The sequence below is a fragment of the Carex rostrata genome, chromosome 11 (assembly GCF_964058835.1).
Source record: "Carex rostrata chromosome 11, lpCarRost1.2, whole genome shotgun sequence".
In the NCBI taxonomy this organism is placed as follows: domain Eukaryota; kingdom Viridiplantae; phylum Streptophyta; class Magnoliopsida; order Poales; family Cyperaceae; genus Carex; species Carex rostrata.
The window spans coordinates 5,795,537-5,865,631 of record NC_135928.1 but is presented as its reverse complement, the minus strand read 5'-3'; the positions used below and the strand labels follow the sequence as shown (position 1 = coordinate 5,865,631).

At 34.8% G+C, this 70,095-nt stretch overlaps 7 protein-coding genes, 1 long non-coding RNA gene, 1 other non-coding gene and 2 pseudogenes across 14 annotated transcripts; 5 read left to right on the top strand and 6 right to left on the bottom strand.

Moving 5' to 3' along the window:
- The first annotated feature begins 15,879 nt into the window (after nt 1-15,879).
- Nucleotides 15,880-22,010, top strand: LOC144562111 (Metal-dependent protein hydrolase). Its single transcript, XM_078311273.1, has 7 exons — nt 15,880-16,199; nt 16,807-16,953; nt 17,278-17,376; nt 17,461-17,652; nt 17,772-17,891; nt 18,026-18,097; nt 21,528-22,010. The coding sequence occupies exons 1-7, from the start codon at nt 15,915-15,917 to the stop codon at nt 21,750-21,752; spliced, it is 1,140 nt and encodes a 379-aa protein (XP_078167399.1). The 5' UTR covers nt 15,880-15,914; the 3' UTR covers nt 21,753-22,010.
- Nucleotides 22,011-30,452: 8,442 nt separating this feature from the next.
- Nucleotides 30,453-34,593, top strand: LOC144561694 (uncharacterized). The gene is made up of 8 exons (XM_078310748.1): nt 30,453-30,805; nt 31,296-31,440; nt 31,526-31,694; nt 32,132-32,402; nt 32,655-32,920; nt 33,628-33,843; nt 33,943-34,054; nt 34,161-34,593. Exons 1-8 carry the CDS (start codon nt 30,655-30,657, stop codon nt 34,220-34,222), a joined length of 1,392 nt encoding a protein of 463 aa, XP_078166874.1. The 5' UTR covers nt 30,453-30,654; the 3' UTR covers nt 34,223-34,593.
- A 5,782-nt stretch (nt 34,594-40,375) lies between these two features.
- Nucleotides 40,376-42,323, bottom strand: LOC144562395 (uncharacterized). Its single transcript, XM_078311612.1, has 3 exons — nt 42,069-42,323; nt 41,038-41,197; nt 40,376-40,771 (listed from the first exon to the last, which is right to left on the bottom strand). The coding sequence occupies exons 1-3, from the start codon at nt 42,145-42,147 to the stop codon at nt 40,570-40,572; spliced, it is 441 nt and encodes a 146-aa protein (XP_078167738.1). The 5' UTR covers nt 42,148-42,323; the 3' UTR covers nt 40,376-40,569.
- Nucleotides 42,324-44,376: 2,053 nt separating this feature from the next.
- On the bottom strand, nt 44,377-45,245 carry LOC144562191 (mitochondrial import inner membrane translocase subunit TIM23-2 pseudogene; annotated as a pseudogene). Its single transcript, XR_013514001.1, has one exon. The product of XR_013514001.1 is annotated as a mitochondrial import inner membrane translocase subunit TIM23-2 pseudogene (transcript).
- Nucleotides 45,246-47,243: 1,998 nt separating this feature from the next.
- LOC144562099 (uncharacterized) lies at nt 47,244-47,747 on the top strand. Its single transcript, XR_013513972.1, has 2 exons — nt 47,244-47,444; nt 47,569-47,747. It is a non-coding gene; the product is annotated as an uncharacterized LOC144562099 (long non-coding RNA).
- MTA (mRNAadenosine methylase) lies at nt 47,561-50,614 on the bottom strand. The gene is made up of 7 exons (XM_078311243.1): nt 49,446-50,614; nt 49,224-49,322; nt 48,999-49,082; nt 48,550-48,905; nt 48,257-48,473; nt 48,090-48,169; nt 47,561-47,977 (listed from the first exon to the last, which is right to left on the bottom strand). The coding sequence occupies exons 1-7, from the start codon at nt 50,532-50,534 to the stop codon at nt 47,779-47,781; spliced, it is 2,124 nt and encodes a 707-aa protein (XP_078167369.1). The 5' UTR covers nt 50,535-50,614; the 3' UTR covers nt 47,561-47,778.
- A 167-nt stretch (nt 50,615-50,781) lies between these two features.
- Nucleotides 50,782-53,945, top strand: RS31A (RNA-binding (RRM/RBD/RNP motifs) family protein). Of its 3 annotated transcripts, none has more exons than XM_078311255.1 (6): nt 50,782-50,835; nt 50,932-51,049; nt 52,513-52,625; nt 52,711-52,937; nt 53,219-53,509; nt 53,609-53,945. In XM_078311255.1, exons 2-6 carry the CDS (start codon nt 50,944-50,946, stop codon nt 53,640-53,642), a joined length of 771 nt encoding a protein of 256 aa, XP_078167381.1. In that variant the 5' UTR covers nt 50,782-50,835; nt 50,932-50,943; the 3' UTR covers nt 53,643-53,945. The 3 variants fall into 3 exon arrangements, with proteins under 3 accessions (XP_078167381.1, XP_078167383.1, XP_078167382.1); XM_078311257.1 differs by adding an exon at nt 52,234-52,349 and having other exon boundaries at nt 50,809-51,049; XM_078311256.1 differs by adding an exon at nt 51,650-52,349 and having other exon boundaries at nt 50,809-51,049.
- A 427-nt stretch (nt 53,946-54,372) lies between these two features.
- Nucleotides 54,373-55,102, bottom strand: LOC144562098 (calcium-binding protein KIC pseudogene; annotated as a pseudogene). Its single transcript, XR_013513971.1, has one exon. The product of XR_013513971.1 is annotated as a calcium-binding protein KIC pseudogene (transcript).
- Nucleotides 55,103-60,787: 5,685 nt separating this feature from the next.
- LOC144561981 (G-type lectin S-receptor-like serine/threonine-protein kinase SD2-5) lies at nt 60,788-61,603 on the bottom strand. Its single transcript, XM_078311092.1, has 2 exons — nt 61,420-61,603; nt 60,788-61,164 (listed from the first exon to the last, which is right to left on the bottom strand). Exons 1-2 carry the CDS (start codon nt 61,601-61,603, stop codon nt 60,788-60,790), a joined length of 561 nt encoding a protein of 186 aa, XP_078167218.1.
- A 597-nt stretch (nt 61,604-62,200) lies between these two features.
- LOC144562272 (putative serine/threonine-protein kinase WNK4) lies at nt 62,201-65,923 on the bottom strand. Of its 2 annotated transcripts, none has more exons than XM_078311465.1 (7): nt 65,375-65,923; nt 65,218-65,255; nt 64,616-64,843; nt 63,988-64,208; nt 63,746-63,903; nt 63,268-63,670; nt 62,201-63,130 (listed from the first exon to the last, which is right to left on the bottom strand). In XM_078311465.1, the coding sequence occupies exons 1-7, from the start codon at nt 65,489-65,491 to the stop codon at nt 62,304-62,306; spliced, it is 1,992 nt and encodes a 663-aa protein (XP_078167591.1). In that variant the 5' UTR covers nt 65,492-65,923; the 3' UTR covers nt 62,201-62,303. The 2 variants fall into 2 exon arrangements, with proteins under 2 accessions (XP_078167591.1, XP_078167592.1); XM_078311466.1 differs by having other exon boundaries at nt 65,385-65,922.
- Nucleotides 65,924-68,130: 2,207 nt separating this feature from the next.
- Nucleotides 68,131-68,204, top strand: TRNAV-AAC (transfer RNA valine (anticodon AAC)). Its single transcript has one exon. It is a non-coding gene; the product is annotated as a tRNA-Val (tRNA).
- The last annotated feature ends 1,891 nt before the right edge of the window (nt 68,205-70,095 follow it).

The following is a 70,095-nucleotide window of genomic DNA, read 5'->3' as shown; positions in this document are numbered from 1 at the left end:
TGTCTTTGTAAAGGTACAGAGGATTTAAGTGGTGTGGACCAGGGACAAGACTTGGGGTAAAGATTTTATCAGAGCAGTTTTGGCTTCATGCAGCAGCGTACGAATTATAGTGACAATTTAATAATTTGGAAAAAATTCAGCGGAGTTAAAAGTTCGTAACTTTGGAATAATTCAGGTAATATGGACCATAGTGACAACTTAATGATTCAGAAAAAATTCGGTGGAGTTAAAAGTTCGTGACTTTCGGAATAACTCAAGTGTAATTTGGAATTATACATTGAGAGGAAAAAAAAACTCCCACTGAAAGCAAAAAAAATTATATTGTGAAATGTTAGTGAAAAATTCGTGAATAGTTTGTAAATTTTTTGAAAAATTGAATAATACGCGGATTGATCCGTCAACAGATCAAATCCAAATTATTCACGGATCTTATTACTATGATACGGACTATAGAATCAAAACAGTGATAGATATGCTACGTGCACTGCATGAAGTCAACACTGCTCTCTTAAAACCTTTACCCCAGACTTGCTACAAGTAAATGATGCAAGATTTGTTTTCCCGATTTTAGGTTGTTAGAAAAACAAAAAGGAATCTATTTCATCTTAAAATTGGTGGACATTTTACACTGTCGTTCTTTTGTTCTAGAAATTGTTAAAATAAAGAAAAATAAAAATAAACAGAGAAATTGGATTATTAATTTTATATAAGAGTTTGTAGACTTGAATTATGACTTTTGACATTGTCTGCCTCTGATAGTGTTTTAAATAAAATAGATAAGTGCAAATAAAGAAAAAAAAGAGGATAACATTTTTCTGTTTTTAATTAGATGCTTTTATATCTTAATCAATTATAATGCAAAGTACTTCTCCAAGAATTACGCTAGAGAATCAAGATTCGCTAGATTTTTGCCACGGCCCAACTCTTCTAAATGGGCTCGTCTACTACCGTGGCCAACCTCTTGGAGGACATTCGCAGATCAATTGAAAACCTCTCCGCATCTCTACTACAATCCAACGGCCAGATTGAATTCCCTTCTCAGAATCTTCCAGTCCCATCGCCTTCTCTTCCCCAGGCAACCACGACGCTTTCTTCTCCGCCATCATTAATACCTAAACTTAATCCGCTTCCTCCCAGACCCCAAGACCAGCTCGGATCTTCTGTGCCACCGCCAAAACCCTCCTTTACGGACATCGTCAAAGCCGCTATACTTTCCCAACCCGCCGCACGTCATCCCCGGTTTCCTCTTCACTCCAAAACCAACAAATCTCTACGCATTTCCCCTGCAAAAAATGAAGTCTCAGCGAAACTCGCCAAAATGCGTTCTCTTACCGAGAAGGGAATCGCCATATGCTACCACTGTGGAGATCAGGGTCATTTCCAATCAACCTGCCGTAACTCCCTCATTTGTTTCCGTTGTAACCAAACCGGCCATAAAGCCTCCTCCTGACACTCTAACCGATCTAAACCAATTCCCCAACAACCTCCTCCTCCCAACAAACCTCTTACTCAGCAAAGCAAAACGACCTCCCAAACCCATTTACTCAACTCCCCTTCATTCTCTACAGTTCATCTTCCTCCGATCACCATGTTCCCTCGACCCATTCCTTCCCCAGCGAAGCTCCAGGAAGCTAACATCTTGCCACCCATGAGATATCAGGCTACCCCCGCTACCTCAAACTTTCGGCGATCTCTCTCTCAAGGTGTAGTTCTGACCGACACTCGCCATCTCGGAGCTCTCTATATCCAGGCTCACCTTCACCGCCGCTACCCCATTCCACAATGGAACTGGATAGCACGTGAGCTCCCCAACAACCAGTTCTTGATAGCTCCGCCGGATGTAGCCTGGCGCAGCACAGTTCTGCGAGAAAGGCAACTGATCCTCGGCGATGTCCCATTCCCCATCCAAGCATACGATTTCCATCGTTTTAATAATGGAAGCCATCTCAAGCATTACTGGATCCAAATCTTTGATTTTCCCCATGATCTATGGCGTGAACCAGAATTTAATCAGTTAGCACGAGAATTGGGAGGTGTATTAGTTGATACTGACCCTCGATCACTGGAACACACCAACCTAAACTTCATACGCATCAAGATTGCGGTTCCTGACAAAGAAGCCATCCCTGCTTGTCGCAATCTCATATTCACTGATGAAACTGGTGCATCCACCTCATACCTCATCCAAACACTTATTGAGGACGACAATACTTCTCCACCTTGGGGCCATTCCCGTAGCCAGATCTTCAATACCTCCCGTAAAAGATCAAGACCCCCCTTCCCACCCCCCTCTTTCAATCCCATAGTCAGCTTCCAACCATTTGGATTACATATCCGTGATACTCTGCAACCCCCATCACAACAAGCACCCAATCCAACTGACACAGTTACTGGTAACCTCTCCAGTACATTTTCCTCTGATTTACCCTCTTCCTATAACCCCCAAGAAGGCCCTATCATATAATTACCTCCCCCAGCAATATTGATAGCAGCATCCTCTTCTCAGTCTAATCCAGCAGCGCAGAATATCTCAGCACAACAACCTCCAGTACCAGCATCAGTTGTACCAGCAGCCGCAGCATTACTTCAGGCTGTACCAACAACTGTACAGGCTATATCTGCTGCTCTAACAGTACTTCCAGCTGAACTAGTAGCCCAAATACCAGAACCTGTAGTCCACGTAATTGTTCAAGCATATGCACCTGAGGTCCAAGCAGAGGTGCAAGTGCCAGAAGAGGCTCAACAGCCACCTGATGACAACAATCAGATGGTTGTACCAACAGCTCTTCCTGCTCCAGGGGCACTTAGAATTGGAGGAGAGGCCCACCCCACCAACTCTGATGAAGCCAGGTACAGTCTCAGATTGAAAGCCAAGGAAGGAGCACCTAAGAAACGTGGCAACAAATCTGGCTCTTCCTCAGGTAATGTCATTATATCTTCTTTTCCCTATCCAAGCCTCTCAGATTCTGAATTAATTGAATTGTATGAAATTAGTGGATTTAACCTAGGAGCTAGTTTAGAGGAGAAATTGGACTCTGTCCAAAAATTAAGAAATATCACCATCTCCAGATTTCATTCTTCTCTTTCTGATATCCTCTCCATCAAGTCTACTGTCCCTCCTACTAACCCAATACAACTCAGGCCCTTCCTAACTGATCCCATACCATAAGATAAACTTTTAGATGGTTAAGTTATTTAGTTGGAATGCTAGAGGATTATGATCCCCAAATAAGAGAAGGACTCTTAAAGACTTTCTTTTTTACAATCAAATTGACATAGTAGGTATTCAAGAAACTAAAAAAGACTCTTTCCACAATAGAACACTCAACCCTCTTAGTAGTACTATCACACACTGGATAATCAAACCTTCCCAAGGAGCATCAGGAGGGATACTCTTAGGAATTAATGATTCAAAATTTCAGATTCTAAATACCTGGATAATGACATTTTCTATTACTATTCATATAAGAAACAAATCTGAAAATTTTGAATGGCTCATTACTACAGTCTATGGATCGGTAACACCTAACCAGCGTAGTGATTTTCTTACATAATTATTCACTATTTCAACCCTAGCTCCTTCAGCCTGGTTAATTTTTGGAGACTTTAACCTAATTAGGAATATAACAGAAAAGCAGGGCCCAACCTTTAATTACATTCTTAGCAATAGATTCAATACTCTGATATCAACATTAGATTTACATGAATGCACACTTTCAGATAGAAAATTCACTTGGGCCAGATCATTGTCTTCCCCTTCAAGGGCATTATTAGATAGGTTTCTATGCACTAATGATTGGTTAATCCATTACCCTCACTCCATTACATCTTCTTTACCTAGAGTTTATTCAGATCATAATCTTCTAATTCTGCATACAAACTCTATCTCCACTACACCTTCCAAAATCATTAAATTTGAAAAATCTTGGATTTCCTAAGTGGGGTTTTCAGAGCTTCTAGCTTCATGGTGGATAGCCTTTCCCTTACACCATGACTTAGGTAATTCATGGAAATTCAAGCTCCAATTCCTTAGACAAAAATTGAGGGGTTGGAATGTTAATATTCAAGGAGAAAAGAAAAGGAAAAAGGCTATGCTCCTTGAACAGTTAGACCACTTTGAAACACTCTATGATCAAAACTCCCTCACACCATCAGATTATGACCACTGGAAGGGTTCTCAAACATTGATATACCAAATGTACAAAGAGGAGGAACTGTATTGGCAATCCAGAGCTAGACTCAAATGGTTTTTGGAAGGTGATATAAATACAAAATTTTTCCATCTCTCAGCTTCTATCAGAAAAAAGAAAAACTTTATCTTATCTTTAGAGATCAATGGCACTCCTGAATATGACATTCAAGTTTTACAAGAACATATCACTTCCCATTTCAAAGAATTGCTAGGTACACCAGCAACCAGAATTATTACCTTACAGAATAACTCGTGGCTACCAGAAGAACAACTCACACCAGTCCAACAGTCAATACTTGAAATGCCCTTTACCCCAGATGAAATCAAATCCACCCTATTCTCGTGCAACCCTAATAAGGCCCCAGGACCTGATGGTTTTTCCTTCCTGTTCTACCAAACCTATTGGGACTTACTCCAACCTGACATCATTCAACTATTTCAAGCTTTTTATAATAGAACATTAGTTGCTTCTAAGTTAAATCTAGCTTCTATTTGTCTTGTTCCCAAAATATCTGATGCATCAACAATTCATAACTATAGACCCATTAGTTTAATAAACTGTAGCTTTAAATTAATTACCAAATTATTGTCAAATAGACTCTCTCAAGTTATGGATCCATTAATTGATGACTCTCAGGCAGCCTTCATTAAGGGAAGGCTAATAGGAGATAACATTGTTGTTGCCCATGAAATCCTACAACAAATTAGACTAAATAAAAAACAAGGCATACTTCTCAAACTTGATTTTGAGAAGGCCTTTGACAAAGTGAATTGAGACTTTCTATTAGAAATATTAACTGCAAGAGGGTTTGGGACCCTTTTTATTAATTGGATAAGGGACATCCTAGATAGTAGTTGAACATGTATTTCCTTCAATGGAACACAGGGACCTTACTTCCCTTGCAAAAAAGGTTTGAGACAAGGAGACTCAATCTCACCTTTACTTTTTGACTTAGTTGCCGATTCATTAAATAAAATATTAGGTAAAGCACAATCAGCTGGCTTAATCTCTGGACTAGGATGCTTCCAAAACACTTCCAAAGTACTTAATCTACATTTTGCAGATGACACCCTAATTTTCCTAGAAGCCAATCCATTAATGGTAGAAAATCTCAAATTCCTATTAATTGGATTTGAATCCTTATCAGGCCTTACAATTAACTTTCATAAGAGTGCATTAATCCCTCTTAACATAACTAGTGAACTAGCAACCAGTCTAGCTAATCAATTAGGTTGTCCACTCTCTTCCTTACCCATTACATACTTAGGAGTCCCATTGCATTGGAAGAAATTATCTATTTCAGATTGGCAACCCCTAATTACTAAAATAGAAAACAAACTGCAAACTTGGAAAGGTTCCTTATTGTCATCAGGAGGTATAGTAACTTTATTAAATTCAGTTCTCACAGCCATCCCATTGTACTGGCTTTCTATATATAGGTTACCTGTTGGTGTTAGACAAAAAATAGATAGAATAAGAAAGAAATTTCTATGGTCAGGATCTGATTCTACCAAAAAAAAAATACCACCTGGTTAAATGGGACCAAATTTGTAGAAGTAAAAACCAAAGAGGCTTAGGTATACTAGATCTTGAAAACATGAACATTTCCTTATTATCTAAATGGTGGTTTAGATTCAAGGATCCTACATGTAAAGGTAAATGGAAGGAGGTCTTATCTGAAAAATACACCTCCTCAGGGTTAGAAATGCATAAATGCTCCTCTTTTTGGTCAGGTATTATATCCATAAGACATATTGTGGAATTAGGAATAAATAGACAAGTAGGTAATGGTAATAATACTTTATTTTGGTTAGATAGATGGCAAGGACAAAGTGCTCTTTATTGCACCTACCCTAACCTATTTAAGATAGTTTCAGATCCCCTAATTACTGTCTCAGATGCCTTTCCCAATAATTCCTTATCAATACAATTCAATAGACAACTCACTGGGGTCCTACTTATAGAATGGAACCATCTTTATATATCTTACTCCCTATCCCCTTGTATTAGTAGTACAAGCCCAGATACAATCTATTGGAGGTGGTCAACAAAAGGCGAACTCACTGTCCATTCACTTTATAACTCGTTAGATTACGGAGGCATCAAGGATAAAGAATATAAAACACTTTGAAAAACAAAAATTCCACTCAAGATTAAAATTTTCATTTGGTTAGTCAAGGAAGGTAAAATATTGACCAAAGATAATCTTGCTAAAAAGGGTTGGGTAGGAGACCACAAGTGTTATTTTTGTAATGAAGATGAAACCATAGATCATTTGTTTGTAACATGCCCTATTATATCAGCCATCTGGTCTTGGATAGCAACCCATAACAACTTTACATTTGACTGTGTTACCATTAGTGATCTCTGGATACTAGATGCATTTATACCTCTCAAAGATAGTTTACTTATAGAATTAATTAGAGCTGCAACCCTTTGGATAATTTGGTTGAATAGGAATAAAGTATGCTTTAATAACACCACAGTACCTGTTGGGTTTTTGACAATTCAAACCCATTGATTTAGCTTAAGGTGCGGAAAGAGTAAAACAAAATTTTTTACATCTACCTTAAGCTACGGATTAAATGAATCAGGAAGATCCATTTAATCCTATTTACAGATCTACTCCATAATTGATTTTCTAAAGCTTTAAATCTATTTATCAATTAAATAGATTAATATAACATGTTTATACCTTGTTTCCAAATCACAGTTGGAATGCAGACCGAGCGAGAAGAGCTACACCAGGGAAGGAATCGACTCGGAGTATCACACGTGTGATACCTCTATCGGTTATCCACCAGGACTAACCGGAGAGCAGTTTATTTTTTCTGCCAGAAATACCATAAACCGCGGAATTCTGCAGAAACACTATTCACCGAAAAAGGGACAGATTAAATATATTTAAGACTCCAAGTTATTCCGTTTCACTTAAAAGCAAAACAAGAAATACCGCAGAGTTTGCAAAAATATATTTTTCCGAATCTCGTAATAAACGAAATCGGGGAAGAGAGAAAAACCGATTAACGAAGTAATCAGATTAACACGTGAATTAGTAAGTTTTCTCTCTACCCTCACCCATCTATTTATAGTGTTTTGAGGAGGTTCGCAAAAGACCGAAATACCCCTCAAAACAAATCTATTTACCAAAATACCTTAACACCTCATGCTTTAATATGTGAAATGACCAAAATACCCCTTCCACACTCTTCTCCATGCTTCTACACCCTAAGGTGTCATGCAAGGTGGCATAGGTGTGAAATGACCATTTTGCCCTTGGCCCATTAAGGCATGAATAGTAAAAGGCTTTGATTTTGGGCTTTGACTTTGGGCTTTTAATCTTAATTAAGGCTTTGATTATTTTTGGACTTTTAAACCCATAATTCAAATCCATAATCAACAAATTAAAATCCAAATAAAATATATATAATTGTCATATACAATTATATTTCTTTTCGGTTGTTGTTCGGTAACTTTTATACAACGTAACGTGTACGTTTATAAATTAACAGTTGTTTCTGCTTGTCATTCTAAATGACATTTATAATTTAATTATATCACGTATAATTAATTATAACCATCTTAATATTAATTATAATCAATTTATAATTAATCAGTAAGATTCTTCGAGTAACTCCTATATGGTGTGACCCAATAGGATCTGTGTTATGTTGGTAAACAGAGTTAAAACTGTTTTAACTTCTATAATCATGAGTGGTATCTGGCAACACATCATGACCATCCAATTACATAGATGATGCTGTACTATACAATATCACGATCCAGTAAACTACTTACTTGTGTCTGTTCTTCTGTCTCATAGCTATCAGATCAGTTTCAAGGTAGATGTGTGTCATCCTTGCTAACTAAATCTTTTCTTGATCTTGAGTAGATTATCAAATATAATTACTCTTGTAATTATACCGCATGCAGATAATCTAACTCTACCAAGGGGCCCAGTGATGCTATAGCTCGTATAGAGATACGAGGGACAAATAGTATTCTTGGCAGACTATCACTTCCTCAGCTAAGCTATACATATGGAAATGCTACCGTTATGACTGCTTTTTACGGACAGCGGTAGATAACAATCACACATACACATTTCTCAGTGGGAATGATAAATACCTCATACTGTAGAACGTGACACTGAATGAAAACATAAATGACACGAACACAATTCTATTTAATGTCTCATTCGGGGTCTGTCAAATACCATGTTCCTAGAACATGTATCTATGTGATTAAAATGACATCTCGTGTCAAGTGGTTTGTAAAACTTAACCATCTTTTAATCCACATACTAACCTTATAGCGGTAATTAGTGTTCCTGCTAATTACCTTGGTCAGTGACCTTTTAAGAGTATATATCACCTATATTATGGAGTTTCACAATTTCAGTCATGAACTCGAAATGATCCATAAATGCAATAATACTCAAATTAGTGTTCGTATTATTGACTTCTAGATTATTACACTAACAGTACCAACTTTAGCATATTTAGGCTCTCAAATTATAGCATTATCCTCATACTGGTGCAAATCAAACAACGATGAGACCTTTTTTAAACTAACCATGATTCTACCTATGGATGTTACTCAATTGTATCAGGCAGGCACCATTATAACCCTATCGGAGACAGATACATCCACAGAGGACAACAGTATCTGGGATTCCAAGGAAGATCCTATTCATGGTTTAGAAGGGTCAGACCTCTCTGACTATCTCAGAGACAGAGAGGAGATAGATGCCATGGATGCTGCCTTCCTGCAAAACAACACTGCCAACTCATCACTATCTACGAGTTCATTGGATGATTAGCTACTACCTATAATTGACTTAGTCTGTTATACATCTTTCAACTATATGCTCTGTTATGTTTTGTATGATTTGTATGTCATTTCCCCCTATATGTTAGTTGATGATTAGTGTTTTCATCCTCTGGTTGCTTAACAATCAGATGGAGATATAGCCTACTAGCTTTGTTATACTTTTGGGTACTGTAATAGCCAACATGGCACATTTTGTAAGAACAAATATAGTTTCTAATGAAACTGGTGGCATAGGCCGCTTTTATCAAAAAAAAATTAGATGCTTTTAGAAAACATGCTTTCTGTCAATTTTTTTGTTTTATGTGTAGCGGAGGTAGATTAAGAAATTTTTAATAGATCCACCGGCGAATTTTCAAATTGGTCCTGATATATTTTGTTGTTAGCAAACGAAATGACTAATCTAGCGGTACTATGATTATGACTTGGGAAAATGTTCTGGTCACCTGAGCAATTATATCTGAACGTATCTTTCAACTAGTTTAATTGAAAAAAAATCTTTTATTTTAACTAAATTAAGTAGTTTTAACTTCCAATTATTTTTGTCTTCAAGCTAAAAAAAGATTTCACCCATTATTTTTTTTCTCTGATCATTCTCGTCTATTTTTCTGACGACACGTAATTATTTTGCGAATCTAAAAATACTTTTGAGTTATTTTCAAGTAGCTTTTTAAAAAAAAAAAAAGTAAAGCTCATGAGCACTTTAAAATTCTCAAACTTGTAAACCTCAGTCTACAACCATTTAAACATCTGATCTATATCATTTAAACTACAACGTTCTAGCGTTTAAACCTTTGACGTCGATCATATAGTATCACACGTTAAAACCTTTGTCTACAACCATTTAAAGTAGTTGTGTAAAGCATTTAAAGTAGTTGTGTCAAATATTAAAATAGTTTTCATATCAAGTTTAAAAGGTTGTAGAATGAGGTTTAAAATGTGCATGAGCTTTACTTTAAAAATAAAATAAAAATAACGACTTGAAAATAACTCAAAAGTATTTCTTCATGGATCTCATTTGAAAGAGAAAATCGAGTAGAAAATATTTGTATTTTAGATTCACAAAATTCATAACGGTTCGTCGGAAAAATGAACAATAATGATCAGAGGAAAAGAAAAAAAGAGTGAGTGAAATAAATCTATTTTTTAGCTTGAAAGCAAAACTAGTTAGGAGTTAAAACTATGCAGATTTAAAATTTAAATGCTTATATATAAAAATTTAAATACTTGTGAGTAGTATTGTAAAAGGTTATAAAAAAAACTTTAAAATCTTGAATATTAGTGCTAAAAAATAAAAGTTAGATATTAAATACTTAGAGACTGCACTTGGATATATATTCGAAAAACAATTATTTGACTCCTTATAACTTGAAATGTTGAACAGTTGACATAAATAATGGTAAATAATATACATTCAGGGCTTGTTCGGCCTCCAATTAGGAATGGACATAGGCACAGTAATTGAACTAAGAAGTATTGTTCCTGTGGGAATTTTTTTTTTCCACAGAAACAGTAACGTGGCAGAACAAGATCTCAGAGTATACGAATAAGATATGTAAGCAAATCTTTTCCAGGAATCCAATCTTTCCTACATATCGCCATCAAAATTTTCATACAAAAAAAATGAGAAAATAGTACTATATGGTGAGAAGTCGTTATGATAACAAATTAATCTACATGAGGTTGAACAATTGTGATTTTTCTTATTAATTTTGAGGAATAAAAATATTTGTAATGAAGTCTTTCAAAAATCTACAATTACCTTATAAATCATCTTACTATTGTGTTTTAAAATATTTTAAGCTATTATCAATTTAGATTTATTTAGTAATATAATCTGTGTTATTAAAGTGTACCCTCTAAATGTATAACCACAAAATTCAACAAAAATGGGCGGAACACAAACTAATATTCCCTTAGCGCAAAATTTTGACTAAACCCATATTCCCTCCACATTTATAGATAACAAAAGGAAGCGTCTAATTGTCCACAGCCTTTTGTCCATCATTTGTCCACAGCTTTGACTTGCACGAATACTGTAAAATTACTTCTACATGCTGTATAATTATACAATATATCACATAAAATATATCAGTTAATCACAAAACATCCAGCAACTATTTGAAGTGGTCCCATGATAGTTAAAAAAAGATTGCAACTTGCACAACATGACAAAATAAATGTACTTTCAAACTATACTTTCGGAAATTACAGTTATAGGAAGTTATTGGCAGTTAGAGTTAGTTATTAGCGGTTATTAGCGACTATTGGCAGTTAGAGTTAATTATTAGCGTCCGCACTGGGTTGAATCTTGTATACTGTAAAATTGAATCTTGTATACAGTAAAATTTTCAATTGAATCTTGTATACTGTAAAATTGAATCTTGTATACAGTAGAATTTTCAATTGAATCTTGTATACTGTAAAAATTAAATCTTGTATACAGTAGAATTTTCAATTATATCTTGTATACTGTAAAATTGAATCTTGTATACTGTAAAATTTTCAAATAATACTGTATATTTTCAATTGAATCTTGTATACTGTAAAATTTTCAAATAATACTGTATATTTTCAATTGAATCTTGTATACTGTAAAATTTTCACATAATACTGTAAATTTTCAATTGAATCTTGTATACTGTAAAATTTCTAAAACTAAACCATAAAATAATACCATCTATACTGTAAGATAAAATGTAACAAATGCTACATTTCAGTTTAAACTACAACCTACAAAGAATCATGTATACTGTAAAATTGCAAAATATAAACCATAAAATAATACCATGTATACTCTAAAATTGCTAAATCTATACATACATTCATCATCACACAAAAAATCTGTTCACCACAAAACAACATATGTTCACCAAAAACAACATATGTTCACCACAAACAACATCTGTTCAACATAAGATAAAAATATTCACCGCAACATTTAGAATAGCATAATAGCAACAAAAAAAACTATGGATAAATAACTTTTACATTAAAAACCTCTTGTGTTCATTGTTCGGATGAGTAAGAAGCATCTCGATCATCTCTTTTCTCCAGATTTTCACAAGATGAATACTGTAAAATTACAAGATATATAATGTAAAATTAATAAATCATCTCTTTTTTCCAGATTTCCACAAGATGAATACTGAAAAATGACAAGATGAATACTGTAAAATTAACAAGGCAATATTGTAAAATTAACAGATCAATACTCCATATCGCCTCTCTATCATCTATTTCCTCCAGATTTCCACAAGATGAATACTGTAAAATGACAAGATGAATACTGTAAAATTAACGGGGCAATACAGTAAAATTAACATATCAATACTCCATATCGCCTCTCTATCATCTCTTTCCTCTAGATTTCATTTGAAATGCTAGATCTGTTACTGCATACAACGAAAACAACAAATTCAACAGAAATAACTTACTAGATTTGAATTTTGTTGTGCTCTTCAACAGAAACAACTTCTATTCGATCGCGCTCCATGATTGAAGGTTTCATTGCGATCATGTATAAAAAACAAGATCGAGTCAGTAATCTCAATTAAAATCGACATTGCAAAGGAAAAACGAATCAGAGAAGGTAGATACAAAAAAAAAACAATTACGATTTCGTTGCCGTCACGACCGATCCAGATTATTCTTCCGATCCGATCCGATCATCTCTTTCTTATCCACTCTCGTTGTCGTCGCGGCTGTCAGTAGAGAGGTGAGAGAGAGGAGAGATGAGAGGCGAGAGGTGAAAGCAAAATCAACAGAGAAGGTAAATTGGCTATTAGTACGATTGGGTTGATTAGATGGATAACTATATGCTCTAGCTAGTAGCTTCCTCTACTCACCGTGTAGAACATCTTATATCCTTCTCTTCCCCGCGGAAACAGAAAGAAAACAAGGCATTAGTGACTCAGCGAAAAGATAGGAAATGGCAAGAATGATGAATAATTGATGTTGAAGATGTTGAGATCAATCTCCATTTAGAAGATCAATCTCTCTCTCTCTCTCGATCAATCTGACAAGTATTGCTATCTCTCCCGAGATCAATCTCCGATCGGATTCAAAGAGAAGAGACCGATCTGATTCAAAGAGAAGAGAAGATGAGGCAATTAGTTTTGAGAATTCTAATTTGAGGGATCGGGTGTTTAAATAGCAAGACGAAGTTGTTAGAAGAAGGTGGGGACCAACAGTTAGAACGGAAGTTGGATAAAGTTGTGGACAGATGGTGGACAAAACCCAGTAAACAGAAACTTTTTCTTATTAGTTAATACAATGCTCAAGACCATAATTCGGAACGGGTGAAGTGGTTTTAGTTGAATACTAAATAACGTGTGTCTTTATGTTAGCTTAAAAAAAATAATATAAACTTTTAGGCTCATATTAGTACAAGGAAAAATGTTAATTGTATTTTGCAACTACAACTTTAATATTAGGACAAAGTAAATACTGAAACTAAAAAAACTAGTGAGACATTTTATTTTAATTTCTAACGAATAAAAATATTAAACTACTAGGAAAAAATTAAGTCCACTCTTGGATATCCTTTATTCTTTACTAGGTGGAATTAATTAAGAAGTCCACTTCAAAAGCTACTTGCAAACTACTTGGCATTTTTTTTTTATTGAGGTTATAGGATTGTTAACATATAACAGATGAACAATTGTATAAATAAATAGATTTATATGGGATGATATGACATTTGTAGCGGAAGGCATTTGCCTACCTGACACAAGATAATTATTTTTGAAATATGCTTATCATAATAAAAATAATAAATTTAGATATTTCTCTATAATTTAAAAGGAAGGGGGATTTTTATCCTCTCCTCTGAGAAAATAGAAAGAGGGATTTAGATGAAGCCGACGAAGGCACTTGTCATAGGCTCATAGCAAGAAGTGGCTACAGTAAAAGCGGGGTGGATCCATTTACATGGTCTGATACGTATATTTTAATAGTCTGGTTCTTATTGTATGTTTGATACGTATATTTTAATAGTCTGGTTCTGCTTCAATCAAAACAGTCATAAACATGGTCGATAAATGATCCAATAATAAAGAAAACTGGTACGAAAATCAATAGATAATTGAAAATACTGGTCACTTTTCAGGAGGAATCAATGAAACAAATTATAAAGGGGAAAAAGAAAATTCAGGCCCGTCTAACATTATGTGCAAATATACACTTAAAGTTCAGTCCAAAAGAGACTTAAATTGGTACTTAAAGTTCAGTCCAAAAGAGTGAGAGTTAACTTGGTACAAACATGTCACTCCATGGGCTATTAGATAGGTGGAACAAGAGGTGAATTCAAAGAAATGTGGTCAATTAGTCTCTATTTTTTGTTATATTTATATATAATTTTCAATATAATTGAGAGTAAAATGATTAATTATGGGCCAAATTCAGAATATTAATTAGGTGGAAAAAAGAAAATAACGAATCAGATTCAAATTTGATTTTTTTTTAAGATATTAACTTAACTTGAACATACAATCATAAATAATTCAAATAAATTAGGACGTTGGACTTTCTAGAACGGGTCAAAATTATTTTCAGGTTTGGCAAAATTTTGTAGACTTTTATATATCTATAAAATTTCAAAATCCATGGAAGTCACCTGCCCTATTCTGGGCTTACTTGGGTCCGTTTCTGATTAACAAAATCATTTGTGTTTGATCCCCATACTTCGAAAGTCGGACTCTACTTCTGAATGGACCTCGACACATTTACAAAAGGTAAACGGCTCATGAATGAACACGGTGCACCTGGATCAAGAACACCACCCTTTGATCTCCATCCAACAGCTCCCCGTCAAGAAGAAAAAAAAAAGCTGTTCATCAAGCACTGTGCCTATGTTGAGGATTGAAATGATTCAATTTCAATATAATATGACATCAAAGTATCAAACCCTGTGCAAACCACTGTTTCAGTCACATAATTCTAATCCACATTACTGTTAGACCCTAATATTGATAGTAACAGCGGCACATGCCCACAGCAACCAAACAAACTGCTGTTTCAGTTTCTATCCTCAAAAGGCCTTTAAACGAGAGAAGTCATAATTAAAAGCAACTCCAGTACCGTGTCTTACAGGGATTGTAATATTATTTCTACTTCTAATCAGAACTTTGTATGGGTGTGACTGACCTTACATGTTTCCTGATATATTGTTTTATAGCACCTAATAAATACTCATTGTAAATGATCTGGCATTAGCTCATCAGCATATATATGGATAAAATTTTGTGTTGCAAGAAGACAGTCAATAAATTAGAAATTAGTGTTATATTATTTTACAGCGTTTAATTAACAAATTTTAAATGTTCATCAACAATCAAACATATGATCAGCACACAACTTTTGAAAAGGAAATGTAACCACTTTGATGGTATGTAAGAGCATCTACATCTGTGAAATTCTTGGAGTTTCTAAATAACTGTTAACTAATTTTTATAAATTTTGTCTCTGAAAGTTTCTAAATCCCCACATTTCTGAAACTAAAATTAGAGTTTCTTAATTGTCACATCAACAAATAAATTACAAGAGAAAAGAATTTCAGCGAATTATTTGGCCACGTCAGAGTTTATAAACGGTTTCTTATTAAGAAACTTTGGAGCAAAGTTGCTAAATAAGAAACCCATCTGCATCCCTGAAACTGGTTTAGAAACTGCCACATCAAATTAGAAATTCAAAGAGTTTCAGAGATGTAGATGTTCTAAAGAAATTTTTTTATAAAGGCCCAAATCGGGACCCAATGGCAATGTTCAGTTCAGCCCAAGGCCTGATCAGCCTGTGTCCTTGAATAAGTTTGTCACCTTCAAGGCTTTCTCGTTTCTCCACTTTGTTTAATCTCCGCTGATAAAATTCACTACTCTTGGCGAAGGCGCTTAAATGTTCTCTACCTCGTTTTCTCACTTGCAAAGGGTTTTTGCTCTCCGCTGCTCTCCCCGCCGCCATTCTCTCTTCCCTCTCATGGCCGACACCTTGACCTCTGGTTCTCCCAAGAAGCCCAGGGTTTGCGCCTTTTCAGATGTAGCATCTGGTCAAGCCAGTCAGAAGAAGAGAGTAGGAACCCACAATGGAAGCTTCCATTGCGATGAGGCGCTTGGCTGCTTTTTGATTCGCCTCACTTCCAAGTTTTCTAGTGCTGATGTCGTACGCACAAGAAATCCTGAGGTACTTTAATCTGTTTTTTCATGAAAAACCTTTGATAAGTAACACTGTAACAGCAACTAGTATTATTTGCTTAGTCTGGCCCTGGTACTTAGATTTTAATGTATCATTGGACTTGAATATTAGTTATCAAAAGCAATACTTAAATTTTAAAGGTTCCACAGTTCCTTTTTGGGTGTAGTGCATTACTATTTTTCATTTTTATTTGAGTTTAATATATCTCACTTTTAGATCATTTATTGCTTTGATTTGTCGTTTAAAACCTAATAGAACCAGAACCAGAACCAGTTAATTCTCTCATAGGATAATAATTGGTGAAGCTAGAAAAATTAACAAAAAATGTTGTGTTGTACATACACTGTTGAATTGGTATTTCACCTCGGGGACTGAGTTGAAAACAATGTAACTGGGAGTTGCTAACCAGGATAATTTATCATCTGATTTTTGCAAGGATTTTCAACTATAATTATTAGCATGCTGAAGCTTGAACGTTTCTGTTGGGGATTTATTTTTGCCACTGGATACTTTAATGAAGAAAAACCTTTTGGCAACAATGTTGGTAATGAAACTGATTACGTTGTATTTAATTTTTTTTTTTATCTTGCACTAGCTACTCGAGTCATTGGATGCGGTGCTTGATGTAGGTGGTGTATATGATCCCAGCCGAGACAGGTACGACCATCATCAGAAAGGATTCTCTGAAGTGTTTGGTCATGGCTTCAACACCAAACTTAGTAGTGCTGGACTAGTTTATAAGGTAGCTTTGCATCTGTCTCGTACAACTGTTAATCACCCATCTTAGGAGTTATTGGCTGTTGCCCTTTAGACTTGTTCCTGTGTGAACCTCCATGCCACTTTGCAGTCATTCTTAATTCTGGTAAATACTTTCGTGATCAGTAATGAGATTTAAGTTGAAATTAGAATATTTATTTAATCCATTAGGTTGGTGTCAACAGGGAACATACACAATTACAACTATGAATCTCCAACATTACCCTACCAAAAGTTCTATAAAGGTGAAAGTTGGTCAATATGCTGTTTACTTGTTTACACTCTTTTACTTTCAATTTGTTTTTGACAGCATTATGGTAAAGAGATAATAGCGAAGGAGCTTCAACGTGATGAGTCTGATCCTGATGTGCAGCGGTTATACCTTGCTATTTACAAAAGCTTCATTGAGGTACATGGTCATCTTTTTTTGTCCTCAACCATACTATAATGCGACATATCTGACATATCTTATTAATTTGTTCTTGTAAAATAGGCCATTGATGCCATTGATAATGGTATCAATCAATATGACACCGACCAGCCTCCAAAGTATGTAAATAACACAAGCTTGTCTTCTCGGGTGGGTCGGCTTAATCCAAACTGGAATGACCCTGACCAGTCACCTGAGAAAGAAGATGCGGCTTTCCACCAGGCAATGTCTCTCACTGGAGATGAATTTTTACAGGTTAGCCAGATTATAATGCCTTGTTTCAAAGTTACTTTTAGTGAATCATTAAAAGTAAAAGATACAATAAGCTTGCTTTAAGCTGTTTTTGCATGATGTTATGTATTGCGTTTTGGCAGAGCCTACGTTTTTATGTCAGATCATGGTTGCCTGCTAGGGCCATTGTCATTGATAGCTTATCATCAAGAAAGGATGTTGATCCAAGTGGAGAAATCCTTGTTCTTAATCAATACTGTCCTGTAAGTGTGTTTGAATAAATTCTTCTTTCTTTGGTATAGTTGATTATTATTATATCAGGACATTTTTTGTACCTTCTTGTGCAATCTTGGCTTCTCTGGTGTAAGTAGTTACTCTTTATTCCTGTATTTTTCAGTGGAAGCTGCATTTGTTTGAGCTTGAAGAGGAACTGAAGATCGATCCACAGATCAAGTATGCTTTGTACCAGGTAGCCTTCTCACACATTATGCTGATGTTAGTTACAGTGAAATACTTTTATATGATTTATTGGTTGCTGTTCATCACCAGCGCATTGCTCAAAAGAAACTGTGTTAGTATTAAATGCACAGGAGCCGAGTGGTCCAGTGGAGAGTAGAGTGGCCAATGACTCTATAAACTTGTATATGGCCGGATATATCCTTCTAAACTTTCCACTGTTGATGCCTCCAACAATCCATTGTTCCATGAAGCAGATAGAAAAACAATATACCTCTTGTATGTTTCTAGCTAAGGAAATAGTAATCTTATTATTTTCGTAGATCTATTTCTCTGGAACTCAGGCATGACTTGTTTTTAAATTTCAAAAAGTTACATGGATCAATCTAAGGGAGTTCAATTTTACAGTTTTGACTTCAAAGAGTGAAATACGAACATTTCACTAAAAATTTAACCATGTTGTTTATGTTTCTGGAGTAGAACTAGGGTGTTCTTAAGTTCATCAAGCCCCTTAGTAAACTCAAGTCTAAAACCCGTCAAATCGGCTTTAAATGGCGAATCCAAATTGTTGAAACCCGTCTACCTTAGGAGTGATATGTCTATGTGTGAAAATTTTAAGCATTCGAATTAATTTAGTATAAAGTCAAGCGGTCAAAAGAGTTCAAAAAATGAATGCATTAAAATTAATTTATTAACCTTCGAATTTTGACCAATTGACTTTATACTAAATTAATAAGAATGTTTAAAATTTTCACATGTAGACGCATCACTCATAAGGTAGGTGGGTTTCAACGGTTCGGATTCATCATTTGAAGCCGATTTGACGGGTTTTAGACTTGAGTTCACCAAGGGGCTTGGTGAACATAAGAACACCCTAGTTCTACTCATGTTTCTGACATATATTACATCTTTAGCTAATAGAGTAGTATATTTTTTAACCTCACAGAGTTTATACTAAAAGAAAATCTTCACAATTGTTTTGTTTTATAAATAAGGTTCAGTTACATATACTTCTCTGCGAACGAGGTTGGAGTTTAATTTTCTTTTTATCAAACATTTTTTAATATCACTAAAGGCATAATTGTCGGAAAATTGAGTCATATAAAATTTAAGATACAAATACTAGTTTAAAAAAATTAAGAAATTTAAGAAAAACAAATTTATGAATAAGAAATAAGAGAATTTGCTTTGCCTTAAAATAAACCTTAAAATAATTCATACCTTAGTTGATAAATATGAAACTGTGGAAAGCCTAGTGGAAAATTGCCTAATAGTAAGGTCACAAAACACTAGATAACAATTTGTTTATTGCTAATCTATTGTCCAACTTCAATATGAAAAGGTCTATTACAGAATACAGATTACCATAAATAAAAAGGAAAATTAATTAAACATATAAAAATGCAATATCTCTACCAATCAACAAATAGTAAATTAATATGGTCTTATAAGCGGGCCACTCTCAGCCCAGAAAAAATAAATTAGCGGAATAGAGAATGTAAAGGTCCGGACCAGAGCATATTAGTTTCATTAGTCCCACAAGCAATGCTAAAATAAATTTGAAACACTTATATATAGTCCGGGATAAGAGAGGTTCGAAGTTGAAAGCAGATTTGGATGGATGTAACCAGATATCCGCTCCGTTAACCAATAGACAATTTTATCCGAATTCAAATCTATTCTTTATATTGGATAAATAGCCAAATTCGATAACCGGATCTGTTTATCCATATTCGGATCTGGAACGAATATGGAGTGGATTCGGATGGATATTTTTGGATCCGTTTACACCCCTAGATAAAAAGGATCTGTTATAACTTCCTCTTGGTGGGACTGGAGGCCACACTATCTTCTAATGAAATGCTTGCAACTTTGCAAGTGAAACGACCAAGCCAAATTGTTGAATATCTTGGCTAAATTGTATTTTGGATTTCTAAATAAATAAATAAAAAAAGTTTGATGTTCCATTTTTTAAAAGATTGCACTTAAATTAAAATTATTATTTATAAGATATATGGGCAAATGATGTAGTTCTGAGTTCAAAGTTTGAATTGGTCCTGTTTACTTGTGATTATGGTTACAAGTTAATAATGTAGGTCACCAATAGGTAGGGACACTGGATTGCTCCTCATAGAGATGTCAGACTAGTATAATCCATTGTTCTACAAAACCTGTTCCACATTAATTATTCCTTTCGACTGCCTACGAAGTTATAATTAATTGTACGCAATTTTATAGGCACTCTTGACTCTCTGAGTAGCAAAGACTAGGGTTTATGTCATAACTATTCTCATTAGCTTTCTGATACCCATGGCATAAATTTGTCTCTGCCTCCTAAAGTTATTCCTTATCTGTATGCATGAAATTCAAATTTGACCACTGTTAGCTACCACTTTCTGCACACCTGTAGCAGAGTATGATGTTATCAGTGGTAACACGCAGTGGTGAAACTTTATTGAGTTTGGGGGGTGCTAAGCCTCCCAATCATTTCAATTATTTTTTTATCAAGTATATAGAAGTTTGAGTATAATTTATTTTTTGTACATAGTAGCCCCCTCTATGTAATATGACAAATTTATAGGGTCTTAAGATAAAATTTGAAAAATAATTATGCAATCTGTTTGCTAACGTGAATTTTGTTTTCCATATGTACCCTTGACCTTTTGATTTCCACACCATCAATATTAAGAAAATAAATAATTTTTTTGCTTTTGGAATTTGAAAAGTTGTCACTTACAAAGAAATAAAAACATTAAATGTCATTGAAAGAAAGAAATCTCCTTAATTAAATCTGAAATCCTAGGAAGCATCGATCTCCAGTTCATTAAAAAAAAATCAATCATCTCTTCAGAAAGAAATCTAGGTAAACGTACGCCTCCAACTATCAGATTTCATGTTTTTAGTTTAGTTTTGATAGACATGGTATTTTATTGGTGCTAGTTATCTATTGTATTTTTTTATGAAATCAACTAATGAAAGATTTTGTGTTATAAATTTGTTTAATTAATTTTTTTTTAAATGAGGTTTAGCTCCCCCTATATTCAAATCCTTGTTCCGCCCCTGGTAACACGGACATGATTGTACAAGGGTCGAATGGAATTGGTACCTTCAGTGATGCAGTAAACTTAAGTAGCTGAATTAGACTTTAACAGAAAAGCGGACATGAAAACATACTACCAGAGAGCAGAGACTTCAATTGTACATTAACTGCAGTCATCTTTGACTAGGATTATGGTCAATTTTTGAACAAAAAATGGGGGCATATAAATTGAACACATTAACAGGTTCTGTAACTGATGGCTAGGACATATGCTGGGTTTTGCTTCAATTATGATTCACATAATGTACTAAAAATGTTTGTATACCTCTAAATGTATTATCAGAATTAAGTACCATGTTGGTAATGAAAGCCTTGGTTTAATCAGTAGTTGTGTTCTTTGTAGGATGAGAGGAGCAAATCATGGAGAGTACAAGCAGTTTCGGTATCACCAGAGAGCTTTGAGAGTCGAAAGGCACTTCCTTCAGCCTGGAGAGGGCTGCGAGATGATGAACTTTCAAAGGAAACAGGCATTCCAGGCTGTGTTTTTGTGCACATGAGCGGCTTCATTGGTGGAAACAGCACATTTGAAGGTGCCCTAGCTATGGCTAAATCTGCTCTCAGCTTATGAAGCATGGATGCATTAAAATTTGCAAGTTCATCTGTTTTCTATTTAAAAGAATATTGACGGCATTGGATGGAATGGAACAATTTAGGCTTTAGTAGTGCTAGCTGGAAGATTTTTATGTTCTTCCGAAGAGTTGACACAATTGGTTGGCAACTTGGCTTATTTTACAGACGCTATAGAAAGTTCAAATGGTTTAAACTTTAAAGAATGTAGAAGTATATTAATTCAGACTTAATTGAGAACATTTTTAATTTTTTTAAATTTTCGGTATCCTTTACATTGGCATTTTACACAGCAATCCAAATCACAAGGTGTCTACGTTTGGTGAATTTTTTATCCTCTTTATCCTTCATTTAAAAAAAAAATATAATTCGGTTTGAAAAATCTAACAAGATTATATTTGAAATTAATTTATACGTTCAGAACTCTAAACTTGTACTTGTTCAAAATTTAGAAGTTGTGAGCTATAGAGTTCAAAAATAAATGTAGTCTTGTCACAAAAAAAAAAAAAAAACTTAAACCTAAATATTGTTGCTGTTTTTTAACAGACTAATAGGTGGAATGTCCATTAAAATATTAAAAAAATTTCTATCGTTTCATATGAGTAGAACTAGGGTGTTCTTAAGCTCACCAAGGTGTTTGGTGAGTTTAATTCCAAAACTTATTAGATTAGTTTCAAATAATAAATTCAAATTGTTGAAATTGATTTATTTTACGAGTGATGAATTTACATGTAAAGTTTTTATAATTTCAAATTAATTTTGTATAAAATCAAGTGGTCAAAAAGTGTAAAAAAAATGAATGCATTAAAATTAATTTACAAACCTTCTAATTTTGACCGTTTGATTTTATACTAAAATAATTCAAAAACTTAAATTTTTTGTATGTAAATTCATCACTTGTAAATAGATAAATTTCAACGGCTTAAATTTGTCGTTAGAGATCGATATAATATATTTTGAATTTAAGCTCACCAAACATCTTGGTGAGCTTAATAACACCTAGTTTTACTCCGTTTTATATTTCCCCATTCATTCATTAATAAGAAGTCACTTATCTTCCCATTTCGCAATTTGAACTGAAAGTTTTGGATTAAATTAATCACATAATTTTACTGGAAGTTGAAATGTGTAATTTGTCGTTCTTGATAAATATCGTCCCTTGCTCCATTCTTCTTTGCTTTTATCAGGCCTTTAACTCTGGCTTGCCTACTTTAAACAGAAGAGATGAAAATTGAACTCTATCAAGAGTAGAACTAGGGTGCTCTTAAACTTAACTCTAAAACTTATCAAATTGATTTCAAATGACGAATCCGAACCGTTGAAACTCGCATACCTTACGTGTGATGCATCTACATGTGAAATTTTTAAACATTCGAATTAATTTAGTATAAAGTCAAGCGGTCAAAAAACATTCAAAAATGAATGCACTAAAATTAATTTATTAACCTTCTAATTTTGACCGCTTGACTTTATACTAAATTAATTCAAATGTTTAAAAATTTCATATGTAGATGCATCACACATAAAGTAGACGGATTTCAACGATTCTGATTCATCATTTGAAATCGATTTTATGAGTTTTAGAATTAAGCTCACCAAACTTTGGTGAGCTTAAGAGCACCTGGTTCTACTCCTCTGTCAAATATACAACTTAGAAAAAACTCAGTGCGACCTTTGCTGCGTATCCTTCGTCCTTTGCTGCCTATCCTTCGTCTTTTAATATCACATCTACAAGGAGTACATAAGAATCTAAAAAAAATAGAAATAATATTTTGCTTTATGATATAAAATTAAAATCAAATAAAGTAACGATGGACACAATTTTAAATGCAAGCAGCTAACAGTCCTCCAAAAATTCCCGGATATTTTCAACTAATTCTGTAAACATCAATACTAAATTCTGTAAACATCAATACTAAATCCTGTAAATTAATTCAACAAATCCTATAAACATGAAAACACGTGAAAGCTGTTAAAAACGTGTAACAGCTGTTGGGGACCACCTTCTGTGAACATACACATAATATCCTGTTGAAAACGCGTGACAGCAGTTGTGGCAGTTAAAAACGCGTCAGAACTAAACTAAAAAGAAATACTTTTATACATGGAGATTTTTGGGAGACTGTAGTCCGGAGATATTACTTTTTCTCATTTTAAATATACTGTAAGATGTGTGCAATTTTTTTTTCCCCAATAATATTTGAGCCATATTAAACAGCAAGCATATTTCATTAACTATTTCAGATCAAAATTACAGTATATTTAAAATTACAGTGCCCTTATTTTCCCATTACAAAACTAATCAAAATTGTAACAGAAGAAGATATAATTTTTTCTTAAGCTTCAAGTTGAGGTCCACATCACAATGTGCTGAAGTATAAAGGTAATCATTTTTGCTTAGGCAGAGCATTTACTCGACATGGGATCCTATGGAGAGATTTGTCTGAACTCTGCTGGAGTGAGCTAGCATTCTTTCTTGTACTCTTAGGTTGGGAAGGAAAGGTTTTAATGCTGCCCCAGGATAAGCATCACTTTTTTCAAAGAAGAAAAAGATGGGCCCAATTCAAGAAAATGACATAAAAAAGATTAATAAAATGAAAGTTGTCAGGTTAGGCATCACTTACATAAAAAAGATTAATAAAATTCAAGAAAAAGATAAGCATCACTTGCATAAAAAAGATTCATAATATACTAAACTGAAAGTTGTCAGGTTATGCAAAACAGGGAAAATAAGAAAGGTTTTAAATGAGAAACTAAATTTTCCAATATTTTAATGTATGAATGAATATAACAAAATAGGTGGATAGATAAATAATAATAAAAAAAATATTTAGATACAGTGTACTTTGGATTTATATGGACTATGGAGGCTTTTTGTCGGTGGGGGTGGAGTAAGATCTATCGTGCCCTTATGTCATGTTATATTTTCCTAATAATAAATGAGTTCAGAAATGGCCTCTCACAGTGTCTCAGTATGGAAAAGTACATTGTACATAGCATTGTTGTAAAAATCATCCGTTTAAGCTGATTAATCTGTCGATTAGTTGTTAGTGGTGACCAAATCGTCATGGATTTTTTTTTATTAATTGGCAAATTATTTTTTATTATTCCCGATTAATCGTTTGACGGTACCCTATCCGTCCGATAACTGCATATTCTTATTTACAACACTGGTACATTGAATAATTTTTACTGAGCTAAATTTATTTCAGTACAATTAGGTTCCACTAACTTCTAGCTGAATAATTAAAATTTGGTGTCTATTTAGATATAGAGGATCCGTTTTAAGATTCATGTCGATTAAAACTATAATTCAAATCTAATTGTACTCAGTAAGATATTGCATTGGATCTGAGTTTCTTAAATTATAGGGGTCCGTTGTAAAATTTGTGTTAGATTAAAATGGATAATGCAGATCTTATCCTACACAGTAGGATACTACACTTAATCTGAACCAGCCTATGTATAAGGTCAGATCATAAACAAGAAAATTTACAAGCAATATTGATTGCGCTATGCTAAGCCATATCAGGTTGAGTCTGCCTAAGGGCTTTTTCTCACAAAAAAAAAAAAAAAAAAAAATCAGGTTGAGCCTCACAAGTAACTCAAATTTTGAGGTTAGATCCAGACAATTTGATCAGAATCCGAATCAATCCGAGGTAAAATGTACCGAGTTTCTTTAATATTTGTGCTAAAGCAAATTGGTCGGTCTAAGGTTTGCATTTTACATTATACTCCGAAATATATATTCTTTTTTTCTATTTAACTTTTAAAAATGAAGAACGCAACTATTTCGATTTCAAAAGTTTGATAAAATCATCTTTGAGACTGAACATTACATTTCAGTAAATTTGACTACATTCGGACATACAATTCTTTTTTTCTTTTTTTCAAATTACAAGATTAGAAAAAAAAAAAATGAATGCATACGATTATGCAGTTTTGGAAGTATGTTTATGACGACTCTGCTTCTTCATCCTGTATTTAGATTTTTTTTTTAAATATTTGACAGCATAAACGTAGTTTTTTTTTTTTTTCATTGATACAAAGAATTACAAACTAGCTGTTATATAAGATGAGACAATAAGTGTCTTTGATAGTATATAATTATAAACAAACTAAAAACGTACAGGGAGTACGTGCATCATGTGGACACAAATTTAGTCATCCTTACTTGATTGTAATGATAGGAGCCTAATGATTGTGCGCATAGATTGTCTTGTTCTTGCTGACAAACTCTATCGTAGAGGTACTGAATCAAATCAGACTGGAAATTGAATTAATCGGATCATGACAGTTACCACTCAGAAGTTTCAATAAAGACATTGAATCAAACTGAGTTAGAAACTGAATCAATCGGATTAGAACAGTCATCATCCAAAGATCCCAATGGAGAGCCACCAGTGTAGAGAGAAAGAGATAAGAAAGGAGGAGAAAAAGCAGAAAGAGAAGAGGCAGAAAAAGAAAGAGTAATAATAACAACAAACATAAACAAAACTAACAATAACAACCACAACACCATCACCATCACTAACAACAAAAATATTAATAATATCTACAGTGCATATCGATTGTTCGCACTTCGCTCAATCCATTGTCGGACAGCAGAGATGAGGAGAACCAACGCTCAGAACCGACTCAAAACGATAACTTTTTCTTTTCTTTTTTATTTTTCGCCTGAATTTCTCCTTGAATTTCGCCGCTTAAGCATAAAGCAGTTAACCTAAGGCGGTCCAACAGCATAAATGTAGTTAAAACTACTTATAATGCATAAGTTAAAAGTTAAACATAGTTCCATCAAACTTTTCATAATCCTAATCATAATATTATTTATTTAAAAATACAGAATATATAAATAGAAACTTCTCGTACTTAAATGGACATAATAGCATAGCATAGGCAACTACAAATCTACAATTTACCTGTCAGGACACGGCTCAGATCCAGATCCGGGACCGTGCTTCATGATTCATCGCCTAAAACAAATCTGCCGACATGGAATGATCCGTATATATTTTCTTTTTCTTTATTCGGTTTTATAAAACAAAAAATGAAAAACAAATATTCCGTCAAACCTAAGTTGGCCTCCAGATTTTCCGTTTGGTCCAATCCCACAAAATGTCTGTTGCTATTGGCCAAACAAAAAAGAAAATGTTTGTTGACTGTTTACAATTTGAAAAGAAAAAAAAAAATGAGAAGGAAACATGCATGCTTGTTGCTTGTGCTCCTAACTTGTATTTATTTATTTTAATCTAAGATCTAGTGGCTGAGTGACATTCCCCCAGCACTAGATAAAATATTAACTAACCACCCACCGTTCGTTGCCCGTCAAGATTTTATAACTGATAAACCCTTGTGCTTTTCCTAATTAGGATAAGTCTTTGGGTTTAATTAGACAACTATAGAGCATATTCACGGACATGCATATAATAAAAAAAAATGCAAATACATGATATGCTAGTTATATTATATAATCATTTACCAGATTTTTTTTTTTATTATTCACTGTTTGATTAGCATACACAAAAATTCAGAGCGTTTTTAATTTACCAGAGCATCTAGTTGCAGAAAATGTGAAAGAGGACATGAGATTTTTTTGACAAATTCGGTGATGTATTTTCCCTTCACGGACAGAAAGGGCTTCAAATGTCGTCAAAAGACAAAAAGATGAAAAAAGATGCAGCAAAGATGTGGAGAGAATTTGGTATTGGTGTGTTCTCAGTAAAATCGGATTGTAGTGAAAGCATTGTTTTAATAATCGGTTTTTATTCGGTATTCGGAAAGTCACCGAATACCGCATATACAGTATGCGGCCGAATATTCGGATTTTTATTCGGATTTATATTTTCAGATTTTGAAATGGAAAATCATAGGCATTAACTCTAATAAACATAGATAAATATTACAAATAAACATAAATAAAACATAACACAAGTTAGAACAAGTTAACAACCCACATTACAAATTATAAAACTACAAATAAACATAAATAAAACATAAGTTTAAACTTAAATAAATGAAATTATAACTTATTCGGATTCTTATTATCTATTCGGAAATATTCAGTTTATTTAGATTCTTATTTTCTATTCGGAAATATTCGGCCGAATAGACAATATGCGGAAAAAAAAAATGCGGCCGAATATTGGACCAAATACTCATTTTCTATTCGGATTCCATCCGAATACGAATATTCGGCCGACTAAGCCGATTTTTAAAACACTGTGAAAGTGAGAAAAGTTGGAAAGAAAAAGAGGATTGGGAGTATTTTATTTTGTCTTTATTTTAATAATGAATGACAAGTCTTTATTTTAATGATGATTTATTATGTCTTAAGAGTCGTGTTTATTCCTAACGGCCCACAATTTTTGAGCCATTAATTATTAGAGGTCCTAATGGCTAAAATTTATCACATAAACAAAGTTATGTAGTTGTTCTATGATATATTTTGCAGGTGCATTGTCTGATGGCAGGGATCCAATTTGTATTAACTTTTGTAATATGATTATAATTATCATCAACTAGTTTGTTAGTTTTTTTCCATTCAATGGTCCTTTACTCCTTTATCCAATTTCCACCAAAATTGTTATCTTCGATATCGTTTTGGTATGATTTTTTTATTTTGTTTTTCTAAATTGTCATGTGTCGAATTTTGAAAAAAAAAAATATGTTAGAATATTTTAGTGCGAGTATTCTATTTTTATTGTTGTTAATTTCAACAAATTTTCTTGTAAAAAAATTTATTTCGATCTTAGCCGGCCGGATCCTTACTTTTAGCGGCTCAATCGTTGTGAGCCATTAAGAATAAATGCGACTGTTGAGTCGCAATGAATTATTACAATTTACAACTATGAGTGTTAGCGGGTAAGCTACGGATTGGGTGAAGGTATTTTTATACTAATATTTGTTATTATAACAATTTTTTTTAATCTTTATTCGTCTTTTCGATTACCGTACAGATTGAGTAAACAAATAAAAAAATATCATTGACATTTTAATTTATACTTTTGATAATTTTTTTTTCAAAATAAAAAAAAAATAATGAATATAACTAATTTGTATTATGAAAATTTAATAAAATATATAACTTTATTTTATTATGTATCATCTTCATACAAATATATATATATAATTTTATTTTTAAAAATTATAAAAACGGATAAGATTACATAAAGAAATCGTTATCTTTTTTGAAGGTTAGTGGTTTTAAATACTAACTAACAATTTTATTGATAAAAAAAAAATATTTACAATGGGTCAAATGACTGTAATTTCTAAATTTACTCTTTTATTCTCATAAAATATAATCCAGTATTCTAATCCTCATCTCGCTCAACGACCGGATCTGCTTCTTCGACCACCGCCGTGCTCCGACAATGACCGCATCTACTCACCGTCATGTTCCAATCGAGATGTTGATCACCCTAACGCTATCTCGCTTCACAATCGAATATGCTTTTTCGACCATCGCTACGTTCCGACGACGACCGAATCTACTCACCGTCAAGTTCCTATGAAGATATGAGCTCTATGGTTCGAGTTTCGACGATACCGCATTGCTGGCTCCGATTGGCTCCCTTTTCTCTCATTCTCCTATCCGCTCGAGAAGGTAGAATCGAGAGAAAGTGAAGATGTTGTATCAAAAATGAAGACTACAAAAAATGATGGTGGAGAAAGGGAGGGAGGGGAGGGAAGGTTGAAGGCGGCTGTATCAACCCTAGATCACTATGTGCCTTATTTCAAAATGAAACTACAATTACTGAGAGAAAAAATCATTATTCTTACTCGTACCCAATAACTTAATAAAAAAAATCTCACTTTTAATATAGCTACAATACGAATCCGAATCAGTAAACGCATAAAAGGGTGACATTGACACCATTAATTACAACCATATTATTTTTTTTGACTTTTTTCATAGATTTTTTTTAATGCCATGAATAAAAAAAATCGGTTAAAAGAGCATTCACATTTTTTTTAAATATTTTATTCCAACATAAAATATAAGAGTAGGGTTAAAATGGACCATTAATTTTGTGCTCAACCATATCTCACATCTCTATCTCTATTCTCAAAGTTCAAACAGTCGATCCGAGCGGCTCAACATGATCTCCATATTAAAATGTGTTTAGAGACAAAATTTTATATTTTTTGAAATTTTTTAATATTTTTTAGATAGGTACAAAAAAATATGTTTTTGTATCTATCTAAAAAAATAGTAAAAGATTTCCAAAAAAATATAAAATTTGATTTTTAAGCATATTTTAATATGTATATCATGCTGAGCGATTTGAATCGACTGTTTGAACTTTATAAACGAAGATACAAACATAGAGTATGATTGAAACACAAAACCAATTTTGCATTTTAACCCTACTAAAATATAATAGGATGTTCACCTGCTAAGCTTTTTCTTGAAGCAGACCTAAAGGTTATCTAGACTTTTTCTTGAAGCAGACCTAAAGGTTATCTAGACGAGATGGGAGTAGTCCGATGGGCATTGGACCTACTTTTAGGTTCAATTAGCTCTATCACCGTACAATTAGTATTAAGATCTGTGTGCACGTAAATTGATAAAAACTCATACAGATTTTAATAAAAATACACAATTCCTGATGCAATTGAATGGCCAGATCATCCATCGAACCAAAGTAGGTCCAATGGACATCGGACCTACTCCGAACTGTATCTAGACAGTCTAGTACATCAATCCAATTTTTATTTATAATTTTGTTCTCACGCTCTCTCACAATCACAGCAAATCATAATCCTGTTGGGACTCAACCGAGCATTGCATAAATATCCATTTCACACTTCTACCCTTCCACTCTCTCCTCCCCTCCCTCCCCTCCCTCCCCTCTCTCTCTTCTCTTCCTCCCTCCCGCCCTCCTCTTTGGTTAGCAATGGAGGTTTTCTATTTCATAGTGTTCGGCGGTCTGGCGGCAGTGGTGGCGACTCTAGAGCTGAGCAAGTCGAGCAAGGATCGCGTGAATACCACCTCCGCCTTCAATTCCTTCAAGAACAATTACCTCGTTGTCTATTCTCTCATGATGGGTTCGTCTCTTAATTCTCCCCTACCAGATCTTCATTCGCCTCTTTCGCATTTTTTTGATTCGTAGTTTTATGGTTAAGTATCGCCATCCTTATAGATCTTACCTTTTTTTTCTCGAATTCGATCCATTCTCTAAAAGGGATTTGGTATGAGATTGTTTTGTTTTTTAAATTTCGCATACTTTGTTTCTTTCTGTTTACAATTGGAGAGCGATTCTTACACAGGACTCGTGAGATTCCTCTTACTTTTGCTCCTGTGGGCTGAGATCTAGTCATCTTACTGTCGTTTTTGGCAATGTGGTAGTTGATACTCACTCAATTCGTGTAATTGCCATTTGGTTTGTGGTTTTAGCTAGATCTGTGGTTGTAAAACGGAGCTATTTACAAATTACAAGCAAATTGTTCTTGCCTCGCTAATATCTTTTCTTATTTATATATATGTATATATAGTTTTCCTCATTAACATGTTATAACTTTTTTGTTTTGTAATCAGCTGGTGATTGGTTGCAAGGTCCATATGTCTATTTCCTCTACAGACATTATGGCTTTGACAAGGGGGACATTGGCCGGCTCTTTATTGCCGGATTCGGATCCTCCATGCTTTTTGGCACAATCGTTGGATCCCTTGCTGATAAACAGTAGGATCTCTTTCTGAATTGACTAAATCTGCATTTTTTTTTTCTTACTTCTATATTAAAATTCTCCTATCTTTTGTATGCACAGAGGTCGAAAAAGGGCTTCCATTACCTACTGTATCACCTACATTCTTAGCTGTATCACCAAGCATTCGCCACAGTACAAGGTCCTAATGGTGGGTAGAATTTTGGGAGGGATAGCTACTTCTCTTCTCTTTTCAGCCTTTGAGTCATGGCTAGTTGCAGAGCATAACAAGGTAATGTTTGCAATTTGTTTGTAGTTGTCCAGTCATTATTTAACCATACAAAGACGGAGTAATGGGATCATATTTAATTTGTTTACTTTGTATCGGTAGTCATATATAACTTTCACTTGGACACTGATTGACTTGAATGTGACCAGAATATTTATTGACCAAAAGAATAATAATGGTCTAGGTAGGTTTTGCCTATTATTTTCTATTATGTTCTTTAAATATCTAAACATTTATATAACAGCCCAGTGGATATTCTGCTCTTGCTTTAAATTCCATTTATAGATTCTTATTTATCTACTTGCCTTGTTCTTTTCTGATTATACTGTACTTTTATTGTTTGATTGGTCACAAGATAACTTTGTTTGTTATCAAAATCAGTAAAGTACATTTGATACAAATTATGTATAAATAATACTCATGTGCTTATGTTTTTACAGAGAAGCTTTGACCCACAGTGGCTGTCATTGACTTTCTCCAAGGCCATATTTCTTGGCAACGGGCTTGTTGCAATCATTTCTGGACTGTTTGCAAATCTACTGACCGACAATCTAGGGTTTGGTCCGGTTGCTCCATTTGATGCGGCCGCATGCTTTCTGGCCATAGGCATGGTCATTATTATGTCATCATGGTCTGAGAACTATGGGGATCCATCTGAGAACAAGGACTTGATGTCTCAATTCAAAGTTGCCGCAACAGCCATTGCTTCTGGTAAACTCCAAACAAATTTTTAATTCCAATTTCTCCTTAACAATGACCTTGGCATCATTAAATCTCCCCACAATCTCTTAAGCTATCCTTTGTAAGACTTGATGTTCTCCTTCCACTCCTCTATATTTCATTACACCAAATAAACTCTGGATTAAACAAATTTTTTTAGTATAAGCTCTTAGCATCAATGGTCTCCTAATACATCCTTTAGATATGATCCATCATAGCTGTTTTTATGTGAAATTATTTCAGATGAAAAGATTGCTCTTCTGGGTGCTATCCAATCACTGTTTGAAGGCTCCATGTATACCTTTGTCTTTCTGTGGACCCCAGCTCTGAGCCCCAATGAAGAAGACATCCCACACGGGTTCATATTTGCTACTTTTATGCTCTCTTCTATGCTGGGTAGCTCCATTGCATCTAGACTGATGGCACGACCGACCCTGAAAGTAGAGAGCTACATGCAAATTGTGTTTGCAATCTCTGCCTTCACTCTCCTCCTCCCAGTCATCACCAATGTAAGGCACTTGTGTATTTATGAATATTGTGTTCTTTCATGAATAATAAGTTCAAAATAAGAATTGCCTTCTGATTTGGAAAATATGAATTTGGATACAGGAGCTCTATTTTTTTTTTAAGAGCTAGCAATTAATTCTTGTTCCCAGACTAAATTGTTTTGTGTTATTTTTAATCATGATTAAGTTACAGAGATCCTTCATTGCTTCTGGTTTAATTAGTCATTGCAATCGGTCACAAGATACATTCCAAATGAAGATGGAACTAGGTTTAGAAAAATGGACTGAAACAGTCCCAGACCAGTTTCCAGCTTTTTGTTCACAAGCATCATTTCCAGAATTGAAAGAGAGACATACTTCTAAGTTCTAACAAGAAGAAACTAACAAATGTTTATTATCCTAAATTTGACTAACTCATGATCTAAAACTTAATATCAAAATTGAACAGTTAGATGTGATTAACATCAAAAGCATGTAAAAATTCAGTGATGTAGACAATTTCTAGGGGTTGATTTTTCAATCTCTTTCTTCCCATCAAAACAGTTGAAATGCTTTGATTTTTTATGTGCATGTAGAGAAGGTAATATAGATCTCACATCTAGCTGTTTTATTGTGTTATTTGAGTTTAACTTCTGCTATTATTTAAAAAGCGGTGGCATGAAAATGGACACATTTGAACGCTCATTCTTTTGCTTTGACATGTGAAATAGTTCTTTTTCGTAACATCTGGGGAGAGAGGTGGCAGCATGTCATTTGGCGGATGCATCCAGTTAATGGGATTTTGCACATTTGAGGCATGTGTGGGTCTATTTTGGCCATCTATCATGAAAATGAGATCACAGTACATCCCAGAGGAGGCAAGGAGCACAATTATGAACTTCTTCAGGATTCCCTTGAATATCTTTGTCTGTGTTGTGCTTTACAATGTGAGTTTAAATTGTCTTTACCTATATACCAATTTGCTTGGTACTTGTCTAATTGAAGTGAGTGTAAGCTGAATTGTGCATTCCGTTTTGCTTTTTCAGGTGAACGCCTTCCCAATCACTGTTATGTTTGGGATGTGTTCCATTTTCCTCTTTATGGCGGCTATATTACAAAGGCGTCTAATGTCGGTTGCTGAGAGCCACAAAGCATTAAGTAAGCTCACTGTCATATCTCATATGCTGAAAGCTAAATTTGTTTGAAGATGCAGTACTATTTTTCTTTGATCTTATGGGTAAAGTTGCATGGTTTTGTTTGGCAGAGGGGGAAGATTGGACTGCTATGCGAGAAGTTGGAGTTGAAGAGGAGCCATTGACTGCATAAATCAGCAAGTGAAGATATCACAAGCTTTTGACTAACAATGTCAATCTCACCAATTGAGCAATTGGTTTACGAGCTAGTAGGTAATATAGTATCTAGTTGATTTCCCTTTTCTTTTGAGATCAATAGGAAGTTTGAAAGGTGGTCACATCCAGGCTCATCAAGCTAGCCAGGGTTATTATTCTTTCTATTAGTATTTCCTCTATCATTTTTTCTTATTTTGTTTTCCTTTTTTTTCACATTCCTTTTCTTTTTGTTCTCTATTGTTCTAGTTTTGTTAAATACTTATTTTTCACTATGTAATGAGGTGCTGCAGAATGCTGCTTACTTGATAGTATTCATTCTTCATCTATTGCAAATGTTTATTTGTGAGCTATTTTGTTAAAACACCAATCTGGTTTGTACATACCCAACTTTTAAGAGTTGAATGGATGATCCTTACAGACATGCTAGTTCCAAATTTTGGATTTCAAAGCTTCAATCTGTGATGGTACTTATTCAACCTGATCAACTACAATAGTTTCAACACCTTGAGCTTTTTTTGAGTAAATATAACAATTCTGTATTATTTGTATTTGCATTATTTTTTCATCTGATAGTGTAGTTGAAAAAAAAATACATTTCACTCATTGAATGTTAGTTTACTGTTTGATATGTATTTCTTTTGTATAGTTGATATATATTTTATCAATTTCTTTTTTTTTTTGAAAACCTGATAGTGGCTATCAGTTACATACATCTGTTACAACAAAATCAAAATTCAGCAGTACCTGCCTCCTCTAAGAACTATACTACATAATAAAGTAAGCCACAACTTACCAGTAAACAAAATTAACGACATGGTACATATTCTGAAATCAAAACACAGAAAATAGCATAAACCACAACATAGCCTGTTCAACAATACTTCATCCACAGTTTGGCTTCCTTCAAGGCGTGTTGTGCCAGACATCTTGAATCTGTTGTGCACCTGTTAAAAATCAGTTTATTTCGTGTTCTCCACAGAAACCAGCACACTGCAAAAAAATAGGAACCCCACTTGTCTCTTGAGAACCTACGGTGACATGCATTTATCTACTGAAGCTGGTACCGTATCCCCATTTTGCAAGAAGCCGGCACCTAGCATCATGTTCATCCTTGTCCAAACTCCCCTTGCATAAATGCATTGAAAAAAAAGATGATTTGCTGTTTCTAAAGAGCACTGCTGACAAATCTCACATCTTAATTCCCAATGCAAACCTCTATGAATCATGATATCGTGCGTGAGAAATCTACCTTGTAAAAGTAGATAGGCAAAGACACAAACAGTAGGGGGGATTTTGAGACACCAAATGAATTTATATTCCCATTTAGGTTTACCAGCTGCCACCATCGGTTTATACAAGGAATTAGCTGAGTATTCCTTGTCCACCTAATTTGATCTTCTCCTTGACCCAGTACCAGATCCTCCTGACAAATACCACTGGTTAGTGCCATTTGCAAAGAGTATTTTCTTGTAGAAGTATCCGGTGAACCTTGGGATGCCTTTGTTGGGTAAGTCCAAGAATCAAACCAATAAGAGATCGAAGAACCTTGATCAATTCTCCATGAGATGCTCTAGTCAAATAGAGGTCTAATTTTGAACAACTGTAACAAAAAAAAGACCCCTGGCTCTTCAAAACAAGGTGTGTGCTCTCAGTCGGAGCCAAGTTGTATAGCTGTTGCTCGGTTTGAGCCCACAAGGAACCAGGAAATCAGTATAACCACCACCACCATCGCAGTAATAGAGCTCTATTTGGAATAATCAGATTAGCCTCCTTTGGGGTACATACAATCTCCCAATTAATTAATGAAATATCCCTTCTTGTTCCTGATTTGCCCCATAAAAAATCCCTTCGAATTTTCTCAATCCTTTTGATCACCCATATCGGTAATAGGAAAGAAGACATGAAATAAATTGGAATTGAACTCATTACCGAATTCATTAGCTGCAGCAGGCCACCTCTCGAAATGAGACGACCTTTCCAACCTTCCAACTTAGATTCTAGTTTCTCAATTAAAGGCATAAAAAGGGCTTTGCTGGGCCGTTTTAGAGTCAAAGGTAATCCCAAATAGTTGACTGGAAATTCTGACAGTGAGCAACCAAGCACAGCCGTGATAGCCGGTAGTATGTTAGAATCGATATTAATAGAAATCCATGTGCTTTTGTCAAAATTAATTTGTGATCCTGAAACAGCCGTGAATAGTCGCAATAGTATCTTCCGAATGATCACTGTAGTAGGCTCAGCATTAGCTATGAATACCGTGTCATCCGCATATTGATGAATGATGACCGATTTTTTAAGCTTTCTAGATAACCTGGCTTGTACTGACTTGTTAAGAACTTCTATCATCTTGCTAAGAACATCTACCGCGATATATCCACGTGCTTCCATTGCATGTGTGAGATATTCCCAATTCACCGAATCAAACGCTTTAGCGAAATGTATTTTGATAAAACATGCTGGTCTCCCACTATCTGAGATATGGTGTAGCATTTCTCTTGTTGAATTAAAGTTTTATGTGATTTGTCGACCTTGAATAAATGCAGTTTGATTCGAGGAGATTAGATCCGGAAGTAGTGTCCTCAACCTATTGGCTAGTATCTTGGAAATGAGTTTCGGTATGGCATTCATCACACTAATGGGTCTATAGTCTCCCACTTTAATTGAAGTCTCCTTCTTTGGGATCATAAGTATATTAGCTTGATTAATACTCGATAAATCCAGGGAGTGTTCATAAAAGGCCTGTACCATGCTGCATACCTCTTCTTTAATGGTTAACCAATGCAATTGGAGGAATTCATTAGGTATCTGTCACACCCCCGGACAACCCGCCGCGCATTTATGCGCTAGGCGTTAAGCACATCACATACATCATCAATAAAAACATTCAACAAGCCACTTTATTTAAAAATAAATGGAGTTCACAAACAAACAGAAAAGGGACAATATGTCAGACATGGCTAGTCAAACAGTCACTGCCATGTCCACACAATATATTGTTCATACAAATATAAAATAAACAGAGAGTGGCTATCTTAACAACTTCCGCTAATTTCCTCACCCGCGGCCTTCCTCCATGCTTTCTTCTTCGTTTCCTGGAACCCACATAACAGGTGGTACGGTGAGAGATCGAACTAACTCTCAGTGCGGGATTTAGTTCCAGCCCGGTGCTTTTACAAATCAATGCATTTAATTCCCCAAATAACATAAAAAGAAGGTTTTTGAATTTTTCCCCATGTCCCTATCAATTCGGATATGCAAATCACTTTAAAATAACCAGTTTTTATTCCCGCCCCTTTTTAACTCATTTCAAAAGGTTTTAAAATTCCACACTCTGGGAATCCATGCCCGTACATGAAAACCCGGCGAATCGCCACGCAAGGACGACCCGATTATCACACTCTAGATGGGCCATTTCGGGGACCCATCCGGCGAACCGCCGCGAATTTGGCGACCCGTTCTGTTCTGTTCTGTTCTGTTCTGTTCTGTTCTGTCCTGTTCACACACTGGGCTGCCACACATGGACAGCCCGCTTTTCAAAAACACATGCAGAGCCGCCTCACACGGACGACCCCAATTTAAAACGATTCATTCAAGTTCCCCATTCTCAAATTCACAATTCAATTCCTATCAATTCAATTTCATGCATCAAGAGTTCCTATCATGCAATTCTACACAAATTCAAACGATTGTTCGACATTCACAACATGCAGTTTATCCACCAGATTAAGAAAAATGACTACTTACCTCAATCCATGCATTTTTTGTATTATTTGTAAAAAGACCAGGAACCCGCACCTGTTTTTTCAGTGCCTTCGTTTGAGCGGTTGTCAGGATCTCGCGTATTCTCAGCGTCTCCTAAATTCACGCGGTTTGCTCCTAAGTTTTAAACGCTTAATTAACTTCTTATTTCTTTTTAAATCCAAAGAATTTATACATAATTAAAACCCTCAATTCAGTTTCCCCCACAATTCAATTTGGTATTATTAAATTGGTATTAACCTTGACCCTCGTACTAATTTGATTGACTTTAAAGAGGGAAGGGGTTCGATTCGGATATTGGGTTATTGGGTTTAGGTTTTGGTTTCCTTACCCCGTATATTAAATCGGCGGTTCCGCTTGCCGGTAAGCGGGCCGGGGGGTTAGAGGGGGGCGGCCCCCCTTACAGGGGTCTTAGGGGGCTTGCCCCCTGAAGAAAATTTTGGTTCATAGGATCACACTCTAGGGTTAATGGGTTTCGGGTCTAGGGTTAATGGGTTCGGGTCTAGGGTTAATGGGTTCGGGTCTAGGGTTAATGGGTTCGGGTCTAGGGTTTGGGTTCGGGTCTAGGGCTGTGGTTCGGCCAGCAGGGGTCCGTCTAGGGTAGTGGCCGGCGGCAGCGGCAAGGGGAAGAAGAGAGAGAGGGAGGGGTTCGGCCAGGGGGCTGTCGGCCTAGGGGGCTGGCGGCCTTGGGGTTGCTTGGGTTAGCGGCCAAGGGTGGGGCTCGGGTCAGCGGGTCAGCAGCCAAGGGAGAGAAGGGGGGCGGCGGCACAAGGGAGAACAAGAGAGAGGGAGGGCCGGCGGCATCCAAAAAGAGATGGGGGGGGGGGCGGCCAAGAAGAGAGAAAGAGAAAGAGAAAGACTTACAGGAATAATTGAAAAGGAAACAATTGGGAATGAGAAGAGAGGAGAGACTTTGGTTGGTTATATTATTGGATGTGGGCTAAACTTAGGATTGCATATTTCTAATTTGGGCTTACTAATTGGGCTAAGAAATGCATAATTAAAATTTATATGCAGAATTTAGATATAACTTTCATGTAAATTAATAAAACGTTTTGCTATTTATTTTCTGAACTATATATATTATTCTTATTTTTATTTTGATTCAAATTGGATTCTAAATTTAAAATATACCCGAATTCAGAAGCGTTACAATCCCATCCGGACCTGATGCCTTATTCCTTGCCAACTGTCGTACTGCCGCCTCAATTTCAAATTGAGTAAAGGGTTGTTGAAGGGAATTCAAATTCGGGTTGTGTGAATATAAAGTATCCGGTTTGAACTGCAAAACTGAATTACCTGTACCCAAAAGATTTTCCATCTGATCTCTGAATGCATTTCAGATTAGGTTTTCATCTGTTATATCTTGGTCTTGATGAATAAGGTTTGATATTATGTTCCTTCTATGCCTTGCTGAAGCTATTGCATGAAAATACCGTGTATTTTTGTCTCCCGATTTTAGCCACTTGCAATGAGATCTGTGCTTCCAACGGGATTCCTAAAGAGTATGCTTGCTCTCGCACCATGATTCTGAAACGCCTCTCATATCCATGTAATGTTCTTCTCTCTTCAATTTGGTGAAGAGTAAGGTTTTCCTACAAAAATGTGTATAGAAATCGACGCGGTATTCATATGTTGCTTTTATATTAGACAAACAGCAGGTTGATCCCGTTGCAGAATTACTGTTAGAAACTTTTTTTTTTTTGCATCCAAAACGCCCGTAGGCAAATTCCATTCAACCAACAAAATTCATTACATAACCATCACATTCTAAATAAAGGAAAAGTATATCCCAATTTAGGTAGACAATGAGCCATCTCAACTTGGCTTCTAGGTACATGGAAACAAAACAGTGAACTGTTTAATTTACAAGTGCCAAATTTCAAAAAATTCTTTTGCTGCGCGCGACCCACATCAGTTGGGGGTTGCAATTGTGTGACAGCACTTGCAAGGGCGCTATTGTCAGTACAGGAGCAGGAGAGGCGCTCCGTACCAGTAATCACTGTACCAGTCGTCACCGTATCTTTAGAAAATTAGGTTCTGAGGTAGGAACTATACACTATACTCTCCCGATCTTCTGAAATTGACACTCGGCCTTAGCACACAACCTGTCGCTAACAGCAGATACAAAATTAAATATGGGCCATAGGTTTTCCCATGGGGTAAAGTTTGTACCAGTCAACCTTTTGCCTTTATGCCTCTCCCTTGAATGGGGGTGGTAAAATCAGATCAAATCATGGCTTGTATAACAACAAATCAAGGATATCCAGGCAACACATCAAGAGGTGGAACTGATTTATTGACGTTTGCCTAATGAACTTTCCATCATTAGGGACCAAAATATGAATTCAAATTAGTGATTTACATAGAGTGAAGAATGTGAACTTAAAATTTATTACTCTATCAGATGAATGTTTAGATACATCATACATGACTGTGTGCAGTATAGGATCACTGCATGGTAAACAATGAACTTGATGAATAAGAAAATAAAAAAATGATTAGATAACATTAATGGCTAAATATTCCAATCAAAGATAATGATTTTCAAACTATACAGATTCATTAGAAATTGACCCGTTTGGCTTTAGCACAAGCAGTCTCCAAATCACCAAGGAAAAACAGGAGACGATCAGAAATAGCTGATCCCTCTTCCTGCTGGGACATCTCTTTCCCATTTTTGTTTTGGCACGACCCGAGGTACCGTTCAATTTTACCTTGGTGGATAAGATAATAGTCATTTCCTTCTTTGATGATTTTAAGGCTCCTGAAATAAGGAGAGAGAGAATTTCAGTTTCTGTCTGCATTAATTGGTGACTACTGTACTGCTATATTGTACAATTTGACTTCATACCTGTCATTATTACCAGGTTTTACTCTTAAATAATTCATTGAAAAATCTCAAAACAAAAGTGTCTTAAAATTTTAAATTGTGGTGATATGGAGGTCAGCTGGGGCACAAATTGGTGCTTGCTAAAGTTAATACTACACTACAAATTGAGAATTCATAAAGACATGCTTATTATGACTTACAATCCATAGTGATCGCATCGGTGTTGTACAATATAGACATCCTTCCATGTTTGGGGCTCTGTTGGGGCATAGAACTCAGCCGAGACTTGTCCCCATCTCTCCTTAAATAGGTTGTACCAGAATGAATCGTCTGATGTCAAAACCCTCCATCTCCTGGAGACTACTTTTATATACAAAGGGTTTATTCGCCAACATTATATCAAAAAAAGTATTTTTTATTAATGGGGTTTTAGGGGTGTAAACACAATGAATTCTAAACACATACTGATAAAATCATATATGTATCCACATTTCTTTGAGCAAATACAAATATAGATATTAACGGATTTGAACCGACTAATACGGATAACAAATATGGAAGTATAAAAATATTCAATATTTATAATCAACTTGTCTGTAAAGTATGAAAACATCTCAACAAAAAAAGGGGGGGGGGGGGGGGGGGGGGGGGGGGGAATCTAGAATTTGAAATAGACAACTAGAAATTCAAATAATTCGGATGTGTGTATTTTTTAAGGAACTATAAATTATCCATATCCGTATCAGAGTATGGATATGGATAATTTCTCTATGCGGGTATGTATATTTACACACCTTGTCTCCTTTATTTTTATTTGCAAGATAAGGGTGAATTTGATCACCCATTGGTCAGAATTTATGATAATTTTGGCTTAGCTGTACTTAGTTGAGCAAGGAACCTAATTTTGGTCTGACCAATCACCTATTTTTCTATTTTAGATTCTTCACAACAAAATTTCATTTCTTTTCTTTCAAGTTTCATTTGGGGGAAGAAATTTTTAATAACGAAGTTATATGAGAATTTGCATGATCAAAGAAAAAGCTTTAAAAATGTTCTCTGTGATCAGAAATCAAAACATAAACTCTTCTTTTAATACATGGGTGAAGCCTTACAATTATGCACTCAAATTTATTGATTAAACTGAAGATAAAAGTAGAAAAAAATGAAATGAAAAAAAAAACCTCTGATTTCAAAAAGTGTTTTTCAAAGAGAGAGAAAGAGAGACCCAGACCTTGATTAGCAGTTGCAAGACTTTGGTAATCCAATAGGTGAAAAATCCTAACAGAGATCTCAATTGGCAAAGTCTGCATCTTGGTTGAATTGGAATCTTTCTACTTATTAATTCAGGTTTCAGGTTTCAGGAATTGCGTGAAGGGAGAGATAAGCAGAGGAGGAGGAAATGATTAGTTTTGGTCTAAAGAAGCCAATCTGAGATGAAGAGTTGAGACTTGAGAGTGCGCAAAGTGTAACCCACAAAGGCTGTAAAATGTAACGATGCGTCACCTGTACAGCTGGACCATGTGCACTCAAATCTCACCATTTCTTAAAATCAGATCTACCCGGGAAGGACTTTGGGTTATTTAGTTCGTTAAGCGGCAGTTTATTTATTTTTTATTTATTACAAGACGCCTGTTGATTGCTAAGTATTATTTACTTAGTAAATATAAAATTGAAAATTAAATCTCTGAAACAATTATTGAATAAATTTTGAAATTTAGAATGACTGAGATAAAAAAAAATGGTACTTACTAATTTTGTAAAAAAACAAAAACAAACAATATGATAAAAATATAAAAGTTCAACCCTTCGATAAATTGAAACTTTTGTTTCTTCTTTTTTTCTTAAAAAAATTGAGCTTACGATCAGATTTCAAAAGATATTCCTTGTTATGGCCAGATAATAAACCAGCAACTTACTAATTTTTTTTTCTTTTTTGTTTCAGAAAAAAGTAACCAGGATCGAATTTCTCATTCTGATCTTTCTATATCTCAAAATTTATCTAATATTTTTTAAAATTTTAATTTGGAATTTAAGTTTGTTAAATAAAAATATTCGGCTGCTCATTGTGCCCAAATTTATAAGAATTGAATGAGAGAATAAAAGTTGCAAAACGCTAGCAGCCACATTTCAAAAACCAAGTACTATAATATCGAGAACATCCTATCCTTCTTATTGTTTTGTTGGCTACAATTTTTTTTTCTTCCATTACAGTTTAATTTAGAAAATAACACAACTAAAGCATTTGAATATTACAAGAGATTAACAAGGACACCTCCAATAATCTTAATCTTCTATTAAGATTCAAGCAAACAAGATTATTTTATGTACATTTTTTTTTTCATCTTTCCTTCCATTACTCGCTACCCTCCATCCGAAGTCCAAACAGGGTGAAAAGGAATTGCTAAGGGACTATACAGTCAGTATATAGAGTTTATCTTCAAATCTTCAATATAGCAATTATCATAAAACAAAAACCTTATGTTAAACAGTTTTCTGAGGTTCACCTCCTCTTCAATAGTACACATTCACTAAAGAGAAACAACTGAACGATCCAGCTCTGGTAAGATTAGAGTTTCAGACAGGCCGGGTTTTGACTAATTGCAAGAGAAATCCAAATTGAAATTCATTTGATGACTGAAAGAATTTAACTTCTTTTGCAGAACTTACACTGCATCTTATCTCTTAACTATATTTTAATATCAGTTGGTACTTGCATACACCTTTGCAAAACAAGAGAAATTCAAATAACTCCGACTGCAGGAATCTAAACGCAATAGAAACGATGACATCCGAACACTGAAACACAGATGTCATCTAAAATGGAAAATATATTGCATCCAAACGGTGGCATTAACAGCATTATATTCTGCATCATAAGTCCCTAACCAATATGTAGAGCATTATTGTTAATTCAACCTAACTTGTATACAACATACTTCTCGACATCAGCATAACAAGTTCTTTGCTTTTATGCACTGATGCTATTAGATATGGGTATTTGCCAAATTCACACGAATATTTGATCACGATGAATCCAAATCCAGTTGACTATTGAACCCATTTTTAAGATTCAGAAAACTAATCCAATAGTTGAGTCATCACATGATCTGAATCCTGTCTATTCCATTACATTAAAAAACTGGCAATTTAAATAGCTCTCAGATCAGAGATCATTCCAAGTGGCTGACCTAAATCAAATGACATATAAAACATGTGGCTCTCCAGTTGTATCAGTAAGAAGCCAAATTTTTCCATCACAATCCCGAAAACAAAAAAATTGTAGTTAGCACCTCTTAGTCCTAAACAAGAGCAACCCTTTCCAACAGAGATTATTTCAAGTAATCACTAAAATGGAAAATATATAGCAAAAGAGATTAAAATACTGACAGAAGTAAATTAGCAACGGCAAGTCAGTTAATATTTATGGCAAAACTTTTGTTTCTAGTTGCTTATTTCCTTTAATTACTCAATCTGAATATACTATTATGTAAAACAAAGCTAATATCTGTGTGAAACACAAAAGCAGCCATCACCAAACAGGGAAGAAAGTAAAAATAAATAAACATAGCCTTTTAGAATAACAAAAAAAATAACCTTAATTCTTAATATCTCTATTTTCCTATTCCTCATAAATAAACAGAGAAAACATTGTCAGTAGGAGCTTATTACACAGCACAACCATTTCAACTAACAATAACTAAAAAGTCTCCTAGCCAAACCTGAAACCCAATACCAGGTACCTTGTATATCAAATTGGCACATATCTCTTCATTACTTGACGACCAGCGACAGCACCAGCAGCCATCAAGCCGCCAAGTGCACCCGCAACCGCCGCTGATCGGACCCCACCAGCTGCCCTAAAAGCCGTACCAGTACCTAGACCCGCAACCACAGTGTTAATCCAATCATCAGTACCTCTCAATTCAACCATACCACTCTCCATACCAGCAAACAGCAACCCAATCACCCCCATCCTATTGCCAAATCTCCTCCCATCTTGACCGCACGAATTCAGGATCCGGTTGGTACGGATCTTGAACGAGTCTCCAGGCTCGGCGGCAATGGTGGCCCGACGGAATCCCACAGAAGCTCCAGCGACGGAGCCACCGAGGTAGCCAAGACCAGTGTAGTAGGTGAGGTTCTCGCCCCAGGAGCGGCGCTGAGCGCGGGATTCTTCTTCAAAGAGAAACTCAGGGGAGGTCGGTAGATCATAGAGGGTTCGGTAAGGTATGTTTAGATCCTGATACGGGTTGTACTGGCGGCGGCCCGAGTCCTCGCCCGCCATAGGAGGGGACGTGATCGAAGCTTGGAATAGGGGTTAGGGTTTTGAAGACTGTTTGATTTGTTTGCTGTCAGTGGGAAAACACAGGTAAATAACTGAGAGGAGACGGCGCGGATTTACAAAAAAATAAATTAAAAAAATGGAGAATTTTACATATATCCTACAAAAACTTTAAAATTACATACTTACCTTCTAAAATTTATAATATCATATTCATCTAAATTCTTAAAACTCACAAATTTACTAAATTTATTGTCTTTTAGGTTAAAACTCATTCTATGAAAATTTCACATCCATCGTCGGTATTGACTATGAAAAAAACTCATTTTATGAAAATTTCACAGATGAAGCTAGATTCATCATTCATCAATTTACATCAATAGCTTAATGTTGTAAAAAACAAATGTTTAATCTGATTAATTGATCGATTAGTCGGTGGCGTTTACTAAACCATTACGAATAGACTTATCGAAAGGTTGTTTTCATATAAAATTGACTAATCGGCTTATTTATTCGATTAATCACCCACTTTCTGTTTTAACGGCTCGATTAATCATCCGTTTTTCATTTATACGACCGATTAGTCGGTCATTTTGATTATTATTTTTTTCTCTACATTTATTCAATATATGCATTGTATTTTTTCTTGTCTTATTTAAATATTTTCTAAATGACAATTATATTATTTTTTTTAATGAGAAATGTAGGAGTTAAGTTTCAAGATTTTATATATTGGACACCACCAGTGGTGTCAATTTTACAAAGTTTTTTGAAAATAAAATAGCAAAAAGAAAAGCAAAGAAAAGGGAAAATTATTTACATTCCAGTAAGTGAAAACAAAAGAAGCCTAATTTATTTGTTGTGCTCAGCCTATTTTGGATTTGTGGTAAAACCAGCTTGTGAATTCTGCTAATTTTATGAAATTTTATTAATTAACAAGAAAATTAAATTAAAAAAATATTATTTGATAAATTTGATAAGTTTAATTAATTATTTTTAATAAATTATGATTTATGAGTATATGCACATAATTTTAATGAAATGTAAAATTGTTCGCAAAATTTTAATTAATCAGCTGCATGATTAATATTATAATATATTAAAGAGTTGAAGGGAAATATAAAATATTAAAGAGTTCGATAAGAAATAAGAAATTGAAGTAAATTTAGATGGCGCATTGAAAACTAACCAAATTTTAAATGTGTCACGAGTCTTAAATTATCACCAAGTCATCAATTTTATCCTTGAGAATTTTTATTTATTACAAGTTAGTCCTATTATTATCACCCGTAAAATAAAAATAAAAAATAAAGACCGTTCAACTGCTAAGTAATTCATCGGTCCAAATCATTCAACAGCTGAGTTATTCAGCAGTCCTGACCTGGTATTAAAGGAAATTTCATGAGATTGATGATATGGGTTTTTTATATGCCACCTATTAAAAAAAATCGGCAAACGCTGACTCTAAAGAAAGGACTTTCATAAAAAACCGTTTTTTTTTTTTCCTCTTATCACAAAGGCTGGGTTCGTCGGCTTATTTACAAGTATGATATATGATTCAAATTTTTTAGGGCTGACATTTGTTGATAATATATTAAATTGATAATTATGAGAATAGTAAAAGAATAATTTCATAATTTTAAATTCAACTTCTGGAATGGAATGCGAGATAGACAACATTTATATCGTACATATTAAAATAATTAAATTTGATGCATACTATTAATAAAAAAACTTGAAATATAAAACTGTCTACATTTAAATGATGAAATATCAAGCAACATTCAATTTGTATAAAATTTGATACATCTAATTTGTGAGACCGACAGTGTCTATACATAATTTGTTTTTTATGAGTGAGCGAAAACATGAAGAATAGTTGTTAACTCAACTTTAATTGAATTAGTAGAATAGTGAGCTAATTCTAAAAGATAAACAAAAAAAATAGTAGGTAGCTTTTCATTCAAACAATGAATAGCTTAAAAAAATAGTGTTATTTTTGGATTAGTACTATTGCTCCATCCAAATATACCCTTAGCGCGATTTGTCAAGGATCTCAACCCTTAAAAGCAACAATTATATGTGATTTCACAAACTATAGGATTCAATATGACTTTCCTTAAATAGTTTCGTAATAGACTACATCCGTTATCAGGTCAAGAAAACAAGGCCGAGAAATATTGTTGAAATCGTTGGGGCTCCTTTTCAATTGAACTTAACCAAGATTGTTTATGATCCCTTTCTTGACATGATTTGGTCCAATCAACGAGACCGCAACCTATTATACAAAACTGTTCCCTTACCAGAAGATAACAAAATAGAAAGGTTCTAAATAGCGCACTATAGTGTTTTCAGACTATAAAAGCTATGGCGCTATTTGGGCATAGCACTATTTTTTTAATCAGTCCGCTATGACGCGATAAACGTTATTTAAACCTTTGCAAAATAGTGATCTCTACATATTGGAAGTATCAAGAAACATGTCTAATTTACTGATAACGTTCTTAAGAAAAATATTAGGAAACATACTAACACTTCTATATTATTTAACTAGCTTGATATAAAAGAATTTAAAAAGTTATGGATAATTAAGCTACATCCCAAATTAAAGAAAACTATTAATACCAGTTATGGATAATTAACCCACATATGCAAATTCTTATGCTTCAATTCCCATTGGCTTTCCTTCGGACGTAGCAAAGCCTGATGGGGTCGGTGGATCAACATCCATAGGTGCACTTGCTCTAGGAGGTGACATGGGCTGAACCTCTACATCTGGATATGCAGCTTTAAACCTTGCCCTTAGACCTTCATCTACTAATCTCACACCATTCAACTGATTTCCGAGAGAAAGCCACCTACATACATAGTCATAGAGAACAAATAATTTAAAAATAAAAAAAATGAAATATGAATAAAAGTATAATAGTTTCACCTATCAATCATAAATAAAAATTATGTTATGCATACCCTGCTTGTGTGTTGTGCATCCTAGCAAACAATTCTAGCTTCCTTGTCCTTGGGCTTATCCTCTCCAGCAACGGGTACATCTGAAATTTTAAAAACAGAAAATAACTAAGTCAAGACATATCTACTCAGTACAATTATTCATTTCGTTCATTATAAACTTAACATACCTCATCGGGCTTTCTGCTTGTTTCACGAACTTCAGCTACAATAACATCAGTGTCAATATTCCTATTCACCTCAGGATTGCCCTTTATACCCACAAGGCAGTGCTCTTTGCTGTGGTTCAGCCAGTGACCAGTCCGACCTGTTCGAATGATGCGCTGTAGCTGATTTGTCTTCACCCAAATGATTTCCTCAACTCGTTTGTATCCCCACGCCTCCAAACTGGAACCCACAAAAGATATTAAGTATGAGAAAACTTACGGATAAAAATACCATCCATTTAAAATGATATACTCACCAATCACGGCCAAGCTCCATAGCACGCCCAGTGACCCAAAGAAAAATCAGGCCATCAGTTTGTAATGCTGGGACATTGAGGTTTCTCATCTCATCGTCAGCCATGGTACCATAAGGCAGTTCCATGTGGATATCCCATGGTGGGTCTGCCATGATAACTCCAAATTGACCCAATATGTCCATCCGGAAGGATCGGATGTCACAATTTATCCACTGGGGCTCACCAAGCTCAACCTCCGAGCAATACTCAGCACGTTGTTGTTTCATTGGCCGAGGAGGTGCAAGATTGCCAGATCCCATTATAATTGGAGTTATGTCAGTTGACTGGTCAAGCTCATAATGTACATACTTACATGTCTGCAAAGTGTTTGAATTTATTGTTTAAATATATATATATATATATATAATATAAAGTTACTGTAAAATCAATGATTAATAAATGAGCTTGACCTTTGTGTGTCGGCAGGTATCCAGAAAAGAACAATCACCTAAGTTTGTATCAGTGTGAGGAGCAATGATCCGTCGAAAATGCACCTGTTAAAAAAAAGTAAAGAATAATTATGTTAATTTAATGCTCTGATACATATCAAATACTATTTTTTTAACTAACTCTAAAAATGTAAATGCAGTAGAAAAACTTTCTAATTTCTAGTATAATATCGTTATCATACTAGCCTTGTCACATGCAACAAAAGAACCACTTTGGCGCCGGCAGTCCTCTTTGGTCAGATTAGAGCAGTATTCCTTGAGCTGTGACCCACCCTTGGTCTTAAACTGAGCAAATAGGTGAAATCAACATTAGACTCCAACCGCAAACCTCAATAGATAAAACATAAAACAAAATAAAAACAGCCACTTGATGAGTCAATCTAAAAAGAAAACACCTCAGAATCAAACCTTTGCAGCAACAGCTGTCTCTTTGGCAGTAGGTCGGTGAATGAGGTCCAAAAGTTCTTCTCCAGTTTTACTTTGTTGCTTCTCCTTGTAAGTCTTCTTGTTAAGAAGCATCTCTAGATCCTTCAAATCATCTTCTTCAGTTCTCGGTTCATTGGAGCCACCACTAGTAGCCCCACCCGACCTGACAATTGGTCTTGAAAGTGGGGTCATGCCCATTAACCCGGGTACCCTGGGGCTACTTCGGTTCATACCAGAGAACATTGGAGACATCATATGTGGGGTTTGGGAACCCATCCATATTTCACTCTGTGATTGCTTTGGTGTCATTGTAACTCCTGTTATACTAGTGTCCTGACCTGAATTCGAGTTACTGGCATCCAATTCCACCTCATTGTTACTATTACGATTAGATGTTTCAGGTAATTCTTTCAAGAGCCTACTTCTATCAATGCCCCAGACCATTATAATGGGTCGGTCACCTCCAAGTGAGAGTTCCTCGAACTGGATACTTCCGTTCTCCTCTCCAATTCTCCTGAGAGCCATCTCCACTGCTTGAACAGATCCACCCAACCTGTTCGAAAGTTCTGCTAGTGCAGCTCTCTCCGTAGGCCCCACTGATGACTGGTCGTTCTCCAGCCGCCGTAGCAGAGCTGCCGAGTCGATCTCAGTGAACGGGACAGACTCGAGGAGGCACACTGCCACCATTGTTCGAACAACTGATAAACAATCGGTGGAATTAGAAGGGGATGGAGCAGGTGGCAGCAGCGTTTTATTAGGGTTTATGGGAGAGTGGTTGGAGGGAGAGTAGCAAAGGGGCCGTGTGGGAAAGGGTTTAGGGTTAGGATTCGGTGTGGGGGTAGGAATGAACGGACGGTGGTTGAAGGCGGAGATTACGCTGAGAGAGAGGTCGAGAGAGGGGATAAGGTCGGGGTAGAGCGGGTGAAGAGAGGAAATCAGGTCCATTTGAGCCTGACGCCTGGAGGTAATAGAGTCCTCTAATTTCTGGCGGAGTTCTTTCACGGTGGAGATTTCATCGGTGCCGGCGGCGCCTCCGCCGTTAGCGGTGGTTATCGCTGGTTGCTGTTCCATGATATCGCTCTCTCCCGAAGTGCTGAGGGGAGCACCTTCTTTTCTTGTTCTTGTTCTTTTTTAAAAAAAAAATAAAACAAAAAAGCCTATGAGTATGACCAATCTAATTTAGATGGGCCTTAATTGGGCCATTTTAGGCCCAACTCTTTTAGTTCCTAACAAGGCAATGGCCGATTAGGTTCCAGACTCCAGATTACTCTTTCCCTAAATATATATAGGCCACTTCATTAAATCGAACTATTGCGAATCCTTTATTATACTCGTAGGTTTCTTCATCTCCGAAGAGAAAAACAATAACAAGGTATCCATGTTTTCTAGGGTTAGGGTTTTTGTGTTGTTCCGTATTCGCCGACATATATCATCATCCTTTTTCCTAATCGATTTCTTATTGATTTAGGGTTTGGAAAAGATGAAGCCAGTTTTCTGTGGGAATTTGGATTATGATGTTCGCTATTCGGAGATTGAGCGCGCGTTCTCCAAATATGGAAAGATTGAGCGCATCGATATGAAGTCTGGTAAGTCGATTTCTTCTTATGCCTACATCTTTTCATTAGAAGTTAGAGGTATGGAATAATTATTTGCATTGATGGAGTCAAGATATTATTTATATCAATTTCTCATTTTTGTTTTGGTTAATGAAGTTTCTTGTCGCATATAATATAGGATCCCTTTAGATTTTATTTTCGTCTAGCTCTGTACGTGACAATTTGTGTTTGGTTTTTTGAGAGCTGGTTTTAGGTTTGGGTCAGGTGGATGCAGAATATGGGTCTCTTTTGGGTTATTTTTGTTTGATAAAGTTGGTTTGGAGCTGGTGTGACTTCTTTTTTGTCAGCTTAGCTTGCATTGATAGGATCAGTAGATTGTTAGTTGGCTTTAGCAGGGCTTGGGGGACTTGTTTGGTTGGAATTGTTTCTGGTTTGGGGTTCATAACTACATATTCTGGCAATAGTGGGTTAGGTTTTCTGGGTTCATCAAATTCGTAAGCTCAATTGCTTTGAAAAACTATCATGATTGGTTTAAGGTTGACAGGATAATCAAGTGATGTCAATGTCATTCCTTCATAGTGATATAAATTATAAAGACAGTTTATATTTAAAAAATTTGCTATGGCGCAGGAACCACCCATGTAAAATAGAGCTCAATCAGGGCTTCCCAACTGTTATGGTATACATTTTACATGGATTGAACTTAACCAATGCCACCTCAGCCTTTTCTATTTTGCACTTGGTCGTATTCTTCTCATGGTCTCCTCTTATGCCCACATTAATTCCATGGTCAACCAAAGGGCCCTTGTCTTCATGCAATGTGCCATCTCACATCATGCCATGAATAACACCATCATGCCATGCCTAGTGAGACAATGACATCACATGCCATTAGATACATCTTGTTCTGCTCGTTGTAATATTAGAATGCTTCCATCATGGCATTGGTGCTGACTTTGTTCCATCCTGTCATGATGCCTGAGCTCCCATGCCATGCTGTTTACGGGCCAATGAGTTGAGTCTTGGTGTCACTTTGCAGAAACACATTTTTGAGTAACAAATCAGGGTTTGTTGAACTATCACATGCCAACTTGCCATCCTTGCCATGCAATGTTCAGATTTCTTGTTTGATGAACAAGGTTCACAGCACCATCAGTGCCCAACCTTTGCCATCATGTCATACGTGTCCTATGTTTGCTCCATTAACGGTGAAGCATGTCCAGAAACATCTTGTTTACTTTGGTTTTACCTGAAACAACACACTGATCCGTAGTGGAGACTTCTATCTATTCACTTTAAATGTTCTCCGGACTGTTACTTATAAGTGCAGGTGCAGTACCTTTTCTTGATATTCCAGCAATTCTAAATGAGTAAAAAAAAGTTCTATGTATTTGTTGATTTTTTTTGTCATTTTATTGCCACTTCTCTTTCCTTGGCTATATGCATGTCTTTTCTTTATCTTTGTGCCTAACAACATAATTTACTTTTTACAGGGTATGCGTTCATCTATTTTTTTGATGAACGAGATGCTGATGATGCTATAAGAGCACTTGATAACACGCCTTTTGGCTATGGCAGACGCAGGCTAACTGTCGAATGGTCAAAGGTGACTATTGACTTTCCTTTTAACCCTAAAATGTTAACTGTGGAAATTTGATGGATGACTTGTTAAAATTTTGTTGTTATATCAGCAAGGAGAAAGAGGCCCCGGCCGTGACAAGCCTCCAGCAAACACAAGGCCAACCAAAACCCTGTTTGTCATTCACTTTGACCCAGTTAACACAAGGGTCCGTGACGTTGAGAAGCATTTTGAGCCATATGGGAAGGTTTTAAATGTGCGAATCAGACGAAACTTTGCGTTTGTTCAGTTTGAGACTCAAGAGGAAGCCACCAAGGCACTGGAAAGCACTCACAACAGGTTCTTAAAAATAATCTTCTTTTGATGGCCTTTTTGAACTCAAAACTGTTTTGTTTGAGCAGCTCTCTGTTAATTGTTCACATACATCCATCTTATTTGTACTGTAAATGCACTTTCCATAACCAATCTCTTGTTAAATTGATGTTCGAATCTTGATGTCCAATATTTTTGTTATATGTTCTATTATCTATTATTAATCAATGCACCAAGAAAGATAGTAGGAAAATTCACCTAATCAAACTTTTACCCGATAATATTGTGGTGGTTTTTGTATTTTACAGCAAACTCCTTGACAGAATAGTGTCAGTGGAGTATGCGTTCAGAGATGATGGTGAGCCAGGGGACAAGTATGACAGCCCTAGAAGAGGTGGTAGTGGATATGGTGGGCAGTATGATGATCCATATCGCCGCTCAATCAGCCCAGATTATCGCCGACCTCGCGCCAGTCCTGATTATGGAAAGCGCAGGAGCCCTGTGTATGACCGCTATGCGGCACACTCGGCCTATGATCGTCCAAGGAGTCCTGAGTATGGTTACAGGAGTCCTGGATACGGCCACGGTCGTTACAGGAGGTAAAAGTTGCATAATATTTGCTCCAAATCATTATGGTCTTTTAGTTTTGGTATATGGCTAATATATATATATATATATTTTTAACTCTAAATACTCAGTCGAAGTCCAGTCAGAAGATCATCCAGGGCTTGAAGGTGTCTTTTCATGCATCTTGGGGGACCGATGAAGGCAGCTTGTCTCAACTTCTTGATGATTTCCTTTTACTTTTTGAGATGATGAGTAGTGACTTTTGTAATAGTGATCTTGTAGTTTCCTGTGGTCTGTTAGCTACTGTTGTAGTGCATGTCAAATTTGTGGTGTCATGATTTGAGGTGAATATTATTATTGTGATATCTGCCCATCTTTACAATTTGCAGTGTTATATATTGCGATGTCTGCTATATCTTTACAGAATTTTGCTTTAACAGTTTAAAAGGAGTTGGTTTAATTCCGGCTCATCTGATGTTGATTTTAATTGTTGTCATTTTTGTAACTAGGTTTAGAAGTGTTGATGAATTGGGAAAAGAAAAATATCATTGCACGATGGAACTCGTTATCTCTAGCAAAATTTTCTGATTGAGCTCTTTGGGACAACTCAAATGCTGTCAAATGCTTAGGCTAACAACCCGGTTGAAATGACTTGAATATTGTCTACATTGTGCAGATCTAGATTTATCTTTTTAATTTGCATTAATTTGCAGTCGAAATAATCGTTATTTTTTTTTTTTAACAATCTACGGCTTAAGCAAATTGCGCATGCTGAACAGCAAAAATAATATCAGAGGCTCAGAGCTAAATAGGATTCTAAAGTTGCAACTCCTTTTTAGTTTATCCATACTGTAAGTGCGAAAGGACCTCAAATTTACAATCATGATTGTAGGTATACAAACAAAATCCCACGGGATAGGTATATAATTTTATTAATTAATTATTAATTAAATTGCTGCCGGGTATCTGATTGATCGATGGTCTGTCACCCAATCGATATACAATGCTCAGATAACCCGATCATCAATCCGAATAATCAAAACCTGTACATCAACCATGAGAGGCAACTCTGTTGAGCTCGACATCGATTTCCCTATCCAGAAGCACCTCCGCATCCGCCATCAGTCCCGGGCTCAGCCTCACCATGAGCACACAAAACTCGGCCTCATTAAGCGCACCGTCTCCATCCGTGTCTCCCTCCTTTACCATCGCCTCGGCCTCCTCAGCCGTCATCCCCTGCAGCCCAAGTGCTACGGCTGCACCCCTTAGAAGACTCGCTGGTGTGATCAGCCCGGTGTGTTCATCTGACAATAGTCTGAATCCAGCAGACAGCTCCTGCATGAAGTCGTCTGAGTCGAGCTTGTCGACCATGACCGGCATCAGGTCTTCATACTCTTTTTCATCCTCCTGTTGCTGCGATGACGATGCTCTGGTTGCTGTAGGAGCGCTTTGATCTGCCATGATATATTGCCTGGTGTATATGCTTGAATTGAGGCGGATTGGGAGTTGGGGTTTGGGTTTGGTTTGGTTGATAGTTACATATGCAGGTGCATGGGAATTTCTGAGGAGGAGATGGGATTGCTGTTGTCTTACTGTTTCTACCTTTTGGTCATCTAAGAAATTTGTCTCCACTGCGTCTGCGTGGTCCTTGTGCTATTATTGTTGCTGAAAGAACATTTTGCTATCAGCCCTTCAAGATTTTGCAATTGTCGTTTCTTCCTCGACTTTTTTTTTTTTTTTTTTTTTTTTTAACAAGAGTTTACCGAAATTCCATCACGTGGATATTCAGATATGTATATGCGCATACATGACAATAAATTCAATCATTTTTTTTTAAATAAACAAAATCTAATTTATCCAGCTCATAAATATGGGGCGCAACTATGATTTTTGCCATTCTTTAACATAATTGATTTTTTTTATATGACGCCTATTCATTATCTTTGTTTTTTTCTTTGCTGTTTTTTCAAGTTATCTATCTGCTCCAGGGTAGATTATGTTTACAGAAACCCCACTCATTTTAAATCTTTTGTAATTATACATGAATTTTTAATATAGTTTATAATAAAATGTTAAAAAATAGTGTAAAATTAATGTCTATTTGTAGCATAAAATTTTTATATAATTGAATTCCATAACTTGAAAGTATGATTGTGCCTTTCATATATACTATGCAAAAAGAAATCATATAAACTATCCAAATTAGTCTTCTTTGTTTCTTATAGAAAGAAAGATGATGCTCAGGTCCTATCCTATATTACATTTTATATTCATAAATTGGAAATTGTAAATAACAGTCTTTACAAGGGCTTAGATTAAAAAGAAACTAAACAATAATTTAGAAAATGGCAACAGTGACAAAATGCAAGGACGGAAGTGAACAGATACATATGGCTTTTGGCTTTTGAAGCTTCTTCTAGAGTAGGTTTAGGAAGGTCAGGTGGGGACCACGGAGATAGAGATGTAAGCGCGATTCATTGCGTTGGCATCCCAAGTGGGGGAGGCTTTATTATCTATGTGGCTGTTTCGTCGAAGGTTCCTTGATCGAGGTTCCCTTATAAATAAATAGGGATGTACATGTATGCAATTTCAGCTGTTCACACATTTATTTTCCATTATTTCACACTTCTGCATATCCAGTTATTGACTTGTCGGAAAAAGAAGTTCAATTGCCTTCGAACATCTGAGAAAAAACAAACATAAAATCAGTCTTTTTGATTTAGTGGCAAAGATAATGTCATTTGTATGAAAATTCACAGGTTTGAATTCCGAATGAAATATTTAATCTGTTGGATGGTTTAATTTTCAACTTTACTTCTAAAGTCTTGATTGTTGGTGTTATTGTATGGTTTAACTCTTAACTTTACTCTAAAAAAACATAAAATTAATATTTAATTTTGTGACAAAGAACAATGCATTTGTGAGGAAGGCTAAAGATTTCAAATTCGAATAAGGAGTTTTTATGAATATTGAAATTTATTATAAAAAAAGAGGATTAAATTTATTATAAAAAAAAGACAAATAAAGAGACATTAAGAATTCAAATGATGAGAGATGATGGTACAAGTCTACAAAACTAGAGAATTAAATTACTGTTTTTTCAATAAATTAAAAGAGAAGTGATTTTTTTTCAATAAAATAAAAGAGAAGTGAATTTTTTTTTCCAAGTTAAAGAAAAATTAAGAATATTAAGCTATGCACCTTTTAATAAGCTATGCACCTTTTAAGAAACTGACTTGATTCTTTAAAAAATAAAGGAAAATTATCGAAGTTTTTCTAGTTGCACTTAAAATTAATAAGCGATTATTCAAAGTTTATTTATGTTCGTTTTATAATACAAGCACATAATATAATATAATGTTGAAATTTAATGAATTTTAGTCTGGTTTCCTGAATAATTAAAATTTATAAACAGTTGTTTTTTCTCCTCAATTATGCTACATCACATATATTTTGATTAGTTTGATTTTCTTCTTCTATGTTGAATTGCACTATTCAATAGTTTATTATTTTATCGTAAAAACAAATATATGTATTCAATATTTACATGGACAGGTTCATTATTGCATTGAGTCGCTATCTCAGGCATTGAATGAGAAAATCTCTATACACTTTCATGGTACGTATATATTGCGTAAAATATCTCATGAATAATAATACATGTTGAAAAAAAATTATAATTTTAAATGTATCATAAAAGTTAAATTTTCACTAGAATTATATACTAATTAATTATTTTGATCAGAGAAAATTATATGTTCGATCATTTTATCTAAATCAATGTTAATTGAGCACTAAAACTATATACAATTGTAGCTTTAAAAATAAAAAATCATAAAAAATCCATGGATGTAGAAGTTTAATGACATCATTATTCATTCCCAAACGAGGACCTTATTATTGTTTCTAGAAGATGACCCGCAACAAGAGTAGCAACACCGAGCAAGCATGCCTTGAGCCTTTGATTTTTGTTGGGCTACTGTGGGCCTTGGCCTGTGAGATGACAACTGTACCAGTCGAAGAAATTAGGCCCATGCTCTTTTATTGTCAAAACCTTCATGTGAACATCATGTGGGGGTATTACTGTATGTTTTATTTTGTTCAGCATTTATTATACTTCCAAGAAGTAATATAGCCACAAGATTATCAGGGGCAGAATCAGGGTGGAGGGTAGGGTATGACAATTTTTTTTGAATAAAAATATAATTCTATAATTATTTAAATTTTTAAACACATATTTAATTATATATTTTTTTAATATTGACAAGTATGATTAGTTAATATTATATTTTACGAGGATTTACAATAACATCAATGGTGCTAAGGAAAATATAAATCCCACATATTTGCCGTAACAATTGTTTTAAACTCTTAATTCATTATTTTTTTGAATAATTATATCCATCTCCACACTCTTATCCCCCCTCTATCTCCACAAGACCACAACTACAATTTAGAAAAGGTTGTACTATGGTCCCCACTAATTATTTAAACACTTTTAAAATTAAAAGGTCCACGTTAAATAAGAAATGTGATAATTATTTAGAGGTGGTACTATGGTCCCCACTAATTATTTATCTATACAAATAAAATATTCATCACGATGAACGTATACGAAGTGATTATTCAAGTATTTTTTTTTACATAGATATAAATACTCTAGTGTATAAGTATAAATACTTGTAATACTTGATATTAATACTTTTATATGTCAGTCAGTGTCATATGTAAAAACTATTTGCAAGTATTGATATAAATACTTGTGTGACGACGAGTCGAAAGTACGTCATCATGGATCTCATTTGAAAGAGAAAATTGCATAGAAGACATTCATGATTTTAGATTCGCAAAATTCTTCATAGATCGTTAGAAATGTGGACGAGATAAAAATGAGATAAAAAAATTCACCTCTAAAAATGTATATGGCCCCCCATGTAGTTTGGGATTTAGTTGAAGAGACAATTATTTATATAAAAATTGTTCATCTTATAGGTATACATACTACCGTTCTTAGGGATAAATATTTCCATGCGTAAGTATTAATATTTTAGAAAAAAAAGATAGTGCTGGAATTTTTATGGTCTTCATGGTAAGTATTAATAATTATCAGGATTTTTTTATTTTGGAACATTTGTACTATTTCTTAGATAGGTAGAAAATCACTTCTCTTGGATGGTCCATAATCTTTTGATCAAGTGATATTCTAGTTGTAAAAAAAATAGTAAAATGGTTCAAAAAAAAATATAAAATTTGATCTCCAAGTATATTTCCACTTGATAATAATGTTGAATAGTTCAGATTGGTAATTTGGACTTCAGAAACGGAGATATGAATCCAATACACGACCTGATCCACGCATTGCAATGCACGATCGCCTCACTCTTTAGTTATATAGAGTGAAACTAGTGTGTGTTAGAGTCATATATAAAAAGGTTCGATGAAATTGCCTGTAAACCTTCAGATTGAATTAAGATCCGTGAAGATCACTGATTTGCAATGACGCTAATTAGGGACGAAAAAATTTGAGATATGATATCCGTCATCTATTCTCCTCCGCTCGTGTTCTGATTAGACACAATTCAAATTCAAGTTACTAGTACAACAATGTAAATAACAATGCTCAATTCACCAACTCAAAAGCATTACAGCAGCACACAAGGCTCAAAATATCAATTGTATTCTTCACAACTAAGGCTATTTGCATTTTCAATTCAGGTTCCAATTTTAGAGATTACCGTATTACTGAATGACTAGCTTACTAAATGTCTGAATCACTAGATTATTGAATAACTGAAATGGGCTTTTTGCCTTTTCTCCAAAATAAGAAACATCTATATACCAGTAGGGGTGTACAAAAAAACTCGTGACCCACCCGACCCGTCTGACCCGACCCATTTTTTAACGGGTTGAGTTCTTATTGGGTCGGGTACGGGTTGAAATTTGATAAACCCGTTACTCTGGGTCGGGTCACGGGTTTACTCTTACTAACCCGTTTATACCCGGACCCGACCCAAAGTCCTTATCTCCTTCGCTCGCGACGCGGCATTCTTTAATCCCGCATTTAATCTCCTTCTTTCCTTCAATTATTCAATGCCTATTTAACTTAGACTTCAATTTGCCGATTTCTGACTTGCCTATTTAACTTAGACTTTAATTATTCAATGCACTGGTACTTCATTTGCTTAATGTTTTAAAGTTTAGACTTTTACTATTGATTCTGGAAGTTTCTTTCTATTAGTCATTGTCTTGCTTTTTGCACTGGTACCAGTTAGTACCACTGCACTGGTTAAATGCCATAGCAAATTAGTGTGAAATTCCTTTGCTCTGTATCAATTTTGTTATTTAATTATTAGTTAAAAAATGTGATTGCAATTGTCCAATGAAATAGAGAAGCATCTCAGCCATTGAAGTTTAAAAGGGTATTATTGGTTCTATATTTTTTGTCTTACTTGATTGTAGTAAGCCTACTGGTTTTAGCCACTGCACTGGTATCATTATTTTTCCTCACTGGACCTGTTTTCTTCTCTGCTTTAAATCAAATACAAAAAAAAAAATTCTTGCCTGTCCAAATTTAACTAGGATAAACACAAACTTAGCTGACACATACCTTGAATCGGTGTCTCATTTTCCTCTTTAAATCAGTTCAGAATGATAGCTTTGAATTTATAACCCGTTTAACCCGTCTAACCCGTATATAAAAAAATAGATGGGTTGGGTTGGGTTATGGGTGGGTCAAGTAAATTTTTTTTTAACCCGGTATAATCGGGTTGGGTTTAAATTTTAATAAAATATCATCGACCCGCCCGTTGTACACCCCTATATACCAGTATACACATGAAATAAGGGGACAATTTTCTCGTTGGAAATAATAGCACCAATGATATCTTTTCTAGACAATAAAACAAATTGACACAACAATAGCAATACCTTCAAATAATAAAGGAATTAATCACCCATACAAAACAATAGCAATACCTTCAAACATACATGCTTAAAATAGATTACTGATACAAATTAGATTGGCTTAAACATTCTTATAATTAAGTAGTATTGAAACACACTTCTAACTAATGCAGTCCAAAGATTGCTTAAAGTACTCTTTAATCGAGCATCACTGAATTCGGAGAATAAAGGGTCACTGAAGATCATCGAGGGCCTGACAACACTGAACCTGGAAAGGGAGCTGGCTGATCTACTACGCTAGGTGTATTTGCAATCATTGGAATTGAAGAAACAAAATTATAATCCAATGAACTTTCAACCACCATTCCTCCCTCTAAAACCTTAACCACTATTAACATTGAAGGTCTTCAGTTACTATCCCATTGCAAGCACCACATTGCAAGCTCCATGACTTTGACAATTTCATTTTTGTATAATTCGATATCGCCAAGATTTTTGTCAATCAAATCTGATAATCCATTGCTCTTAGATTTTTCTTCTAACAATTTAATTAGATGACAATTCTCTTCGGTTTGGGAATCATCAAGGTTTCTTCTTCCAGATATAATCTCCATTACCACCACACCAAAACTGTAAACATCAACCTTCTCAGTAACCATTGCGGTCAGCCATTCAGGTGCTAAATATCCAGGAGTGCCCCGCATTTTAGTCATTACTCTACTAATGTCCATATCTATAAGCTTGGACAATCCACAGTCAGCAACTTTAGCATTAAATTTTTCATCTAATAGAATATTTTTCGACTTAATATCGAAATGCACAATTTTTTGCCAGCAATCCTCGTGAAGATAACATAAACCCTTTGCTATGTTAGTTATAATTTTGAACCTAATGAGTCAATCCAAAGAAACTCTCTCATCTCTACAGTAGATCTATTGATCCAACGACCCATTGTACATGTACTCATAAACTAAAAGCCTATGCGATTTCTCAGCACAGAAACCGATCATCCTCACCAGATTAATATGATGGATACTACCAATAGTCTCGACCTCTGCCAAGAAATCATTCTTTCCATGTCTGATGTTATCCAGGCATTTCACTGCTATTCTCTCATCAGCCCATCTTCCTTCAAACACAGTACCGAATCCACATTTTCCTAGTATTTTGGCAAAGTTTTCAGTGGTTGCTCGTAGCTCTTCGAATGTGAACCTGGTTGACATCCCTGAAAACTATTCGATGATATCCTCATCTTGCGCTTCTTCATGTCTTCTCAAACACACCATGCATGTACTAATTAACGTTAGCATAAATAGGAGAGCTCCAAATGTGGAGCCTAGTATTGCTTCTAGTTCAACTTTAGAACTAGAATGTGGTGAAGGGACAGCTTGCTCCTAATCCTTTATACAATCCATAGCACCGTAGCCTTACTCCCTTAAAGAAATGGTCACCATGGAGTCATAATCTAAAGAGAAAACGAAATCAGCTCTTTATTAATTAATTATAAAAGCTAGCTCCAAGCATGGCCAGGAATGACCTGGGCCGTGTCCATCCCGAAATTTCTGTATTTTTGCTCTCAAACCTTGCTGGACCTAAGAATGTCCATCCCTAAATGCGCATGTGATTGAAAACATTTATTGAAATATTTGACAATATATATCAAATGGAAACCAAGGTTTTCCTTTTATTATATAAGCGATGTAGGAACAAGCAAACAAAAGGAAATATGTACTTGAGGTATATAAACAACTTCAAGTTTAATAACATCCATTAGCCACATTCAAAAAAACAAAAAACAGTTCTATAAACAGTTCAACATATACAGAAAAAGAAAATAATAATAAAGGACAGTCATAACTCATAATCCAACTTCATCAATATGTTAAACATATTTGTAAGAGAAATAAATTAAAACAATGCGCATCAAGCCGGCCTTTTTCCCATCTTACGCATCCACCTCTTGCGTACATTCTCAAACGCCACCTCACGCATCCTCGTCAGCTCCTCAAACAAGTGTCTATAGTGCTCTCTGATGTCATCAATCTCTGACTGAAGGCCATCTTCCTTGTCTTTGTCTAAACATTGAAGAGTGCTCCCATTTAATACCTTCTTTCCAATTGCCTCAACAGCATGATATTGCCCATTACGAATTGTGCTGCTCTCACTGTTTCCATGTTTGCATTGTGCCACAGTACAATCCCCATCTGTTGCAAACCCCATGATCCCTTCTGGCGTCGTAGATGTCGATAAATCATCAAAGTTGGCTTTAACCTCCTTGCTAGTCCCCAACAGCCGCATAGATGCTGATGAACCATCAGAATCAGGTTTTCGCTCCTCACTGATTCCCAACAGCTGTGCAAGTGCTAATCCAAAGATGGATTCTGCCTCCTCAACATGGACCAGAGTAGAGTTTGAGCTCAATCTATTTGGTACTTGATCTGATCCGTTCTCTAGTGATAGGTTATTTATCATCCTTTCCCTGTTTTCCAGCATCAACTCATTTTCCATTGCAAATTCGGTTTCCAAGTTGCATGAGCTATTTTCAGCAGTGGAGGTATAGTCAAGACTAGAAAACTCTTCATTGTGGGGTCTCCAGCCAGGCACAAGGCACATGATGAGATAATCTATGAATTCAGATATAAATGGCACATCATGATCTGGTAAATCAAGCTGCTCAACCATCTCTTCTGCCACCCTAAGAGATGTATCCGAGTCCAAGTAGAACACAAAGTTGACATTTTTCCCAGGAACTAAACAAAATATAATAAAGAAGAATTTAAATACTCTTTGAGATTTTTTTTTTTTTTTTCAAATTGATTTGTATTTACTCATCCTTTTACCAACCAATTCTGCAAAGTAGGAAAGAATGGGTCAAAAAACTACATACCAATTCTGTTGGTAATATGCATGTAGAAAAAGACTGTATTCTCATCTTGTCTCTCTCCCCTGAGCCAGAACTCATTGTCTCCATTTGTTCGTACAAGCTCCAAAGATGGAAACTCCACCTCGACATCGTCACCTTCAATATTCTCACAGACCGAGTCTGACTGGCACTCCGCCTCAATGTCCAACAGAATCTCCTCAACACTTGCACTGCTTTGTAATTTTGGAGGGGGATATGAAGGCGGAACCTTGTTGTGTTTCATCTCATGTGAGTAATTGCAATGGAGAAATGGATCCTTCAAAAGCTCCTTAGCTGATTTTCTCTCTGATGCAGGAACTAGGCACTTATCTATGAACTGACGCACTTGCAAGTTAGTAACCTTTTCCAGGGCCGCTGGCTTCACTCCCTGTAAAAAAATGATTAGTAATTAATAAAATGTCATAAAAAAGTAGTATTTATGTGTTTCCATATAAATCTGTACCGAGGTGACACGTTTGTAAATTTGAGCTGCGTTTCGGCACTCGCTGTATGGATAGTCGAGAGTTACCATCTCTAGCATGCACATGCCAAAAGAATAGATGTCGACTAGTTCATTGTACTCCTCTTCATAAAGCTCAGGAGCCATAAATTCAGGAGTTCCTGTAACAATTCTTAAGAGTTGTATAGTTTTATTTTTTAGCCTTCAAACTCTTATTGATTATGAGAAAGATAAACAGATCAAACCTAGGACACTTTGAGCCTTGTCTTGCAGCATCATGGTAGCAAGACCGAGATCTCCAATTTTAACCTGCCCATTGTTCCCATTAACAAATATGTTGTCGCATTTTAGGTCTCTATGAATTATAGGAGGCTGGTGGCCATGGAGGTACTCTAGTCCCCTTAATATCTGTCGAGCCCAGTTCTTTATGGCCTTCAAGTCAACACAATCGTGCTTCTTACGATATCTACATGTTACTGGTGTTGTTCAGCATCGTGAAAAATTTAATAGATAAATTACTAAATACTATAAACCAAATTAGAATCTATCAGGCTAAAAGTATGTACTTTAACTGATTGGTATCAATAATTCAGCACTCCAATACAAATTATAATAATTCCATAATTGGCAAACAACTACTTTCAAAATCAAAACTGATTAATTCGTCAAAGAAAAAGGACAGTCAAATCTCCAAAATTTGGCCTTAAATCAGGTAAATTTTGAGACTAAATGTTGGCAGATTTAATAACAAAGTGAAATTTAGGTGCTCTAGAAAACAACACAACCCATTTCCACACTCTGCCAGCCTCTAGTTGAACAAATAAACCTCAAATTTAAGATCAAGTTAAAATGATTTGTCAGAATATTACTTACTCTCTAAGGCTGCCAGAGGTGAATAGCTCAGTAATGATGTTGACGGTTCTCTTCTCATCATCAACCCATGAACTGTAGTACTTTAGAATGTTTTCATGCTTAAGGGTCTTTAGAAAATGCACCTCAGAGTATAGCCTCGAGAGGTTTTCTGGCGACTGAAGCATCCGGTCTATGCTCACTCTATTCCATGCAACTTCAATGCCATCAATCTGGTCGAATGCCTTCCAACTATTTTACAAAACAGTTATTTAAAACAAATAAATAAACAAAATAATAATACCACAATAGCAGAAGGAATAACTTAAGATGTTCCATCATAAATTACAGGCCAGGATTAATTTTTCCTATATTAAATATCAACGAACTGGTTACAGGTCATTATTTACCAACTAGAGCAGAGTTTAAATTAAGGGCAAATCAAGTACCCCCGATACATTGTAAATAATCTTCTTGGTTTAATACAATTGTTAGTAGGTTATTAGCTACTAACCTTAAAATAAACTGGTTACAGAGTTACAGAATTGAGGATTGAGAAATGAAGCGTTATAACATGGTAAAATATTGCTGACATGAAATTAATAAGATGGTGATGAAGAACTTACACTTTCTTATACGCTCCTTTTCCCAGAGGATCGTCAAACTAGGAATCATAAAAAAATATCAAAATCCATTTGTTAATATACGAACATAAGAAAAATATACAGTATGGACAATGGAGTAAGTAAAACATTTAAAAAGGAGAAACAAATAAAATCATACTCGCATGTACCGTGTAGTGGGGTCTAGCTCAAGAAAACCCTTCTCACACCCGTTAGGAGTGGGGCCAGTGCTGTCACTTCCTGTCTCGCTTGCATGAACACTTCCATTCTTTCCCATTTACAATTACAAGTAAAACCAAGAAATCTAAGAGAAACAAAAATTCTGAGAATTACAAGAAAGACGTAGGGTCCAAACTGAAAAATGTTCTGTTGTCGATGCTTTCAGAGAAGGCTTCAGATGCAGCAGAAAAAGGATCGATTTTGGACAGATGGACGAACTGGTGTGCGACATGATCCGGAACCCAACTTGCTGTTGCCATGCAGTTGCCCCTCATTGGTGATCACGAGAGCAAAGCTCATAGCCTCTTCCTATGGCGTCGAGCAACGGGTAGAGGATCCGTTGATCCGACCGCTGCTAGGAAGATAAGAGGAGAAATCTTATAATAATTTTTCTTTCTTTCTTTTTCAGAAAAAAAAAGAAAGGGGAAAATTATGTATTGTTGAAGGTAGATATTGGGGAAATTGGGCTGTAAAACCAAAGGAGGTGCAAATGAAAGCTTACAAATTTATAGCGGGACATGAAATCAAATGGGATGGTCGGGAGGAAAAAGCGAAATTATGTAACACCTTTGATTGATAGTTTGATGAGACGAGGAACTACTTTGAGAAATGAAATGCTGTACTTTGAATCGAGGCGATTGAAATACTGAGATTTATTCTTTTTTGAGCAATGATTTAGGATTTGTTATCGCTCTCATTAAATAGTAAAAGCGAAATTTTGCAAAAAATAAAAATAAAAATTCACCATAAATAAATATACATAGCCCATTCAAATCATTTGCTAAAAATATAATAATTCAAACTAGTATATTTTGTTGAAATGCTAATGTGCAACTCAAGTTCACAATATTTCACAAATTCATTTTTGTTTTGGACAACTATTCAAAACCAAATTTATAAATGAACAATCTTAATTACATGAGTTGAATTATTGTAAAAATATAGCCCGGATTTTGTTCTCTCTTATACAAATGGTCGATCCATCTTGCCCAATATATACTTATATATAGGGATGGGCTACACTACTCCATGAAGTAAAACACGTTTGTACTCCACGTTATATTTTTATTTTGAAAATTCAAACGACCAATCCGAACTATTAGATGTGATCTCCATATTGAAATGTTTTTGGAGACCAAATTTTACATTTTTTGGAATTTTGTTTACTATTTATTAAGCATTTTTCAAAATTTCTGTTTTGATGTGAACAATAAAAACAGTTAAATATTCTGGACCATCGGATCAGCAATTTTAAAAAATGCTTAATAAATAGTAAACAAATTCCAAAAAAATATAAAATTTGGTCTCCAAACACATTTAAATATGGAGATCACATCTAACAATTCGGATCAGTCATTTGGATTTTCAAAATAAAAATATAGCGGCATGGAGTACCAACTCATTTTACTCCATGGAGTAGCGTAGCCATCCCTCTTATATATATATATCCTTATATATATATCAAAATCTTTTCAGAGACAAAACATTTTATAATTTTATTAATTTTTACTATTTCATATATATTTAAACATCTTGATTGTCTTATTATTTTATCTTTATCTTTGAGAAATTCAAAGAAATAGTAAATATAAGTTATAAAGACGATAATTCGAACATATTAAGTATCTTGCATCAACTGTTTTGAGATAAAAAGACACAATTCAAACCATTTATATATAAATACCAAATGTCTGTACAATAATCAAACAAATCTTATCATACATAAAAATTAATGCAAAACATAGAGTAGAACTAGGGTGTTCTTAAGCTCACCAAAGTATTTGGTGAGCTGAACTCCAAAATCCATCAAATTGATTTCAAATAACGAATTCGAACCGTTGGAACCCACATATCTTACGTGTGATGTGTCTACATGTGAAATTTTTAAACATTCGAATTAGTTTAGTATAAAGTCAATCGGTTAAAATTAGAAGGTTAATAAATTAATTTTAGTGCATTCATTTTTTGAACGTTTTTTAACTGCTTGACTTTATACTAAATTAATTCGAAAGTTTAAAATTTTTACATGTGGACTCATCACTCAAAAGGTAGGCGAATTTTAACGGTTTGGATTGGTCATTTGAAACAGATTTGATGGATTTTGGAATTAAGCTCACCAAACACTTTGGTGAGCTTAAGAACACCCTAGTTCTACTCCAAAACATATTATTAGAAGTTCATTTGTATAAGACCAGAAATCTACAAAATATGATCATCGCGATTTCATTAGAATGAAACCATCAAGTTGTTATTCTTTGGGCTGTTTTTATCTTGCATAGAATAAACTCTTTAATTTTTTTGAGAAAAAAAAATAAACTCTTTAATTAAACTGTTATATTTTTGTTACCTGCATCTCTTCTATTGCAGAAAACAAATTATAGATGTTTTGTATATCAATTATCAAACCTGAAGTTTTCAATGCATAACACATGTGACAAATGTGAGTTGATTTTGTTAACTTATGTTCAAATTTATTTACTCAATAAAATCATTAAAGTTAATTTTCTATTTACAAGTAGACATTAAGTTATTAAAGATAGGGAGTTATTTTTGCTACGTTTTAAGCGTGGAAAGCACAGGAAATAGTGTATGAAAATCCTATAAAGCAATGGAATTTATGCTACATTTTATGGAGATGTAGAAAATGTAGAATAAATATATAAATATTATATAAAATTTAGATTTTCCCACCGATAAGGTGTCGTGGTGTAGTTGGTTATCACGTCAGTCTAACACACTGAAGGTCTCCGGTTCGAGTCCGGGCGACGCCATATTTTTATTTTGTTGTTTTTTTAGGCTCTTTGGTTGAACTGGAGTATCAATGGGCCTGGAAATTGAGCTTGCTCCATACAACCCGAAACAGGTCTTTATAAATTAAATGGTTTATGGATTACAAAAGTTTGGTCCATCGGATAAACAACTTTACTATTTTCAACCCCAAAGCATTGAAAAATAACAACTGAAGGTGAATCAATCGGAGTCGGGCGGATTCCAGATGGACAAAAAAATATCAAATCAGCTTTAAATAATTTATTGAATTTGAATGAATGAATGAATTAATTAGATACTTGATAAAAAAAAATAATGCTTTGACTTATAATTTTTATTTGTAATTTATAATACTTTAACTTATAATTTTTATTTGTAATTTATAATACTTTAACTTATAATTCTAATTACTAATCATAATTCAAAAAATTTATTTTGATTTTAACCTTAAATTTAACTCGAATTAAAAATTAAAAATTATGTCAGGGACAATTTTTTTTTCAAAGAAAACAAAGTTGATCGGAACCGATAGATCACCACTAAAACTCAAAATTCAAAAGAGATGACCGCCCTTCCGAAATCATGTGGGTCGACCCTTGCGTTTGGTTAATACACATGTTACTAATTATGACTGCTTCACCTCGTTTGTAACAAATTATCATTCTATAAAAAATACTCTTAATGATTCATGTAAAATAAAATCGAGCAACTATTATATGAATGCTGAAATTTAATAAATCCCCACATTTGTAATTTTTTTTTTTGGTATTTGAAAAACCCAAATCGTAACAGCACCTGAGAGTACATCAATAATAGGTTATTTGTACAATTATTATAATAGATTATTTGTACAATTATTATTATAATAATATTTTAAGGATTTTCATTCCAATCGGGCAACTTTTCTATCCTTGAGTCCAGCTCTTTCAAACTCAATATCCAATTTTTATTTTATTAAAGAATTCCGATACACTCAACATTTTTTAAATATTATTTTATTTTATTAAAGAATTCAAATCGGGCAACTTTCTTATCCTTGAGTCCAGCTCAATATCCAATTTTTATTTTATTAAAGAATTCCAATACACTCAACATTTTTTAAATATTATTTTATTTTATTAAAGAATTCCAATCGTGCAACTTTTCTATCTTTGAGTCCAGCTCTTCCAAACTCAATATCCAATTTTTATTTTATTAAAGAATTCCGATACACTCAACATTTTTTAAATATTATTTTTGAGAGTTGAATCTGCACATCTTCTCAATGTATAATTATTAGAATAAACTTTAAAAATTATATATATAATTACTTATCTGTACAAGTATTAGATTTGAATTGATTGTTAATTTCATTATTAACTTGTTATCAGTAAACCGAACGGTCTATATCTTTTAAAGGAATATAACCTTTCTGTAAAACCGGACTTGGTAATAAACTAATAATCCTTACATGGTTCCGAAATACTTGTTCAACAATAATAAATTATAGAAATCATTTCTGTCATTACATTCCAATAATTTGAATATTTAAATAAAACAAAAATAAAAGGAAAAATTTCCAGTGTACCCATGTAAACTTCTAAAATAGCCAATATTCCCATGAAAATATCATAATATCCTATATCTCCATGAAACTTTAAAAAATTGCTTCCATCCCCTTTTATTCATTTAACTTTTTATTTAGATATTTTAAAAATTGAATGGGCAAATATACCCTCATCTCTTTCAAATGACCCATTCCATTTTTAAAAAAAAACCCAAATTTCTGATTTTTCTGAAGAACTTTTATTCTTTACGATAAGAGTAGATTAGGAGTAATACACCATTGGCGTGTTTTCCTATTGCAAGGTCAGAGACAATATGTTTTACATCCTAAACAGACTATAATAATTT

Excerpts from the sequence above, each read along its gene's own strand:
- LOC144562395 (XM_078311612.1), bottom strand. The coding sequence starts at position 42,147 with ATGCAGACTTTGCCAATTGAGATCTCTGTTAGGATTTTTCACCTATTG. Across the intron at positions 41,198-42,068 it reads TCTTGCAACTGCTAATCAAG|TCTCCAGGAGATGGAGGGTT; the intron begins GTCTGGGTCTCT and ends ATATAAAAGTAG. Across the intron at positions 40,772-41,037 it reads CGATGCGATCACTATGGATT|GAGCCTTAAAATCATCAAAG; the intron begins GTAAGTCATAAT and ends TCCTTATTTCAG.
- LOC144561981 (XM_078311092.1), bottom strand. The coding sequence starts at position 61,603 with ATGTCAACCAGGTTCACATTCGAAGAGCTACGAGCAACCACTGAAAAC. Across the intron at positions 61,165-61,419 it reads GGCAGAGGTCGAGACTATTG|ATGAAAAATTTAATGCTAAA; the intron begins GTAGTATCCATC and ends ATATTCTATTAG.
- LOC144561694 (XM_078310748.1), top strand. The coding sequence starts at position 30,655 with ATGGAGGTTTTCTATTTCATAGTGTTCGGCGGTCTGGCGGCAGTGGTG. Across the intron at positions 31,695-32,131 it reads TAGTTGCAGAGCATAACAAG|AGAAGCTTTGACCCACAGTG; the intron begins GTAATGTTTGCA and ends ATGTTTTTACAG. Across the intron at positions 33,844-33,942 it reads TCTGTGTTGTGCTTTACAAT|GTGAACGCCTTCCCAATCAC; the intron begins GTGAGTTTAAAT and ends TTGCTTTTTCAG.
- MTA (XM_078311243.1), bottom strand. The coding sequence starts at position 50,534 with ATGGAACAGCAACCAGCGATAACCACCGCTAACGGCGGAGGCGCCGCC. Across the intron at positions 49,083-49,223 it reads CTTTTGTTGCATGTGACAAG|GTGCATTTTCGACGGATCAT; the intron begins GCTAGTATGATA and ends TTTTTTTAACAG. Across the intron at positions 47,978-48,089 it reads ATGCACAACACACAAGCAGG|GTGGCTTTCTCTCGGAAATC; the intron begins GTATGCATAACA and ends CTATGTATGTAG.
- LOC144562272 (XM_078311465.1), bottom strand. The coding sequence starts at position 65,491 with ATGGGAAAGAATGGAAGTGTTCATGCAAGCGAGACAGGAAGTGACAGC. Across the intron at positions 65,256-65,374 it reads CCACTACACGGTACATGCGA|TTTGACGATCCTCTGGGAAA; the intron begins GTATGATTTTAT and ends TATGATTCCTAG. Across the intron at positions 63,131-63,267 it reads GCATATTACCAACAGAATTG|TTCCTGGGAAAAATGTCAAC; the intron begins GTATGTAGTTTT and ends TATTTTGTTTAG.
- LOC144562111 (XM_078311273.1), top strand. The coding sequence starts at position 15,915 with ATGTTCTCTACCTCGTTTTCTCACTTGCAAAGGGTTTTTGCTCTCCGC. Across the intron at positions 16,200-16,806 it reads TACGCACAAGAAATCCTGAG|CTACTCGAGTCATTGGATGC; the intron begins GTACTTTAATCT and ends ATCTTGCACTAG. Across the intron at positions 17,892-18,025 it reads TTCTTAATCAATACTGTCCT|TGGAAGCTGCATTTGTTTGA; the intron begins GTAAGTGTGTTT and ends TGTATTTTTCAG.
- RS31A (XM_078311255.1), top strand. The coding sequence starts at position 50,944 with ATGAAGCCAGTTTTCTGTGGGAATTTGGATTATGATGTTCGCTATTCG. Across the intron at positions 52,626-52,710 it reads TAACTGTCGAATGGTCAAAG|CAAGGAGAAAGAGGCCCCGG; the intron begins GTGACTATTGAC and ends TTGTTATATCAG. Across the intron at positions 53,510-53,608 it reads GGCCACGGTCGTTACAGGAG|TCGAAGTCCAGTCAGAAGAT; the intron begins GTAAAAGTTGCA and ends CTAAATACTCAG.